Source organism: Ciconia boyciana, chromosome 7, assembly GCF_034638445.1.
Source record: "Ciconia boyciana chromosome 7, ASM3463844v1, whole genome shotgun sequence".
NCBI classification, from domain to species: Eukaryota; Metazoa; Chordata; class Aves; order Ciconiiformes; family Ciconiidae; genus Ciconia; species Ciconia boyciana.
Window position 1 is genome coordinate 44,259,206 of NC_132940.1, and position 72,089 is coordinate 44,331,294.

General features: G+C 38.2%; 2 protein-coding genes across 3 annotated transcripts; both read right to left on the reverse strand.

Moving 5' to 3' along the window:
- Positions 1-3,146: 3,146 nt before the first annotated feature.
- RBP1 (retinol binding protein 1) lies at positions 3,147-20,412 on the reverse strand. The gene is made up of 4 exons (XM_072867649.1): positions 19,886-20,412; positions 19,087-19,265; positions 6,504-6,605; positions 3,147-3,200 (listed from the first exon to the last, which is right to left on the reverse strand). The coding sequence occupies exons 1-4, from the start codon at positions 19,956-19,958 to the stop codon at positions 3,147-3,149; spliced, it is 408 nt and encodes a 135-aa protein (XP_072723750.1). The 5' UTR covers positions 19,959-20,412.
- Positions 20,413-20,708: 296 nt separating this feature from the next.
- NMNAT3 (nicotinamide nucleotide adenylyltransferase 3) lies at positions 20,709-55,342 on the reverse strand. 2 transcript variants are annotated; one of them, XM_072867592.1, is made up of 5 exons: positions 55,240-55,342; positions 54,406-54,505; positions 30,732-30,915; positions 26,435-26,544; positions 20,709-21,938 (listed from the first exon to the last, which is right to left on the reverse strand). In XM_072867592.1, exons 3-5 carry the CDS (start codon positions 30,887-30,889, stop codon positions 21,529-21,531), a joined length of 678 nt encoding a protein of 225 aa, XP_072723693.1. In that variant the 5' UTR covers positions 30,890-30,915; positions 54,406-54,505; positions 55,240-55,342; the 3' UTR covers positions 20,709-21,528. The 2 variants fall into 2 exon arrangements, with proteins under 2 accessions (XP_072723693.1, XP_072723692.1); XM_072867591.1 differs by lacking the exons at positions 54,406-54,505; positions 55,240-55,342 and adding exons at positions 43,267-43,403; positions 45,868-45,984.
- Positions 55,343-72,089: the final 16,747 nt, after the last annotated feature.

A 72,089-nucleotide genomic window follows, 5' to 3' on the forward strand; every position in this document is an offset into this window, starting at 1 on the left:
AACCGTAGCTGAAATTCTGTGGAAGATCAATAAAATTAATATGAAATTTGATTCCTGAGTAGTAAGCAAATCTGGATATGAATTCACCGTGAAGGTCTTGGCTACTAAGTAGCTTTGAAAGCAGTCAGGGAGGCTGATGTTTGTCAAGTAATTGTTGAATGTTATGCATTCAGTAAGCAGCTATTTTATGGAGGAAGCATTAAATTACATTTTATGATAACAAGTTGTTAAAGGTTTATGAAACAGCATGGTTAATTCTATACACATTATTTGGAGAGCATCATGGAAGCGATGAATGAACATAATTTCCTTTTCCAAGGGAAATAGTTGCTGCAATAGAGAGAAGACATTACAATTATAATGACAAGCAATTGAGATGATTTGAAGAGAATGTATGCGAAGTTAAATATTTCTGAAGTTTCTGTATTTTATGTATGTGAACTGTGGAAGTACTTCCTGAGCTTGCCTTTTCTCCATAATTAGAAGCAGGTTACATTGCTTCTGGTTGATAAGCCATTAGTTATAGTACGGTGCTAAATTTGCCCTTGTACCAAATGACCCAAAGGGGAAAAGCTGTCTGTTTGATTACAGTAATAATAGCTTTCAACAATTGGATTTACTTAGCTAGATGTTAATTGATCCACTTACAACCTTCTGCAAAAAGAGTTTGTGAAGGTTATACACGACTGCAGGGAGCTGCAGGCAAAAATTAGAAGACATCTGGTGAATTAAGGGTTATGAACTGCCAAGTTCTATTGAAGGAAAACTACATTTCAAAAAAGGTCTCAGTCAGTGCTGAACATTAAAAAGAATTATGCAAAGTTTCATTGTGGATAGTGGTGTGAACCATCTCTTTATTGTGTAGTTTCAATTTTCACATGAGAAGGAAAATATAGGTGGTCTGAAAAAATTAAGATCTGTTATAAATGAGAAGTTGGAGTTCATTCCTTATTGTCCACTGTTCTCTTGCTTTCCTTGGGGCTGAAGAGTGGACAGATATCTGGAGGGTGTGCATGGTTATGAAAACAATATAGAAACTTGAAGGAAAGAAGTTTCTGTGTCCAATAATCTTTCAAGAAATGACTGATGCACTGAAATTTGGCAACTGGGATATCCCCAGCCTTGTGTAAGGTGATAAATAACATTTTAAGTAGACAGCTATTTGCAATTTCACTTAAGCAGAGCAGTATTTTTAACCCGAGATAGATACAGTTTTCTGATCCTTTTCCCTCCCCCACAACCTTTCTATCTTATTTAACTGTAACCAGTTTTGACCTGTCCCACTCCAAGTACAAGAAAACTTAATCACCATTAACTGCTGGTCTGTGTAACGGTCGGAGGGATATCCATTTAGCTGTGGAAACATAGATGGCTAACACACTCTTCCATGAAAGAAAAGCACCTTCTGCATCTATCCGGTTGACTAGGCTCAAGTATAATTCCCAGAGTCTTCCTTAGGCATGAGTATTACGTATTGCCAAGAAAAAAATTACAAGGGAACTTAAAGTAAACAATTGCATTACATATGTCTGTAATTCTAAGTAGTATCAGCCACAGCTATTGCAATAGTAACACAAGAATTTACATGGAAAGGGAGTATTTTTCACCTGTTTATCACATGGGGATGCTTAAGTCTTCATGGATAATATTTTCTGCATACTTTCTGATGTAAAGTAAAAACGAAAACTTTACAAAATTGAATTAGATATCCATTACAGCACATCTGGTGCTACACTCACTATATATAGCACAGTTGAAATACCACAGTTCAGAAAGATTATCATCCCTGCTGTACTAACTTTATAGTTTACAATGACTGTTTCTGAACCTCCATTTCTTCACGTTAGATTAGGCTGCTAGCTTTTCTAAACAGGCTTAATAATAGTGCATATTTTAAAACTGCCTTTGGCTGGTAGAGAAAGTCAGCATTTGTTCCCATTTACATCTCTAAAATTTCTCTCAGTCTCAGCACTGGGTTCCCACAGAAGGCAAAAGCAATGCTATACACAGGAATTGCAGCAGCAGAGTAGGGAAAGGTTATGTTCCCACTTTAGAACACCTCAGACTCTACTATAGCAACTTCCCCACTGATTAAGTCTCTGAAAATGTCTAATAACAGTTGTTACAGGAGACACTTGTAATACTGTGTCATGTGCTAAAGTTCTGATCCAACCAGGCACCCTGTATCCTTGTGTCTTTTTGAACTTGATGTGAAGTGGTGGTGCTAATTGTATATCCGGTGTGTTGACAGACTGAAAATATGACATTTTGGTTTGCAAATTACTATTACTATAACTAGTGATTAAATCAGTGTTGGAAACTACTAGGCCAATGCTTTGTTATGTACTCAGTCTGCATGAGAACATGAGGACTATGATGGGTCGTAAAAAAATCCGCAAATGATATTGTACAAAGCAATGCTAGTCATATCTTTCGTGCAGTGTGTGTACAATTATATACAGTTTCTAGTAGTGATCTTACTATTAGTTTCTTCAGAATAAGAAAAAAAAATGCATGGGCAGATATTGGCTAAAGTGTTTAGAAAAGAATTGCCCTTGGCCATGCTTCTGTAAGTACTGTTTTTTCCAGACTATTGATGCATACCTTTACTCATTTTCAGAAAATAGATTTTTATTTTTGGTGGAATACTTTCAGTGAAGCATTGGAGCTCATGTTAAAATTCTCACTGGCTTCAGTGAAATCAGGATTTAAGTGTAAGCCACATACTACAGCTCTCATTAACTTCCCTACAACTACAATTCAGCATTTGAAAACAAGGCTACCTGAAGGCCCCTTGCTAAGCCTATGGAAGGGTGATTTCCATTGTAAGTAAAAAATTAGCTTACAAGGTCTTAAACTCCAGTATCGTGTTTTATACCAAACAGTCCTATTTTGGTGTAGTCAAGAATTATGGTACGCACACATTTATAGTGTTTAGGATCTTTAATTGGCATTTCTAAAAATAGTTTTATTTGCAGTTATTTCTTTAAAATTGTTAAAAACATTTTATTCTAACTATACAGTTCTAATGTGATCTTCATTTCTACGTTTGCTTTCATCACTGATGATGTTCATTACCAGCATTTGGAGATTTGGTGGTAAGTCTGTAAATTCTACTGTTCTTCACTTCTGTATCAGCAGTAGGCTCACTGTACCTTCTTAAAGACCTGCTTACACTTGACTCCACACACTCTTATTTCCTAGGAAGAGAAAATAATTAAAAAATACAACTTTTACATAGGACACATGCATTATACATTCATGTGTATGTCCCGCTTAATTTGAATCCACAGTTTTCTATCGAATTAGATTGGGTAGCTTGTACATATTTTAGCCTATTTTTAATCCTAAAAGAAATGAGCTGGTTTGGGTTTGTTTTCTGGTGAAAGGTGGAGTAAGATAAGTTATTTTGGGATCTCAGATCTTAAAGGGCCAAATATGTTCCTGGTGCATTATTGTCTATTTGCAGTGTGTGCAACTGCTTAGGTCTTTGAAATGGGCATTCTCTATTTTGGACACATGAAGAAGTTATTTGGGGATGGATTTGAATGACCAGTTCTGAATCTGTATGTTGATGACTGGTAGTTCAAACCTACAAAACCAGAAATCAGCTGAAAGCCCACTCTAGCAACACAATGATCATGGCTAGAAACACGGCTAGGACAGGTAGTTGTATACAGAAGATTTGATCTAGGTCTATAAATTGCAGGACAGCAGTGAGTTTTGACTGAACTTGATCATACTGGATGCCTAATGCTGTCTACTATTCCTTTGTGTTCCACAAGAGCTTTTCAAAAATCCCTACTTGCTGGTCTTTGGAACCGTGCATAAGCAGGTGCAATGATGTTTACACCTTGGGCACTGATTTGCGAAGCCTGCTGTTGTTTACCTAATCTCACTGAAGATGCAGCTTAATCTTCTCCATTACTGAAACTATTTAAGTTAGACCTGAGAAGCGCACACAGTATGTGTGGGGATGTGTAGAGGTGTTGACTGATTTTGGTGGAAGAAGAAAAAGGGGTGGAACTTCTTAAGGGACATAAAGACGAAGGTTATGTATGACCTAGCAGAAGGGATGTACTTTCTATTTCAAGGTAAGACTTTCAATAAAGCTGTCAGAATATTCTGAGGAAACAGGAGGCAGAGTTTCCTGGGAAGTTATGCACATTTTCTTATGGGGGACTTTGATAAAATGACATATTAAAAAAACCCTTACACTGAGTCAATAACCTTATTGGCATACGTTGCTAGTCCCTAGTAAAGAGAAAGTGCTTCATGATGAATTGATGAAACAAGCAGACTGATACAGTGATTTTAATTAGGACCTGTTTTGTTCACTTCTATATAGGTAACCTGGAAGAAGGAGTGTGCAATAAGGGCTAAGAGATCTGCTGACAGTGACAAAAACCTACAGAGCAGAAGCAATCAATACAATAGGAAAGGGCAATAAAACTCAAAAGGAAATGGAGAATGGTCAAATAAGTCACATAAAATAGAATCTGAGGAGGAAAAAGAACTACAAATTACAGGCCATAGAATGAAATGGAGAAAATAGGAGGCGATAAACTACTAAAGGATGCGGTATTACTTTCTACAGGACTGTGGAAAGAATTAAATTAACAGTTGGCTCATTGTGTAAAGTTCAATAGGATCATAAAGCTATCGAAGTATCAATTTTTTAGAGGTAACTGCCCATTGTATCAAAGGACTCTCAAGAGTACAGGACCTAGTAATCTTAGCTGGTCAAAAATAAGACTAAATGGGACTCTTTTACTGTATGTTTAATGGAGAGAGTTACATTAACAAGGATTCAGAGAAATAAAGAGGACATCTTTTGAAGTTCATGAAATATAAAAAGTGATAAAATTGAAATATTGGGGACTGGCCTCTAAAATACTTGGTTACTTCCTTTGTGTGAAGTAATTTTGTATTGACTGTTGTGTACATGAGAGACGTGATAAATGATTCAAGTGTGTGCACAATGACTGCATGGATGCCTGCGTGAGCTGGCAGGTATGATACAGAACTCTTCACAGCCTTCTGAAAAAGCAGCCTCAGATCAGTCAGGTTACCTTGGGGTACCTAAAGTGGCACTAGACACATATGTTTGAGCAACTGAATCTGAATTTATGACTTTTAAAATCAAACTCTTGACAAGGTCAAGTATAGAAAGTGGTCTGGCCTGGAGGTCCATGGTTAGGTTGTATGGCTAGAGCATGAATGAGAGTAAGGATAGCAGAAATCGGGGCTAAAGAACTTGGTGTTGGGGACAGGAAATGGGAAGAGATAATGACTGTGGGGCTGGCAAGGGACAGAAACCAGGATGCCGATACAGAGAAATCCAAGAGCAACTAGTGCTATTGCTTCATATATGCGCAGATGAGTGCACATAAGTGTATGATGGAGTGCAGCAAGGTGTAAGTTGAACTTCTAGGCCAGACATTGTATGGCTAATTGCAACCTGTTTGCCAGCAGAGAATCTGAAAGGGCTGATGCTTGGTGTCATGGCACCAACTATTGTGAAGCTGGGAAGTAGTGTGGAAATACTGTAGTGTGTGTATAGATAGAGGGAATATGTATACACAGGAAATTCTGGAGTCTCCTTTTTATTGCTTCCCCCCTACTTTCAGTGAGCCCATGACCTCAGCTATAAAGTGATCACTTACACAGTAACTTTCTCCCTACCTGCATTATATCAAGTATATAGTCCAGATGGTAAGATCTGTCATACACATTTCCTTTTCCTGGTTTCTGGGACTTCCAGTACTTCCTGAAAATTATGTTTAGTAATAAGGGGTTTGGGGTACTTTTGCAAAGGTTTCATAACTCTGCTACTGATTTGAATATTTAGAGAACACCCATTTAGACTGCTGAATGCTAATAGTACTGAACAGTGAACAGAAAAGGAGGTTGGATTTTATTATCTCAGCAGGAAGACTGCCTTTTACCCACATTGATGAGAGAATCAGGATGCTATAAAGAGCTATGTGAGAAAAGAACAGGCATCTTCTTTCAGGTCCTGTTGACTTAGAAAGATAAAAATGATGATCTGAAAGAACATGACATTTCAAAAACTTAATTGCTGTTTTAGTTCTCTAGGCTATAATGCAGCCTGGCCTGTAATTATTTTAAAAGAACAATGGTGTATTTTCCTCTTATGGCTTATTGTTGGATGCATAATTTCACCAGCTCCCATACTGCGTATTTCACAGACTGTATGAAGGACATTCTGTTAAATGTCTTCCTCACTGTAAACATTTCAAACTGGTATGTCTGGACAGACAGTTAACACAGAAAGAGTACTGCTTTGAAATCAGGCAGTCTTTGTGAGGGACATAAAAGCATAATGGCTCCAAATGAAATTGTTGCTTTAGAAACAAGTCAAATGCCGCACCAATATGTAATTGTGTCAAAGTAAGCCAAGATAACATAGCACACAGCCTGCTGCATTACATCTAACCATTTTAATAGAGTAGCATTTAAAACCTGTTACATGATCTTACCAGGTGCATTTCATCTCCTTCAATCCACTGGGTCCAACCACGACCTTCTTTTTCTCCATTCTGTACACAAAGAAGCTTATCTCCATCCCAAGATACGGTGGTCTAACAAAATAGACATGTTCAGTGTTACTGTAGTATCCTCTGATATTATGATTAGTGTCCTTAAAGCAAAACTTCTCTCTAATATAATAAATTATTAATGTAACTCATAAGACGAATAATCGTAGACTGTTGTAACACACTCTACAATTACAAGATAATTACAAAAGAAATGAGCTTAAAAAGAAAATTGCTGCCCAACTGCCTGTCAAAACCTGGAAGGATGAGATAAAGCTGTTTAAATGCAAGAGAAAATATAATAAAAATCATTGTGTAAGAGTGCACTCCTCTCTCCCTGCTGACAAATACAGCAGGAGAAGGGATGTGCAGCCTAACACTGCATTTGCAAAAGGAGCTGAAAACTTGAGATTCAGTTTGTTTTTTCCACCATAAGAAGGATTCCCTAGCTGCTCTACCTGAAAAAAAGTACCCACCTACTGGGAGCTGTGGATGAACAAGGCTTTTAAATCCTCAGCTGTTTTTTCCCCATGTCTTAATCTGCCTTCTGTCATAGAACAGAGTGGTTTGGAAGCATCAGCAAATTGGTAACTTTGCCAGCATCCTGCTTTGTGTAACTGTAGCTGGAGAACTACTTGAGCCAGGACTGGCAGAATAAGAGTGAAAGGTATTGTAGGATCCAACATAGCACTTTTGTGAATATTGCTGCTGTCCTGAGTAGTTCAGTAGGACTTGATTCATAAAACTACTTAAATGTATGATGGTGCATCCTACAGCTTATTACTCTGGTTAGTCTTTACTGACAATTTGCCTTTCACGTCTCCCTAAGATAAAGAGAAGCAATACTCTGTAAAATATGTAAAGAGGGAAGGGGAAGAGCAGTGACAATTTGTGCTCCATGAGGATAATTTAACATTAATATTAGCACATGGATTTTAAACCAGCTTGTTTGAAGTGAATCTGAGGACTAAATATGGAATTACTGTCTACCTTGTAAAAGTCTTCAGCCACTGCCTGTGTGAGTAGTCAAATATGGAGAGAAGATGAATTCTGATCATTAAAGGAAAACTTACTGCATCCATCCTGTGTAGTTTCTAAGAAAAGAAGTCAGCCTACATTTGTCATTCTGGTAACTAAAACCAGTTCAACATGCAAGAACTACGCAGCCCTATTTATTTAATTTGTTTATGTCACGAACAATTAATTCTTAAATTATAACCATGATAGCCACTATCTTTAAATGAGTACAGCCAGCAGTCTCCACCCCTGGGAAGCTTTAGACTAAACAAGCATGGAAAATGAATCACTAGAAAGAGTGCCAGCATAGATAATCATAGGCAAGGCATTGTTATTGATCCCATAGAGTCTGTTTGCACCATATGTGGTCTCTGAAAGACAAACTCATGTGTCCTTACTAAAAATCTCTCCGATTTGGAAAATGCATTCACAAATTCTTCTGTTCACTCTTGTAAAATGACCAAGTATTTAAACCAAGTAGGAGATAACATTTTTTAAAAAGCCATATCCTTTTAATGTATAAAATGCTAATGCAGGAAGGAACAACACATTTGGGTAAAGCTGTAGTTCATGTGGTCTTCATAGTCTAAATCCTCTTCCATATCTGTTTTGAATCTGTAGACGTCCAGTAGGAGATAGAAGACAACAAATAATACTTGTCAAAATGAAAAATGTTTAATTTATAAGTTAACATATCTAAGAATTTCTGACGATTCTAAAAAATGGATATATCAGAAAATGAACATTATTTCCACCGATGACTTGTAGATGTGAGGGGTACTGTGGAATGAAGCATTTGTATATGCAACTTTGCTTAGTAACCGCACTTATTTTTATGCATTGAATATTAGCTCAGCATAGTTTAATTATTAGACTGGCTTAATAGTTAAATTTTGTGGGCTTATATGTGAATTCAAAGGCAATATACCATGATAAAGTAAGATCCAACTTGATTAGTAGTACTAATGGTCAAAGTCAGTTGTGGAAGTTATTAATCTTGATAATATTCACTAGCTCAGTACACTTGGCAGCAACTGAGAAATGTTTGTAGCAGCACAAGGAAATGTTAACTTTTTCAGCCTCCAAGGGTGACTGAAATTGTTTCACCTCAGAAAACAACACACTTTTTTCTCTGGCTTTCTTGTTTTTCCAGTCAAGATTAGATATTGCTTTTGGAAATCTGGTGATAACCATAAAGAGTATAATACCACAGACGGTTAACCAAGCTGTTTTTCAACCAATATTCTTGGTTATCATCCTCTGCCTTCACATTGATAAATATAAATACTGAAGGGATATGAGTAAACCATACAGTTTCTGATTTTTGTATGTGGCTATTTTGCTATGAAGGTTATAAAGCACAGAATATATTGCAGGAGAACCTAATGTCCTCTTCTTTGTTAGCAGGAACAACCACTTTATGACAGTAAGATTAATCAGTAGCATTTTTATCTTTTCTTTCTTTAGGTCAAACTGTAATGTCTCATATAATGAAAGACACAACTAATACAGAAGATAGAAACTTCTCTTTTAACTCAGATTGAAATAAGTTCTTCCATTCCAAATATCTCTATTGAGACACACATTGAGTATTAGTTGAGGCTGGAGTTGCTATGGTTGTTACATATGCACTAGCTGCTGCGAATAGTCCACCCAACCTTTACCAACAGCTAAGACACAGCGATGCTTGCCTTAAAACATTTCCAAATATTTGAGTCAGAACATAATAATATTCCCAAAATACCACTGTAGGGCACATGTTTCTCTTTTGTTGTATATAAGAGCAAAGATTTATTTTTAAAGATTGGATCAGGATATTGCCATTGTATAATTAGGAGTCAAGCACTTGAATAGACTAGTAAGGCTGTTCTGTATGAACCTTTAGTTGCTGTTGTTTTCCACTCCTGGCACACACTTACTATCATGATAAAGAAATGCTTTACCTTAGATGTAAAGCAACTTTTCTTAGAAAAGTAGGCTTTTATAATTAACCTTGTTTGCCACCATTTTGATAATAGCATTACCTAAGGTTTGCCTGATTACAGAGACTGAGCTACTGTCTCCTATCTGGAATGACTGAAAATCTTTGCCAGGGTTTGGGGAGCGCAGCATCCCCGGGCAGACAGTTCCTATTCTTCATCTTCCTCCGCAAGCAAGAGGAGGAGAAGTAAACAAACGTTGAGGACACTGGAAAGCTGCAGTTTCCTGATGGTAACAGAACCAACTAGATGAAAATGTAGTATTTCTCTAAAACTGAAAGCTCCTGCCTTTTTGAGCATCTTGTACTACTCGTAGGATAAATAGAAGACTTCATTTATTCCTTTCAACTAGGTAGTACATAATCTACTTCATAATAAGCAAGCTTAAGTTTTGCTTACTTACAACCCGATGTACTTAAACCTAAGATGAATACTTCTTAGGTCAAGTGTATATAATTCTGTAGGAAACGTCCATAGAAAATAGTGATTAATGAGATTAGCCGATAGTGTGATTAAAAATACTGAAGAAGCACAAGAAAAGTTAATGGAGTGAGATAAATAAGAGTGAGTCTTGCCTCAATTTAACTTTTCTAAAAAATTCTAACCACCAATTTTGCTCATCTTTCGGATTATATACTCTTTGTTCTTGAGGTGTAATAATAGAGAATGGAGCTCCTCTGGGAGGTGAAGAAGCCTTTGAAGCCTGAGAACACAAAAAATGTTCAAATTTTCTTTAGTTTTATGATATGATTTCTGTAGTCTTACTTTTTTTTTTTTTTGGTGTACTTAGATATTTTCCTTTTATTACTTGGCCATTTGCATACTTTTGTTAGTGATTTAATCTGTGTTATGAAGATTTAAATACATGTGCATAGCAACACCATCTTCCTGAAAATTAAAGCTAGAAGAGATGATAATTAAAGTATTCTCATTACTGTTTTCAGTTATGCAACAAGGTAAATTTATTAAATGAAATATTTAGTAAAACCAAAACAAATCTATTGACTATGTATTTGCATTTTCTCTAGTAGCAGTAACAGTAGTGCAGTCTTGCAGAATTACAAAAGATATTACTTCCAGCTTCTAGTGGGAAGTCTGACATTAGTACAGTCTGACATTAGTACAGTCTGACATAGTACAGCCAGAGATACTGACTTTTGTAATTTACTGAAATAGTCATCAAACTATTTTATCAGAGAACTCTGCCTTTCCCAGTGAGGTCTAAGTGCAAAAACATTTGATGCTGGCTCTGCACAATGTTTCTCATTCCCATGTTGGCTATTCCTAGTGTGCTTGCTTGTGTCATGTGCTCTGCAGTTGAAGATACATAATGTATTTTACAGGTGAATGAAAGAAAGTAACATTTTTTTTAAAGCAGTCCATGAACATTTTTTGTTAATGCTACATAGATTTTAGACACATTGCATTTACAAATATGAATTGCAGCTACCACCTTTCATCAAAAATATATTATCGATTTCCCATCTGTAGGAGAAACACAGCAGTACCAGTTCTTCCCTTCAAAGTGTTGTCTCTGTATTATGGTGCCGCAAATGACTGCAATGCTCTAAAACTGCATGACACACTCCATGCTCCATCTCAATCCAGTAATTCTCTGCTTATGAGAATGACCAGTCATTTTACAACTGTAATTATGATTTAAGAAGGATTAAGTAATGGGAATTAATTGTTTAGGTCAGATGACACAGGAAAATCCAATTTGAGCTGCGTCCTGTATTGCGTTTACAAATAACACCAAAGAAAGTATCCTAGAATTTTTGGTCAAACATGGCAATATATCCAGCAAGATATTTAATAGCTTCTCAAGATAAAGCATTGTAATCTGTACTAAGTATCAAAGTGATATAAAAACCTCTGGTAAGTAGTCTGCAGGGAAAATTTTCATCAAATGAAGTGCTGATGGAATAAACTAATGTTGATATCACCGACAAAATCTAATGTAACTGTGAAGAGGCATTCTGTAATGTTATAGTCCTACCTATCACCTTCTGTGTAGGAGGCATGCTGCACACTGCTAACAGGAAGGTTACAGCCACGTTCAGGGTTTGTTGTTCTCCATCCTGTAATTCCTTTTATCTATCTCATCCAATCTGCATCTGGCAGGTTGGTGACAGACAGATAAACTACTGAGAAAACAACAACAAACCCAACAGAAAAATTAGTGGTAGGATTCCTGGACTTTATCTCAAGATACTGTTGCTGGACAAAGGCTATACATATTTAGCCATCCTGTAGCTAGGTCAAATGATAAAGTCTGTACCAATCTTTCCTTCCCTTACTAACTTCAGTTCAACCCTGTAGAAGCACTTATAAATCAGCTTCCCATTTCATCATTCCTGTTTCTAGCTGTGCAACAATAGAACTCCCAAAGTTAACTCATAGGAAATGGTTGGTAGTACAATACAACTCATTTCTCAGCTGCTTGTGGGGCTGGCAGATGTGATGTCTCATAACAAGTATCTACAGCTACAGGACTCTGAAATGTGTTCATGTGATTACAAACTTGCTCAGATTGTTATTGAAAGACAAGCTGGTTATAATGTGGGCATTCTGTACCTTAAGCTTACTGATAAGCTTACTGAAGTTCACTGTAGTCAAAAGATGAGACACTTCCAGAAGCAGTATTTTGCTTCTGTGAGTGTCAGCATCTCCATTGCTAGCAAAGGGGCTTAGGATTGGATTGACAAATTTTAGATCAAAGGGTAAGCTGCTGTCAGATAGGATCATCTTAGATGTTCAAATTCCTTATTTTGAGTCCTTGCTCATAAGAGCAATGAAGGAAAGCAATGACTAGAGACATGTTCCAGGGAGTAGGAAAGTAAATGTGCCAAAGCTCCAGGCTATGCAGGTGACAGTATGTGGGAGGAGGAGTAGAATCAATATTTTGGACAGTGCATAATGTTTTATTTCTTAGGAACGGTGGATTTTTTTTTCTTACTGAAATAAAATTGTATACAAATAATACAAAAATAGGAAGACTTGTGTATATTCTATGCCAGAAAAAAAAGTACAAAACAGCACATCCAATTCACTTTGTGCAAGGATCAGAATCGATTCTAAGACACTTACTGTTTAAGTTAATGTGTATAATTGATTTATCCTCTGTGTAATTTTAGCCAGATGCAATTGTACATAACACTAATGGTTTGTCTTTCAAAATTGGGTTTGGTAAGTCTGGTTCTCAGGTTTTCAGCGGATTCTTTCTGATTGCACTTTCTGCATTCATAACTCTCTGAGCTTTTTAGGATTCACAAAAAGCTGGAACGCTAAGCCCATCCAAAACCACCTCCCCTACAAAGCTTCAGTACGTTAGCAGTGGTTTTGTGAATAACTAGCTCGAAGCTTCTGATCAGTCTCGGATTTTAGACATGAACCCAGCACTGCAAAATTTGAAGTTAATGACATCTTAAATTATATGGCAAAAGATTGTAGATATCTCATTTGATATCACCGCACAAATGTGCTGAGCATACCACTTACAGGTAATAAGCAGTAATGCCAAAAGAGCATGCAGTGTGAAACAACGCAGAAAAATGGAAACTGCTTCTCTTTACTGCGGCACAGAGACTACATGAACCAGAGTTTTAGAGAGCCCGAGACAGATCCAAGAGTGGACATCTGTTCTCTGGAGCCTCAGAGGGGTTGACTGGAGGACTGCTCTTCGCTTGTGGACAGCAGTTTGTAAAGGCCAGAAGTATCAACAGAAAACTACATGAAGACTACCTCCTTTAAATTCCCGCCCCCCCCCCCCGAGAAGTCAGAGATTATTCCCATGAGAAGCTGGGGAATTTACAGTACTGCAGAGAGAGGGCACTAGATTTGAGAGAAGACTAATATATACACACAGGCAATGACATAAAAACACCTCCCAGCAACAGCCGTTCTAGAACAATGCTTGTTCCAATAAAGTATATGAGAAAATACTTACAAGCCAAAAAGAAAAGGACAGCATTTGAAGAGGTAAAGAAAAAAAATAGTTAAATCAGAGGGATCAAGCAAAGACATATTACTGATCTTGCATCCTACTAGACAGGCACAATTTATTTTGAGTCTTCTCACCCTGTGGGGGATCCCTACTGAAATTCCAAGTATTGCAATGTTGTTTGTTGGTTGTTTTTTTCCTGGCAGCAAAGTCTTCATTCCAATACCTACTCTAAACTAGATTAACAGCTGTGAATTCCATTTGTGGAACAGAGGACCCCTGCCTAAATAGTTAAATCAGCTTCATGAGCCATGTGATTTTATAACAGAGCTTTACTCTGACCTTGCAGCAGTATAAATCAAATTATGTCCAGAACAACTGAACTTCATTGCATTTTTTGTGAATACAAACTAGAGAGGAATCAGTTTCACACTAGGCATGTTTGTTATTTAAAACAAGTTTGTTATTTAAAACAGAGCCATGATCAGTTTCAAACAACTTACCTCCTTTCACTAGGATAAGGCACATGTAACTAGCACTGGTTTGTGTGACAGAAGAATCGGTCAGGTGCCTATGAACAATCCTCATGTGGCTGTCTTAAATGTTAAATGACTATATATTTTCAGGAAGATACTTCATATGGCAAGATGTATGACTGAATTCTACAACTCCCAAATCCCCCTCCCTCTACCCTACCCCAGCAAGTCTGAACTATGACTAAAAGTTATATTAGTTCCAATAATGGAACTCTAAAGACCAATTTGATAACTTATCCATAGTTATATTCTGCTTGTATTCTGTTTTGGTTAACTAAGTGGTTAATATGTATGATTTCCCACCTTCAGTTTCAAATTCTTGCTGTTTTATCTGTTTACCAGTCCTCAGTCATTGTCATTTCCTTTCCTGCTTCAATGTAAGAAGAAAACTACTATGCCACAGAGCGCAAGGCTCTGAATTACTGAAGCATCCTTCACTTGCTTAGCTAAATATTCAATTCTAATGCAACTAATACTGTCTTCAGTTATCCAAGAAATTCTGCTGTTATATATTTAGAACATAGAATCTTCCTTGATTTTTTAAACAGATCACTTGCCCATAGTCTCTGTCAAAAGACAGATTAATTCTAGATAGAGTGAGCTAAAGCAATTCAGTCTCACTCACATGTTTGAACAGCAGAGGAAAAATATAATGCAAAAACTTTCTCTGACTTTAGCAGCAAAATGATTAGAAAAGTAAAAAATTTAAGGAGGTAATTTTTGCATCTGAGCTATCCCATTCTCAATCTGCTTTGATTCATCGACTGCAAAGACTTTGAACGTGAAACTTCAGCCTTTGTTTCAGCCTTTAAGTTTTTTCTGTTGATTTTTTAATAAATTTTTGACTGATGTACTAAGCAAATACACTGTGAAGGTACATAAGGCTAACTTTTCTGCTTAGTGTCAGATCCTGCCCTGTTCTTATGTTTACTGGTACATATTTTACAGTGCAGATGTTCCCTCAGCTTCACTGTTTATTACTGATAGTGGAAAAAGGAGGCAAAATTATCTGGTAATGAATGAGACATACTTTTGCAGATGGTTTTCAATTAATTGTTGTTTCAGTAAGGTCTTGCCTCTTTTGTGCACAGTAAATTTTTTCCACAGTAAAGTTTATGTGCATGAAACAAGGTTTTATACTTAGTGCAATACCTGAGACTCTCACTAAGTTAATCACAACTACAGATTATAGAATTTATCTTTAAAATGGAGGAAATTTCATGATGAGACTGGAGCTTCACTGAGAATGAAGATAGCAGGACTAAATAGTTCAGGAAATACCAAAGCCATAGTTATCCATTTAACTTTAAATTTCTGTCTTTGTACACTATACATCTGATACATGTTACCAATTAAAACCATGAACAAACTCTTCAAAGTAGTAGAAACTTTATCACATGGTCCGATTCAAACTTCACATCATATAAGAAGTAATGTAATACAATATTAATGTTCTAAACGTCTTTCTACACCATCTAATGTGCACCTTATAACATTTGCAAAGAATAAAAGATGCTCCTGAATACATAAACTTTCATTTTACCTTTGTAGTTCAAACTGCCAAGTTTTTAACAACCCTAAATATTAAGTATGATTAAGCTTGCAGAAACACATCTTTCATGAAATTGCCAAACAAATAGAGAAACTCTTATTTAACTTTTATCTAGGAGATAAAATGTCTGGGGATAAGCTCCAGGAGAAGCATGATAGCATTATGGAGCTATGTGAATGTGGATGTCTTGTCTGCATTTCTTAAGAGACCAGGTTGTGCTGCAGCTTGCTCCATACATGATTTCAGTAATGCTTAGACCACATTGAGTATCAACTGTCTTCTTGGAAGCACCTTGCACTGTGATTAGTGATCTCTCCTCTGTCCACACATCTGTGTGGTCAACTATCCTAATCTTTGGTTTTACCGGACAAAGAAATTGCATCTTTAACTAAATTAGCAGGGCGTTTGAGTTTCTCAAGATTCCAAAGTAGCAAATTTTCAGTTCCCAACAGAAACAAATCTTAAAGGAACTGATGTCACCAGCTGCTGTTACCTATATCACTTAAGAAAACAGAATCACCTAAAACCACGTTGCATACAAGAAAGCGATAGTTAAAGGTCAAAAAAAAGGACAAACTGAAACTGCTAAGGTTTATCCAGCTCAATTAACTCACTGTTCCAGAAAGTTCAGACAGGCTTCCAGGAGTGACCAACTATAAAAATGAAAAAATCCTAACTGCAATGAAGGAGGGGGCCTATACTATCACAGGAGTATTAATTCCTACTGTCACATCTTCGACTTACTTACTTACTTCTAAAATATGTATCAGCAAAACTTTTTAGCCCTTACTCATCACAGACAGTACCAATTTGGAATTATTGTAGTTACACTCTACCCTGACTGACTTAAAGACGTGTTTTACAACTGAAAGGTGAACATAATTTCAGTGAATTATACACAAGATCTAACCTGTTAACCGTGCTAATATTATTTTTACTGATGTTAACTCTAGCTAGATGATATATTCTTCATTAAAAGAAAAAATGATCTATACATATTGGATGAATTACTTCTAAGGTTATTTTTGCTAGTCTCCTGATGATTGCTCTGCTATATAGATTAATGTTTAATGTGTAATTTGTCTTATCCATGTTACTTTGTACTTCTCATACACTGACCTACTTGGATAAAACTTGCCCAGTTGTCTGCTCAGCCCACAATACAAATAACAATAATTGATTCACAATCTCTCCCATTACACAGATTGACTATTAATGATTAAGCCATTTATGGCATGCAGTTTCACAAGCTATAGATGAGAAAAGGAAACATCAAGAATGATACACAACCTTTGCTTTTATGGCGGTTTACTTCATAACACCACTCAGGGAGTGGTCCAGTATCTCTTATATCACCTCCATGACCCTTCTCTCACAAGACTCTTTCTGAACTGTTGGAGTTATTTTGTTGCTTAACAACTGCAATTTTTGCCTGACATGATGGTTATCAGATTTGGGTTGAAGTGACTTCAGAAAGCTTCTTGTACTGTTTTGTCTTTGAGAAAACTGAGGTCTCATGTAGAAAAGAAATATTTAATAAGAAAATTGAACTATAAAGTATGATACATTACTACAAGGCAAATAGAGAACCAGTGATCAGTGACCATGACTGTACAGCTGCAGTTGGTATCTGTTGTTGGAGGCCATAAAGGGACATGGAGGATTTCTGAAAGTTTTTGTGGAGTTAGGTGGCTAAGTAATTCTTAACAAAACAAACAGTCAGGGTCAGCAACTACCCCTTGGGTTTTTTTGGAAAAGGCAAGAAGATGCTGGTACCTTCTGCTTCCAAGGCTGAGTAAGCATTTTGCACTAAACAGACAATAGATAAAATGTTTAAGCAACCCTTGGAAGTAGGGTGAACTAGGTTCCACTCCAAATCAAATAGCTGTTGTAGTGACTAGAATAATCTTTCTCTAATTTCTTCTTTCTGTTTCAACATTTTGAATTCTTCCCCGTCATTCAATTTAGCAAAATAGGGTAGAGAATTTCAGCCTGTTACAAATAATGAAATATTTAGGGTATTCGTCAGGAAATTAAGAGTTGTGTGTTAAATCTATTCAGCATTTGAAAACCAGGACTAGGCAAGGGCCACATTTCCATGTCTTCTGAGTCTAATTTTTCAGCACAGTGGTTGTCTGACACATTTTGTAAGAACCCATTGCACGTACATGCTAGACAGCCTCGGAGCACAATTACTTCTTGCGTCATGTAGAGGATGTTTTAGTCCTCCTTTAGATGGAGTTTAATGGTATTTAAATACAGATCATGCTTAGATGGAGACAGTTCTGTACACACACAAACCAGTACTTCACTGACTCAAACATTGAGGACCTCAGACACTTTTAGCGCTTGAGCAGATGTTCTGAACATTGCTACCTTTGATTGTAATTTAGCCACCTCAGTCTAAGTCTTTCTTTGGGCTCATAACTCTTCAGTGGATCTAGACCTCGTTGTCCTGACTAAGAGCCTTCTAGCAGTCAAAAATGCATTATGACATTGGGGCACTTTCCTATACACAAATACACATTGCTTCTCCCTTCTGTGAATTTTGTATTCTGCACTCTATCATGCTTCTACCCTCTGTAACAAGGAGTACAGAAGGATTAGTTGAGGCACTTTCTAGCTAGCCATTCTTTTTTTCCGACCTTCATGATCTTTCCTTTTTCTGCCATCACCAGAGCAAAAGCAAATTTGCATATCCTAGTGTTAGAGAATAGTATCGGTTTTAAATGGCACTATCTTTCTAAGAATGGAAACCTAGTAATTCTCTTTTACATGATTTCTCCTCTATAGTCCCTCCTCAGATAACTTTTTTTTGCTTATCAGCTTCTTCACTGTAGAATATTGCAGGTGTCATGCTTTCAAGCTAACAGGAAAGAACTTGGTATTCTCAAGTTTTTCCACTGTTAATTGGTATTCATCAGTCATAAGTTAGAAAATATCGTCTCTCTGGCAAGCAAAAAGAGCTCATAAGGCAGAGTCCTCGGTGTTTGCTTATTGATTGCAATAAGATTTGTTCCAGTAGGCTAACATGTCTGCTCCAATAAATACACCCAGGAAGGAAGGAGCACAGGAACAAGAACAAGAAAGAAAAGCTGTAATTTCTAAGCACTTGGCTGTTCTTATATATGGGCGGTAGTGCCTGACCCTGCAATTAGTGGATTTCCTTTACTGTAAAACATTACTCAGTGAAGAGATTCTGAAAGTCTGAACCTAAATGTCTTTTTGACTAACAAATATCCCAGTATAATTGAGTAATGTTTCATTGAAGTTACTATTCATTCATTGATAAAATTTTTTTGTGCTCCTGATTAAAATTAGCATTCCTTTAATGTAAAGACATGCTAAAAACTGTGTGCACACCTTGGCAAACTGAGAAGTACAGAAATAATTTTAGGAATCACCACACAAAATGGTTAACAGATGCGGCCTGTGAAAGGCCTCAGGTTACGAATATTCTTTTTTTTTTTTTGTCCTTTGTTACAGTTCTAATTCTTACCATGCATTTGCGATCATCCACCCCAGCTAAATCCTCCTCAAACTCCTTTCCTACATCAAATTCCATGATGTAGTTCCTAAAAGTGCTTAGCGTTTTAATGATCATATGATCCCCATTCTGAAGGATTTCTTTGTCAGGTTTTAGCAAGTTTGCTATTTTTCTTACAGCAACATTTACATCTGAAAAAGAAAAAGAATTATTTTAATCCGGAAAAGTCTACCACAAAAAGAAGCTTGTAGCTCTTGGGAGAACTAAAACGAACAAAGATAAATAAATGTCCAGATCTTTCAGGCCAGCTTTCTCATCAGTAAAAAGTCCATAACCTAATTATTTTAACTTAAATAAGTTAATGTTTTGATTTTCTGATTATGTGGAATCCTGACAAATACCATTTACATTTGACAGTTAATAAGGCCTTCAATATTTCTATAGAAATACTAGCACTTTGCATCAAATGCAAACACACAAAATTGCATTAAGTACATTATTGTCTCTTTATTACACATAACAATTTTACTCTTTTTCAAATTATGGTTGTTGTTTTAAGTTTGAAATCTGCCACTTACCTCTTCAAGCTATGTAGTTTAATCTCTGTTAATGTAAGCTTCAAGATGGTAAAAAGTAGAGGCTGCTTAAGACAAAACAATTTTGCATAAGGCAATTCTTAAAGTGCATTCCTGAAAAAGATATTTCTCACAGAAATGATTTATGACTGTACAAGAAAAAACAGATTCATGTAAAGACTAAGACAGGTTGCATTTATTGATTGTTTATTAAAGAAACACGAAGGGAACCTTACCCAGTGCTTTCAGATACTCCTCAAAATTGTCATTGCTGACCATTTTCCAGTAACCATTGAAATCTGCAGGCATCCCTACTTTAGGTAATTGTCAAAATCAAAGTCTCAGAACAGTGCGTTGATTCTGCACCACACAGCTCACTGCCTTTCTTTGTGGCGAGTTTGAACTCTGGTTTCTTTTATCTCTTTTTTAGACCATGTAGCTATGCAAGTCCTAATCCGATTATTGTTGAAGTGTTGCCTTTAAATCCTTCCACAAGGCTGAACCTCTGAGATTTCTAATGACAGCAGGATGACTTGATTTAAACAGAATGAAATATTCGCCTTCCATATAACTTCTGTAAGGGTACTGATTATCTGGAGATCCATTTTAACCATATTACTCTTCATTTTTCATGCCACTCAGAAAAAAAACTTAAATAGCTTTAGTTTAGGATATTAGCTAAAGCTATACAAGTGCTTATCTTGTGTGTTTTTTGAGGCGAATCCTTCTTCCTTGAATATGTTCCAGCTACTTTATGCCTTCTTCTTTTCAGAAAACAATCATACAGACTCTTTCAGTGAAAGCAATTTGTGTCTGGCACTACTTTAACCTGTTCCACAAGCTCCTTAATTCTAGAGAACTACCAGTGGAAGCTGTTTGGCCAGCTGAGGGCTCAAAAAGGGCCAGTTAGGTGGAAACTTGTACTAAGCAGCAGTGGTTAATTCTGTATACTGATAAATGCTACATCACTACTGAATGCATGCTTTCAGTTAATTTAAGCAACACTGAAACACAGAAGTAGCACTTTATAAAGATTCTGTATTCTTTGAAGGTGTCTTCCGTCAAAAATGAGATAGACTGAATCAGCAGAATAGGCAACCAACATATAAGAGAATGGATTTTTCTGGCTAACATTAGGGCTCAAATACTGAAACAGCCTCTTAGCTATTTTCATTTATTTTCCACTGTGTATTTTCAAATGGTACAGCTGAAGTTCCTCTTGGATATGTTATCTACTCCAGGGCTTTGGCAATTACTTACTCTTATAGAAGACTCTGGATCAAAGAAGCAAAGAAACCCACTTTCAATCTGGGCATGAGGACTGTCTGTCATTTGTGAATCTGGAGGCTTAAAAGTGACATGAATGGTGCATGCATTTTTAAGTGCTTGCATGAAAGAAATATTTATTTCTATCTCTTGTCCAAACTGCCAAAACACAAAAAGTTATTCAGGGTCCTAAAAAGTCAAAGTTTAGCAGTAATATATATTTAAATATATATTTATAAAGAAAAGTTATGGTTCATTTTATTTTGCTGCTTCAGAACAGTAAGGCATCTTCATGCTAAGACTGTAGGATTACAGAATTACAATTCAGGAAAGTACTGTATTTGACCCTTAAGTATTACTGGAGATTAATATTTATTGTTAAGTCTTATTTCTTTTATTTTCACAAGGAGGCTGTTCTTTATATATTTTAATCTCTGCAGCTGAGCGTCCCAATTTGCTTAAGCACTACCACACACAAAAACATGAATTTAAAACACCACACAAACTCAAGAAATTTCGGACTGATGTACTTCCCCTCATTAACACGAAACAACTTTCTCAAGAGCTTTACATGAAAAAATGCCAGGTCTGTCCACCTCACATACTACAGACATCAGTCATTTAGTGGGTTTACTGTTGCGTTATGCAACTTAAGAGGCTGAAGCAAGTCACCTTCATTCTTCCGCTCACTCTCTTCTGTGTAGATATTATGGTGTGCAATGTAGGATATAACAGAATCTGGTACGAGATATTTTACACTTAATCCTCTGCACAAGGCATAGCGTATCTGTGTTGCACTGATTTCATTCTGAATCCATTCTTTCACCAGAAAGATATTGTGCTGAAATTTAGTTAAAAGGTCTGATTCATTGATATACTGAGCAGGATCAGAGCCAGCACGGCTAATACAGACCAACCCAAACTTTTCCACTATTTCTTTGATGTGTTCTTCCTTCCAGAGATTGGGTGTCTTAAATGTCTGTAGAAAATCAGCCCCACAGAGCAGCTTTAATTCTGGTAGAACTGGAAAGACAAAAGGAAATGAGAGATTTCTATACTTGCTCGGTTTTCTAGGACGTTTATGCTTAAAAGTAGTTTTAACTCATCACTTTTTTTTTCTTTTTTTCTTTTTTAATCATTTACCTTTACTCCAGTTTTCTTTCAAAAGGTTGCAAGAAAAATTCAGTTTGGATTTTATGTGTCTGGTCACAATTACTTTATCACCTACTTCATCATCACTCACAGCATATCAAATATTATCTGTATAATGTTAAAGGAGAATTATTCCTCCACTCAAGCAAGCCAAAAAGGGGAAGAAGCAAATAAAGAAGACAATTATTTTAGCACAAAGACTAGGCTTGGTTGAACCTGGCTACCACACCCCAGCCAGCCCTGCTTGCTTTGCTCAGGTACTGTGGGGCCAACCCCCACAGTAGCGAGGCCCTTGCCTGCCACTGTGTTGCCACATATGGCTCCCCATCCCTTAGGGAGCGGCTGCCCTACTGCACTCTGGCACACAGACACGATGTTTGCATACTGTTACATTAGCCAGAGAACAACCTAGAATTTCGCCTAGGTTTGTGCACCTATATCATCTAAAACATGACGGACTGTATCTAATCTAACTACTCTTACTGGTACAATAAGCTAGTTAGTTGACCTACTAAGTTTTATTTTGTTTTTAGAGAAATTTGAACCAGCAGAATATTATACAGATAACATTTTGTGTCATGTGGCCATGGCATTTTCATTCTAGTACAAAGAGATCTAAAGCCAAATTTGCTGCAACTTGAATAATGACCAGGACTAATACTTGATTAGTACATTTTTTTTTTGTTTTCTCTCCATTTCTTATTTGCTGCCTACTGCCTATGCCCCAGTACAGAACTATCTCTTTCCTCAAAGTCTATTCTCCAGCACTCATCATTATACCATCTAAGTATTTTACAAACATTGACTAGGTATTTTCACAGCCTTGCATTAATGTGAAATGAAGGGGAAGGATGGAGGTATTGTCTCCATTTTACCTTTATTTGTGGCTGTAGATGGTTAGCTCGACTGCAAGTCTTATACAAACACCTTAAATCAGCACTTCGAAAATAAGAAACATATCAGTGATGATGCATGAAAAGCATACCTTAAGTGCCTTAAGATACACTCAGTTTCGCAGAAGTTTAGAATATACCATTGAGTTCACTACAGAAAGCATTTCTTCTCTTCTTACACCCCTCACTACATACCTTCCGACCCCTACAACAAAGAAGGCAGGGGTACTACTGCACTGCACCTTCCTGTGCTCTGAATGCAGCATTACTACAGAAGGAGGACTGTATGGGACAAGGCTATCTTGAAACATTCACGCCTAACAGAATCACCACAAACTGTCCACATACTTAAAAATATAATTCTGGGTTTTTTAGAGTTTATAATTAGTGTATTTGGTAGGAATGTGAAGTTTTTGTAACAGCCCCCTCCCCCACAAACCACCCAGTAAATTTTATTTTGATACCCACATCTGCAAGGTTGGAATGTTTAGATTCAATGCGCTCATCTCTGACACTTGAGCTAGTGCAGAAGTATCTGAAAAAGTTGCCTGTGATCCCTGTGTGGACCAGGGCTACAAGAGTATGAAACTCTGAAAGAATGTCCCAGATACTTCTGACAGCTGATGAACAATGAGACACCAAGAACCTTAGGATTCACACAACCCTGGAAGCTCTATCATGATAAAGCTGATCTTTTCTGCTTCATCCCTTCCAAGCTGTCCTCTGCCCACCTATTTCCTCATGTCAGTTACAATCTTCTTGTCTTTCCATTCACAGATTCTACTCTTCCTTTCCAGTTCCCTGTCCTCAGTTCTATGTTTAGACTGTTTCCAGTCCCCTGCTTTCCAGAGCCTTACCTGGGTTTTATGTCACAGCTTGCTTTTTACTTAACAGCAACCTCCACAATAAAACAGTACTCTGTCCCAAACTATATTAGAGCAAGTATTACACCAGAGCTTTTATAGTGTTGATGGGTTTTCTCTGAATGTACATACATTGCAGTTCTAGGTTACTAGAAGCTAAATTAACAGATTGTAGGCTTTACAAAAAGGCTGTCAATTTTACAAACACATCTCCACAAACCCCCACATCTTCTGTGCCAATGAGAAAAATGTGTCTTTGGCCTTTCAAGGGCACTTTGCTAAATGACGATCTGCAGCTTCCACTATAGTTAATGGTATAAAACCCAAATGGCTGCTGCAATGCTCCATTTTTTGATAAGTACAATAGCCTTTATTTCAGGCCACGGTATGTCTGGATCAGGGAAATTTTTGCTTGTTTTTGATTGGTGTAGCTCAGTCAATGATGGTGGACAGAAATGAAGTGCAATTCTTTGAAGTGTTGTTCAGGGAAAAAGGAGAGGGTAAGCTAAAGGAAAAATAACTATTCAGACAAAGGAAGTAGCTGGATTTAAGGTCTAATTAAGGGAGACTGCTGTCAGAATATGCCAGGGAAAAGCATTCAAGAGGTGACAACAAAGTTGTTCATGGAAGGCAACTGAGAAAGTTGGTGCAGGGCATTCAATTAAAAATGAAATGAAGACAATCAACCATCTCTTGTAAGCAGGAGAAGAAATACTGCACATGAAACTATATTTGGTGAATTAAGGAGGGATGGCAAATCCCTGGACACTGAAAAACAGAGAAAAAGAACTCTGTAGTCTTGTCGTTTTCATCTTCATCCTGAATGACTAGCACCAATAAGCTATTCTAAGTTTATTAAAACTGCAATCATTTGTCTATACCTGTCCTCAGTGAACCTTTTTATTTGCAATATATACTAAAGTGACCTGATTATTTCATGTGGAACAAAATCATGAGGTTCAGCACTATGCAAAGAAGTCTTACAGTTTAGTAGGCATACGTTTAGTAGAAAAATAGTATATTATGGAATTTTGCCACTGCTGAATACAGCCATCAAGCTTTTCTTTGTGAAAGCTTCCATTAGGTGCCTTGAGCCTTTCTACAAACTTCACAGAAAACCCCAGTTCAACTGATTTCATTGTTGGGAGGGGGTTTTTTTGGGGCGGGTTAGGGGAGGGAGGGAGGAGGAATTTGGTAACAGTTGCCTGCCATTAGAAAGTTTGTGCTAACTAACATTTACTTATGAGAAAGGGGAGGAACTCTATTCTGCTCTGGAGTTCTCAGTAGCTCTTGATCATTCCCCATGCCCCACGCCATACCATGCTAGTGACCAAAGGAAGTGGGAAGAAACCATTCCATTCCTTCTTGGTGGGCCACATGTTTAATATAGCCAAATCTGTATCACTGCCCAGTCAGTCAAAGCACCGAAGGCAGAAAAAGTAAGTAACAACAGGATGCTAGCCTTTCTCTGTTCAAACTAACGGATTGTTCTTTGTGGATAGCTGCCAGATAGAATAAAAAAATTAAAAAAAAAAAAAAAATCCAGCCACTATGTACTAGACAGAGAAACCTATTTCTTGCCTGTTGTCCTTCTCACCCAGTTTTTGCTATGCCTTTTGTTTTTTGACTATAGAGGGATCCTGTGATGATGACTGATGAATTCTAAACTAAGAATCTTTATTGGGAAAGAAAGACTAGTTTTAACATTTGTTTTCTTGACCATTTTTACATAAAATGCTACAGAGCTTGAAATAACTACAGAAAATAATAGCCAAAAGAATTTTTTGTAATGGAAAATCAAAACAGTCTTTACTACTTTCACACTAATTTTCCTTAGTGTGGCAATGTGGAATAATCTGACTTGTCACTTGACAACAATCATTAACCTCATCAGACACAAGATTCCACTGCAGTCTAAATGCCTTGAGACTTTTTTTAATCTACCACCTATAAAGATACAACAACTAATCTTTTAGAAACTTTTGTATAACCATGAACAACTTAAATGTATTATTCATGTCCAAGAAGTGCTGCAATACTCCAGGAAAAATGTAATGTGTCAAAAATCTAGCAGCATCCTAGCAAGTCGTAGGGCTAGGAAATATGATAAAATAGGAAACCCAAAACTGGCAGTGTTTCCAGAACCTGCCATACTTCTAATGTCAACGGAAGCTTTTCTGTCCAGAAATGCAGTAAACACCAATGCATCAGCATCACTGGTATGGTATCCATATACTTCGTCCATTGTCTAACACTAGAATTACAATTCTCAGTAATCCCTATATTTTTTTATATTTTTTATTCATACATTCTATGCTTTGCAAAACCAGCAGGGCCACAATATACATCTCTGACACAGCTAAAGAGATGCTTCTAAAACCAAGAATTAATACAACTCCAAAATAAGTCTCCTGTCTACATGGGAGTTACTACAAAATAACTGCACCAGCAGTCACGCTGGCATTTGGCATAGCTTGTTTTTGGCAGGCAGCTCCAACCCTCAAAACTTACCAGCTACTATGTTCAAATATTTCATCAATTAGTCTAGTCTGGTAAAGCTGTATTGTTTTTAATGCTAAACAAAGAGTGGTGTTTACAGTTATGAACCAACCTGAGTGCTGATAAGAAAGAGAATCCTCTGTAGATCTTTCTATGGGCCTTTCGTTTTTCATTAATTCCTTCTTGGACTGGAGCAATCTGAGTGATTCATTGTAATGGTGCCTGCATTTAAAATAAAGGCTTCTGTGTGAGGTAATCCTCTCAGAGATGCACAAAACGATTACCTGGCACTTTCAGATTCAAGAACATAGTCTGCTTTTATGGACTTTGGATTTGAATACAATTTGTTAAGAATTTAGCATATTCATTGTACCATGAGATTAATATCAATGTAGTTCAACATTTTGCAGAATTCACAAGCAAACTCCGTAATAGCATTCTGGTATTCAGTTCCTTTTTGAAATTCTACCATTATAGCAATTTTGGTAGCAACATTACATTCAAAACATTGTGGAGGTTTTTGCTTGAAACAGGATTAAATCACACTTCAATCACTAGATTTAATTTCTTGATTAAATACAACCCCTCATGATGATGTTTCTATAACATGTGCTCAGTTTTCAGGAGGAGACATTCTTGTTCTCCCTCATCCTCTTCTCCACAAAAACATGTTCCCTGAGTTTTCACCTTGTGGTTTTCCCTTTCATTTTAATTAAAAGAATCACAAACCTGAGAAACTCAAAATATACAATTCTCATAAGATTTTTCACATCTGCTATGCTTCTAATTTTACTGAGTTCAGATCCATGAAGGCAGGCAAGGATCCTTTTGTCAGTTTTTCCAGGTTTCTATCACTTTATTCTTTTGCTGCTCCTGATCACTGGTGCCCCACTGCAATACTGGTACTATTAGCTCATGGTAGTGGGCCCTTCTTTGATCATGAAGGCAAGTGCCAATCTTAGATCCAAACACCTAAACCCCCTTCCTTCCAAATCAGCATGGCCTCACCTATTTAGAATAGTCCCTGACTTGCACCATCCTGAGCCATGCTTAGGCATTGCTCATATGGGCACGAGCCAAAATCGTTTCGGGAAACAAGCTCACAGTTAAACAGGACAGGTGGATACAGACTCAAGCCAGTGTCCTATCTCTGGCTAGTACATATATAGCCAAAATGACCATCAGGTCTTACATAACTGTATCAAAATAAAGATTATGAGTTACAAGGTACAGTCTCAATTCAGTACGTGTACAAAGCCATAGATAACCCTTTGACTGTCTGGTCTAAGGAATGAATTTATAGTTTAGTGATTTAAATGTACACTCTTCAAATCATGCAAATACTTTTAGCCACAGGAAGAGGTTGCACAAGTGTCAAGAACCTACACCTAAACAGGCTGCATAACTATCTCCAGTAATTTTTGATGCTCAGCCATTGGCTAAAGAAACTGCATAGACAAGAGGTGAGGGACATATGGTAGTAGAGAGTAGGTAGCAGTAGCTTGGCCTGTGCCTTCCTACATTTCTATTTTTAATCCTGACTTGCTGTAAACAGGCTGATGCTATGTATAGTCAGGTACACTAACTTTGTATCATGGACTGACATTCTTGGGCCATGATTCAAAAATAAGAACTCTTGGCAAAGAGCTCACTGCAGGACTAACGTTACAAGTACTGCAAAATCTTAACTGCCAAAAGGTCTGTTCAGCAGGCGTTTCAAGTGCTGGGGCAGGGAGGGTTACATTATTTTAAAGATACACCAAAGAGGACAAACCGATCTGTCAGTTTATCAAGCATTTTCTGAACTTTGTATGAAGCTCTGAATAACTATATAATTAAATCACAAGCACAATTCAATGAAAGTCGGGTAAGATAGATCTTTGCCAATTCTAAATTAATTCATAGTATATCTGCACCACAATCAAATCTATGTTACAAGAGGAATGAATGTAGTTCTTCGGTTACTGACAATACTGTTTTCTTGTTTAGGAAGAATATTCAGGAACAGCAGCTAAGTGGGAAAGAGCTCTATCATGTTCCTTCCTCCTCTCTAAAAAAAGCCTTGGGATAGTCTCCATAATTTCCATACTCACTTAATGTAACAGGCAACTAACAGCATCGCCACAAGTGGGATATGAACTTTCCTGCTTAAAATTCTTTTATGTCATAACTATTTGGGAGCCTCTGCAAAATCCACAGATTTTGATGAAACATGACATTTTCATCGCACTCAGGCAAAACAAGTACTGTAGAAAAAGGCCATTCGTGTCTCAGGACACAATGATCTACTGCAGTTAAGTGTACAATTCAAAATACTGATAAGAGGAGACATTTAGGTACAATAATGTTTTTTGCCTTTGCCTAGCAATAGCAAAATCTCTTTCTATTGGTACTAAAGTTTCCTACCTGAGGGAGCTTATAGTGATGGCAGCAATTGGTTCTCGGTTCTTTGACCGCAGAAGAATCTATACATTAACCTTCAGCCCTTGTGAAGAAGCACAACTCCACAATAAACTATTGCCTGTTCATACTTGGTAAGGATCTAGCCCTAAAGCCACCTCTCTTTTTAATATTCATGTGTGTCAGCTAAAATACAATATAAAGCCAAAATACCTACATGTGCTATTTCATCAGGATGCTGCTTCCCCATTCAAGGGATAGGGTTCAGCATTAGATTATGGCACAGGTTCAGCTCATTAATATGCGTCATCATTTGGGAAAAAATTATTTAAGCTCCTTTTTCTCCTTAACAGGCATCCATTTTAACATTTTGTGAATTTATTTATAAAACTAGAGGTTCACTTTCTAGGCAGACAGGAAGTTTGGCTGTTCATACCACATTGATACTACTTTCCCTGAGCATAAAATTATACATACAGGTTTTATTTACTGTACCTCTTATCCTAAAGGACTTTGAAGTGGATTTACAATTTACAAACCCAATCTTGCAAGTAGTACTCACTTCAGCTGGAGCTGTGCAAGATCAAAGCCTTTGTAAGTAGGATCACGTGATCTCTAAGATTTGTGGCTGCTTCTCTGGAGGAAAATAGTTTTACAAACTGAAGTTTAGGAGGAAAATCTCATACCCAACCAATACTGCAGGACAGACCTGTTGGTGATTTCTCCCACTGGAATATGCAATTGTGATTAAAGAACAGAGAAGTTTTCTGCAAAGACAGGGTAGCGTTGCCTAGTCTTCCTCCAGCCCCGATCCTATTCTGCTGGCTGGAGGGAAGGGGCAAAAGAAGCAACTGGATGTCTATGTTCACTCAGCAAAGCAAATAAAAGCAGAACTAAAAGGCTCCACTAGTTGTTTTTTAAGTGTGTAGGGTATTCTTATGCATGCTTTTGTAAAGTAACAGGTCTCGTTTTTAATTCCTTTCACATAGAGCCATAAGAGCTTTCTGGCCAGTTATTGGAAGGCACATTTGAGAGCCCTAAGCTACACAAACAACTGTTTGCAGTTAGAAAATAACCTAGAAAATGTGAATAGAAATGAAGAATCATTGATAGTTCTTACAGCACACTTGCTTTCTTGAAAGAAATCCATGAAGTCTTTCGCTTTAACGGTATCTGTTGACTTCTGTAGCATCTACGTTTCCAAAAAGCAGCTAGCACAAGAAGTTTGTGTTTTCATACCTTGCCCCATAATGCATTTATTACCAAGACCAACCATATGGGAAAAAGGCACGTTTCAAGGTCCTTACATCAAGTTAACAGGTTTTGGACAAATTATTTAATTTTTCCTTCCAGCACAAAACCACAGCAAACTCAGTGATTTTGAAGAAAACATCAGTAGTTATGGGCTTGAGTTTAACTTGCCATTAGAGTTAATAAGAAAACTTTTCAAGGATGTGTGAACAGATAAACCTGCAGGCATAATAATGCCAACACAGCTAATCTCGAATACAGATGCTCCTGAAGAACAGGTTTGTTTGTAAACTCTCTTACTTTCTGATTAAGATCTCTATATTACCTGCTTAGAGACTTAAAACCAAGAGAAATAACATGAGAGCCAAGAACTTTTCTGCAGAACTCTTTCAGTGACTATAATTTTGCAAGACCCTTTCTTGGCAGAAGCTTTCCACATGCATCTAACTACTTATATGGCACAAGTGCAGTACTGTGGAGTATTGCATAGATCTGGGAAAAGCCTGTCTGCTTTGCACTAGGATAGGAAAGACTCCAGATGGGGAATACTAACTACACAGCCTTTCTGAAGGAAAGTTATGTGAATTTTCATTGCTCACAGATATAATACTTTTTCTCATAGCAGATGATGCCATAAACAGACATGTTCTGCTTTGCTTGGGTGTTTAACAGGAGCAAGTTCTGTGCATTGACCTGGTAGCCTGACAGATTTTTGGCAATCAGTAACTTCATAAAGAAAGGAAAACAAATGTAATTACCTTAATACTTTTACTGTCTCTGTCCATGTCTCCTGCTCACTCTCCCATGGATCAACTCGAATCCAGTCAGATGTCTCCAGTGCTAGTTTAGCCATTGCTATCCGGTGCCTTGCTGAAACCAAGCCTTTCTTTCCGTAGTCATCATTAACAGGAGACATTATGCCTTCAATCACCAGATACCTTCCTTTTGGAAAAAAGAAAAGAAAAAAAGAAAAAAAGAAAAAAAAGTCATCTTCACAGAATCTTGAAAATTTAGGGTGGACGGGACCTTGGGAGCTCATCTAGTCCAACCTCTTGAAAGTATGGTTAACTTCAAAGTTATAAGAGGCTATGAACAACTTGATCTAGGTATTATTTTTAATACAGAAACAGCAATTTAAAAAATTTAAAAACAGCCTTCTTGTTCCTCTCTGAACTGCTCACAATTACTATCAATATGTTTATCCTATTAGATGATTCAAAAAGGAAAGCTGGATGAAATACAATTTTCAAGCAAGCAGAGATGTTTATGATTTATGATGCAAACTATTATAATTGCTAGATATGATTAAGTTTTATATTCCAATAATTACAGCTTTTATATAGCCAGAGCAATGGACTTAACTGACCACTGCTTTGTTCTTAAGCATCTGATGCTTGTTATTTATCAAAATCATTGTGCCTCTTCATTATGTTAAAGCAGGAATTATATCATATTACTGCAGCTGTGATGAATGTGATTCAGACAAATCAGAAGATTCAAGAACAAAGATGGGGCTAATGGGGTCTAAAATGAGACTTACAGCACTATGGTCCAAACATCAGCTTAGCAGCCATTAAAGACCCTTTCTATCTGGCTAACCATGTTAATTAAATTTGAAAATATGCCCATATTTTTCTACTCCTGTAACATAATGTAATCATTAACACAACAAGCTCTTTTTGTTAGACTTTGCAGTTCTAGCCTCTAATCAGGAAACAAAAATGTAGCTCTCATTTTAATAAATCAACAGGGAAATAAAGCACTGATATGAGCTGCATCCTTCAAGAAATGGAGAGCAAAGAAAGGGTGTTTCAAATAAACAGAAATGAAACAAAATGATTTCTAATGTGACACATGCATTTTAAATAACTATGATAAATATGATACTGAAGAGGGAAAAAAAATCCTCTTCCTTTTTTTCTAATTCAATTGTTTCAACAAAGAAACTTAAATGCAGCAAGTTCTGTCTGTTGCTTTGTAATGAAAATGATACCCCTGGACTCATAATTTCTGATACTGGCACATGACAATTTAATATTCCAAAATGACAATTTAGTAACTTCTCATTTATTTTGATGTAATAGGGTAAAATTTTCAAAAGCACTTAAGCGAGTTCTTTTGAAAAATAGCATTAAGATTCAATGAGATTTACAGGCCTGTCTCCTGTTAAAATGTCAGTCCAAACTATCCTCTGTTTTAAAACATTCTCATTATAGGCAAAATGGTCAATAGAGCAAGATAAAATTTTCCAGAAACATGCAAAGTTGTGTATATAATTAAGTCCATCTCTTGATCTGAAATTGGAAATAATTTCACTTGACTTATGAACAACAATTATTCTCTGGTACTTTGATAATATACAATGCTATAACAAATTCTCATTTAAAGGGAAAGAAATTACAGTTTGAATTCATTAATATGTTACCCTTATAAAAGATTTTTCTGACACAATAATTTTATTTTCCACATGTCAGTTCCTTTCTTTTCAGTTTCTACAGATATAAATTGTTTCCTTATATTTTAAATGAATATATTAAATGTAAAAATTAAAATTGTGTGATATCATGCTAGCCAAGACTGATCGCAACTCTGTCATATCCTTGGATGAGATAAGAGCTTCTGATCCCATAGCAGCCTGTTCCAAAGTGCAGAAATGAAACCAACTGGAAGAGAAAAATCAAGGTTGCTAACACTTAAGGTATTGAAAGTCAAATACAATAACTGTTTGAGATGATTCACAACAACTGAGTAACCCAGCACTATGCAAACATGATGCACATGAGAGCCTTCCACCTAAAAATACAAGTTTTAGCACTCAAAATACAGGAGAATATTTTATTACTGGCTCTAAATAACTTGTGTCCTCTTCGGTAATTTAAAAGTTCACCTATTCAAATATGCCCCTCAATTTAGGCAGGCATGCAAAGAGAAAATCATTAAATTCTGCCACCTTGGGGTATTTTTAATTTCCACTGCAATTCTCTTCTCTGTCCCATAAATTATTACAGGTAGTTTCAAACCTTCCTTGGTCCAGAATTATCTTCAAATTCTATTTCTTTGGAATGCTGTTTGTTTTCATCATGAAGTATGTTATTATTGCTTGTCCTAAGTATGTGTAAAAATCCTCCAGGCCCTTAAGTGGCTTTGTTTTTCAAAACACACCTATCAAAAGCAGCAAAAAATTTCCTCTTGCTATGAACTTATATTCTCCAAGAACTGCTTAGGATAACTGGTTAGAAAACTAAATATAACAAAAGTAATGAAACAAAAAATGTCCCTCAAACATGTTAAAGTAGCATTATTAAGGAAAACAGGTGTTTAGTATTCTGGTTATAAAGGTTACTGTAAATTGTCACAAACTCTAACACAAATTGTAATGCTGAATTAGTTTATTAATACTAAAGCAAATTTATCAAATGCCAATTTCATATAAAGTTGTCTGTGTACTTTGGTGGGGCTTCTAAAGATTAATTTCTTCTAGTAGTAAGTCTGGGATTTGCTATTAGAAACTATACAAAAAGTAAATAATAAAAGTAAATAACCACTATAGAAAACCAAATAAAAGAAATACTTCCATATATTTAACTCTCGCCTACTACTCATCTTCCTCTCAGTGTCAGGGGAAAATCCACAACAGACTGGGAAGCTCTGCAGCTTTATGGTGTTATCCTACCCAGCGAGCAGGAATGACCCCATTGCTGTTCTTCCTTCTGTCATCTCCAGAGCAGGTTGCAATAGGACTTTGTGCCTGAGTGCTGCTTTATTTCACTCCTTTTCCAAGATGCTGTTAAATAAGTACTATGAAATAGTACTGTTTTAGCATAAACAAAGTTTCTAGAAACTTTACTCCCTGCTGAACAGTGCCTACAAAATGTAAGCCTCTTTTATATTTCTATGACAATTGAGAATTAGGCACATCCATTTATCCAGCCTGATTTTTTATACCAAAGTAACTACCCCAAGTAGTATCTTCTAGATAAGAGTTTAGATTTACAGCACATCACTATAAACAGGCCGTACCAATGTACATTAATCATAAGTAATGACAGTATCAAAAGATGCATGTTTCATGCTAAGTTTACTGTGTGGAAGATTTTATGGTTTTGTATGACTGTAAACAGCAGATGAGCCAACACACTTATTTTAATGTAGTTTGGTGCCTTCCTGTTAAAACTCCAAAGCTTTAGAAGTTTCACTGATGTAGACTTACATAAAAATATTACAGACGAATACCAATCTCATCTCTAGGTTACAATGAAACTCCTTATCATTCAGTATTCAGCTCTCCCAACCTATACTGTATAATAGAAAAAAACCAGTTAGACTTGCTGGTAGCTTCTATGACATCAATTAAATGTGACACCAACTCAAATATGCAAATTTTCCCTTCCTGCAGATACGGACATTAGTTTAAAGACCATATAGCTCTCATCCACAGGGAAAAAAAACCCCAAAACCAACACCCCCTCCAAAAACAAACCCAAACCCAAACACCAAAAAAACCCAAACCCAAACCCACCAAACCAAAAAATCCCAAACACCAAAAAAAACCCCCAAACCACCCCAAAGCCCAAACACCAAAAAAAGAAAAACAACCCCAAAACCAAACACCAAAAAAAACCCCCAAACCTCCCCAAAGCCCAAACACCAAAAAAACCACCCCAACCCCAAAACCAAACAGCAAAAAACCCCCACCAACCCAAACACTCCCCGCACCCCCCCGAAAACCGAACACCAAAGAACCTCCCTGCAAACCCCACACACCTTAATCAAGGTGTCAGTTTTTAACTCATCGCCTATCTAAGGTTTCTGTCCTATGTATCCAAAGTCTGTAAGCATGAGCCAAAGAAAATTCCCTGGGCTTTATGTTTTTTTCTGGAGATGGCCCCAATTTCCTTTTCAGCACTGGACAAGAGACTAACTTCTATATATTAGTGCATTAATGTGAACAATTTCAAGACACAGGATTGCAAATTTTTTGTTTTGGGTTTTGGAAGGTTTGTCCAGGAATCAGCATTTTCTCTACTTCATTAAACCTGTTCTAAGGGCATAAAGTTACCTACACATCTAAGATTTAACAAAATGAGCCTGATGAACAGTTTAAATTTTACTGCATAGTACATACACAACATCAAATACATAAATAACAAAACCTACTTTGACTGCTGAGGAGTCAGTCCTCCTTTGTGAGAAAAGTGGCAGCTATTTAAAAAAGTAAAATTATGTAAAACTTGCTCAGAATTGAACAATGTTGGAAAATTGTTACAATACAATCTCATGTTCTAACCACCTAAGATGCAACAAGAGCTTACATTAGTGTAAGTTTTCATTTCTTCACTGAAACAACCGCTGGCACACTCGCTTTTACGAATATGGTTAGTTAACTGGATTATTTAATTTCTTTTATCATCCTTCTATGTGTGACTACAAACACATTACAATCACATGATAAAATTCTGTATTGAAGTAATAGTAATGGTTTCCCTTGAACCCACAGGAAGCCAGAATCACAGAATCACAGAATCGTATAAGTTGGAAAAGACCTTTAAGATCAAGTCCAACCGTAAACCTAACACTACCAAGACCACCACTACACCATGTCCCTAAGCACCTCATCCAAATGTCTTTTAAATACTTCCAGGGATGGTGACTCAACCACCTTCCTGGGCAGCCTGTTCCAATGCTTGATAACCCTTTCAGTGAAGTAAAATTTCCCAATATCCAGTCTAAACCTCCCCTGGCACAACTTGAGGCCATTTCCTCTCGTCCTATCGCTTGTTACCTGGGAGAAGAGACCGACCCCCACCTCTCTACAACCTCCTTTCAGGGAGTTGTAGAGAGCAATAAGGTCTCCCCTCAGCCTCCGCTTCTCCAGGCTAAACAACCCCAGTTCCCTCAGCCGCTCCTCATAAGACTTCTGCTCTAGACCCTTCACCAGCTTTGTTGCCCTTCTTTAGACACGCTCCAGCACCTCAATGTCTCTCTGGTAGTGAGGGGCCCAAAACTGAACACAGTATTCGAGGTGCAGCCTCACCAGTGCCGAGTACAGGGGTACGATGTTCCCTAGTCCTGCTGGCCACACTATTTTTGATACAAGCCAGGATGCCATTGGCTTTCTTGGCCACCTGGGCACACTGCTGGCTCATATTCAGGCGGCTGTCAACCAACACTCCCAGGTCCTTCTCTGCTGGGCAGCTTTCCAGCCACTCTTCCCCAAGCCTGTAGCATTGCATGGGGTTGTTGTGGCCCAAGTGCAGGACCTTGCACTTAGCCTTGTTGAACCTCATACAACTGGCCCCAGCCCATCGATCCACCCTGTCCAGGTCCCTCTGCAGAGCCTTCCTACCCTCAAGCAGATCAACACTCCCGCACAACTTGGTGTCATCTGCAAACTTACTGAGGGTGCACTTGATCCCTTCGTCCAGATCATTGATGAAGATATTAAACAGGACTGGCCCCAACACAGAGCCCTGGGGGACACCACTTGTGATGGGCCGCCAACTGAGTCAACTCCATTCACCACCACTCTTTGGGCCCGGCCATCCAGCCAGTTCTTTACCCAGCAAAGAGTACACCCGTCCAAGCCAGGAGCAGCCAGTTTCTGCAGGAGAATGCTGTGGGAAACCGTGTCAAAGGCTTTACTGAAGTCCAGATAGACAACATCCACAGCCTTCCCCTCATCCATTAGGCAGGTCACCTTGTCGTAGAAGATCAGGTTGGTCAAGAAGGACCTGCCTTTCCTAAAGCCATGCTGGCTGGGCTTGATCCCTTGGTTATCCTCTACATGCCATGTGATGGCACTCAGGATGATCTGCTCCATCAGCTTCCCCGGTACCGAAGTCAGGCTGACAGGCCTGTAGTTCCCTGGATCCTCCTTCCAGCCCTTCTTGTAGATGGGTGCCACATTTGCTAATCTCCAGTCAGCAGGGACCTCCCCAGTTAGCCAGGACTGCTGATAAATGATGGAAAGGGGCTTGGTGAGCACTTCTGCCAGTTCCTTCAGTACTCTCAGGTGGATCTCCTCAGGCCCCATAGACTTGTGAGTGTCTAAGTGGTGCAGCAGGTCACTAACCATTTCCCCCTGGATTATGGGGGCTCCATTCTGGTCCCCGTCCCTATCTTCCAACTCAGGGGGCTGGGTACCCAGAGAACAATTGGCCCTACTATTAAAGACTGAGGCAAAGAAGGCATTACATACCTCAGCCTTTTCCTCATCCTTGGTCTCTGTGTTCCCTCCCCCATCTAATAGAGGCTGGAGATTCTCCTTAGCTTTCCTTTTGCTGCTAATGTATTTGAAGAAGTCTTTTTTGTTGTCTTTTACGGCAGTAGCCAGATTGAGCTCTAGCTCAGCTTTGGCCCTTCTAATTTTCTCCCTGCACAACCTTGCTACACCTTTGTAGTCCTCCTGAGTTGCCTGCCCCTTCTTCCAGAGGCTGTAGACTCTCCTCTTTTTCCTGAGTTCTAGCCAAAGCTCTCTATTCAGCCAGGCCGGTCTTCTTCCCTGCCAGCTCATCTTTCGACACCTGGGGACAGCCTGCTCTTGTGCCTTTAGGACTTCCTCCTTAAAGAATGTCCAGCCTTTCTGGACTCCTTTGCCCTTTACATCTGCCTCCCAGGGGACTCTGTCGACCAGACTCCTAAACAGGCCAAAGTCTGCCCTCCGGAAGTCTAAGGTGGCAGTTTTGCTGACCCTCCTCGTCACTTCTCCAAGAATCAAAAACTCTATCATTTCATGATCACTCTGCCCAAGATGGCCTCCAACCATCACATGGCTCACAAGTCCTTCTCTGTTCGTGAACAAGAGGTCCAGCGGGGCACCTTCCCTAGTTGGTTCACTCACCAGCTGTGTCAGGAAGTTATCTGCCACACACTCCAGGAACCTCCTAGGCTGTTTCCTCTCTGCTGTATTGTATTTCCAGCAGACATCCGGTAGGTTGAAGACCCCCACAAGAACAAGGGCTAGCGATCGTGAGGCTTCTCCCAGCTGCTTATAGAATAGTTCGTCTGCCTCATCATCTTGGTTGGGTGGTCTGTAACAGACTCCCACCACAATATCTGCCTTGTTGGCCTTCCCCCTGATTCTCACCCATAGACACTCAACCCTATCGTCACCATCATTAAGCTTTAAACCATCCAAACACTCCTTAACATACAGGGCTACCCCACTGCCTCTCCTGTCTTGCCTAACCCTCCTGAAGACTTTATAGCCATCCATTGCCGCACTCCAGTTGTGTGAGTCATCCCACCATGTTTCCATGATGGCAACTATATCATAGTTTTCCTGATGTACAATGGCTTCCAGCTCCTCCTGTTTATTGCCCATGCTGCGTGCATTGGTGTAGAGGCACTTCAGCTGGGCTGTCATCCATGTCTCCTTCATAGAAGAACACCCCTTACATGCTTTGAGGTGTTTCACTGGTGTTTCCCTCTTGGCTCCTATTCCCTCAGTATCCCCTAGCTCAATTCTGCACAACTTCAAGTCAACAGTTATCCTCCCAGAAGGCTCAGCCTACTAATGCTAGGAAAACAAATACAAGGACTTTTCATTGTTCCACTTAAACTAAAATGTTAATTTTATTTATAGGTTATAATTAACTGGGGTGGAGGAAGGGATATCTAAGATCTTTGTTCAGATTAAATATCAAAAGGATACCATCCTATGCTTACCTTCCCATGACATGTATGTAGAGAGTGCCAAGCATGAAAAATGAAAAGAAAATAGGCAAGACTTTTTTACTTCATGTTCAGTCACCTTCTGTGAAGGGAATTCAACAGAAGGAAAATCAAAGGGGTAAACAATTCAGCAATCATTGCATTGAAAGTCAACATAAACAACAAATACATCAGAGCAGTAATGAACAATCTTTTAGGATAGCTCTCCATAGGATGGATGGCTTTACCTTCACCACTTCAGAGTGCTTAAAAGATGCATTCACTGAATTAGAAGAGGTGTGCAAAAATTGTAGTGACAGATGCCATACAAGTACCTAGACAAACATAAATCATATCCACCTGGTTGAGTGAACTACAGGGTCTGAAAATGCAGATTTACCTCTGTAGTCAGACAGCCACTCAAATACATCACGACTTCAGGAACTTCTCCAACAGCTGAGTAACTGAGCATGCACAATGATCAGCCCTCAAATAAATGCTGAATGATCTCCACACATCACATCTATAATAAGCATTTGGTACCAAGACCTCAAGATACAACTTCACTTCTACAAAGTTCACTGGATTTGGACAAAAAGAAGGAAAGGCAGTATCTTAACAGCTATGAAAATGAGTATTTCCTCTAGAAAGGAAGGATAAAACCACCACCTTGAGAGTAACTGTGAATAATAAAGTATTGTAGCTCTGCTCATAGGACACCTTATTCTGAAATGCTGTCATCCAAGCTGACTTGTGCCATGTAACTGACTGAGAAGGAATGGTTCTTTTCAGAGATGCTACAAAACAGATGACTAGGATTCCAAAGTCAAATACAGGGCATAACCCAAATACCACTGCAAGCAGAGGATGCACACCCCTTATTCCGCTGGTTTTTAGAGTAAGACAACAAAACCTGTGGAACAGAAAGACGCCTACACTTCTTCCACTTAGAAAAGCATTCCTTAAATTCAGAAAAAGGTTAGGACCTAAACTGTATGCACTGATAACAGTATTCAGAAAATTTAGTTTTATGTAACACAAGTGTTTTCTTTAGGGACGTGGTATGTCTTGAGGTGTCTTAAGATTTATGCTTTTGCTGCTTTGATTTGCACCTCTGCAAAGTGCACTCTACAGCTTTAATTCTTTCTGAATGCTAAACCACACATGCATCCCTCTTCATGCATCTTTCAAGGGTAAAGCCTAATACAATTAACCAAGTACTGCTCTATTTAAACAAGCACTGCTTTAAATCTTGTAATGAAAAAATATCAAAGATTTGTTTCCTTTTCATTTTTTAAGTTCAGTTAATTTTAACTAATGTCTGTCAATATTTATTGTATATGTAGTGAGTAACTACTGCTGATCTGATCCTATTCCAATCATGTATCTGTATTGCCATACACACTATCAAAACAGTAGGCTCAAACCAGTTTTTCTTCTGTTGTTTTCAAATTCCAGTTATCAGAATTGTTGCAGGAAAACAAACTGAAGTCTGCATTTATGCTGACTTGCTGTTGTTACAATCTGTTCCTATCCCTTTCTTGAAAATATCAGTCCATTTTAATTAGATGCAGCCCTTGAACAACATAAACTTCCAAATTCCCAAGGCTGGTTAGTGACTAATTACTCCTTGGACTTCTCAGCTCTGCTGCCCAGCACTGCATCTGGCACAACCCATTGTTTGTGTCACATTTTTCCCCAAGTTTTCATAAGACAGTAACTCATTGTCCTTCACCTCCCTCTTGTATCTGTCTTGTCGCAGATAGAAACATCTTGTCTTTCATACCCCCCTGCTTTGCCCTCTACCCCTTTTGGTCTTATCTGGAAACTTGGTGATGTAAGTATCCTCCAGTGGCAATACTTGGGAAACAAGGTTTTAAACATCTTACATAGATTGATTCTAGTACTATTTCTTTGGACTTTATGGTCAAATGAGAAATACAGTCAAGGACAAATAAAAGCATCTGGCATTAGGTATTAACAGACTGGAAAGGCACTTGCCACAGCCAGCGCAAGTTTCAAGAAACAATTTTAAAACAAGGGATTGAATCTGAGAAAATTCTAGCTATGTGTGAGGATGTGTAAAGAGTCAAATTCACATGAGTAGAGACAAAATCCAGATAAAGAGAATAATTAGAGTTATTCAGTCACATGTAGCGTCTGTTGTATTTAAAAGGCAGCATGACAAGATTTGTCAACTGATACTAACAGAAAAAGGATGAATTACTTGACATGTGGCAACGAAACTGCAGATACTGCTTAAAGTATCAAAAACTCAATAAAATTCCCTACTTAAAATAGGGATGTATGAAAAATAAGATTAGACAGCATTTGAAACTGAAGTGATGTGCAAAAAGCTGGCAGACAGAATTACTGGAGATGTCAGTCAGGGTGCACATCAGGGGTAGTCATGTCATTCATAACATTAAAACCTGACTGTGAAGTCAACTCCAGCAAAGCTATTGCACAACTCATTGTTTCTGCCCAATTTGTGATTGAGCAGAAATACTGAAGTAGCACCAGAAGCAAGTGATTCTCACAGCCTAGGAAACATCACCCCTCATGCTAGTTAATTCTTCACTCATGCTAGTTACCTTTTCAGGCATTCAGTGTGTATGTTAGCTCACAAGTGCATTGTTCTCACTGAGAAGGGAATCAATGTGAATATAGCAGACCACTACCTTACTTCAAACAAGCTTTAGTCAGGTATAACCATTGTCCTCCAGGCCCACTATCAGCTCCCAGCCTGCAACTAGAGCTTCTTCTCAGCAAATAAGGTCCAATTTCTCCTCACCTTCCCTGGGTAACCACAGAAGTGGAAACAGGACTAAAAACATGAGAGAACGACTAATTAATTTCCTGTGTGGGAATGGTTCTGCCATAAAATAGGCATCCAGAATTGACCAGTTTTATAGCGTGTTACCAACCCCTTCTGTTTCAGAAACTGTTTTCACCGTAACAAGACCATATAATAGATTTATGTATCCATACATATAAACACATGTATCTACATTTACAGTTACTTCAAATAAATCTACCTCTACTTGGGATGGGTAAAGCTTCCACAAGCTAATTGAGGATTCTTGCTTTGCAGACATCCTGGGTTAAGCATTCAGAAAGTGCAATGACGACACTGTAGGCAACCCAGACATTATAGAAAGTCCCCTTCTTTAATGCATGAAGTACTTAGACTAGTAAGACTCCACACATTAAACTAAGAAGTCAAAAGGCAAGTCACATCCTATCCAGAACTCAGCACTGATGTTAGAGAGATGCAATGTAATGCACAACTTTCATTTCAGCCTTTCAGAATTTCATTTTTAATATGATTATCACTAGACTTGTTTAAGTACACTGCTCTGAGTAAGGGGTGGAGTCTTGTTATGCAGACCCTGGAGCAGACCACACAATGAATTGTGATTCAGACAGAATCCTAATTAATTTTCCAGTTCAATCCTTCTTTCAAGGTAAAGAAATAAGTTACTGGACTATAACATATGACTTAAACAGAAGTACCAATTGGTCTCACATTACCTTTCTACTCCTTGCACACCTGGGCAGCAGAACCAGTCATAAAATTACAGTGAGAAAAGCCAATTCAAAACCCTTTTCAACCCTTTATTTCTAGTCCTGTGGGAGCCACAAAATTATTTTACAGATACAGGACAACAGAGACTTGTAGAGGCAGCCCTCAGAGCTGGTTGTGTAATTCTTCCTCATGAAAGTCAAAGTATTCTCACAGTATATGGCGAGCATGTAGTTGCTGCTTTTACTGCACAACGGTATCAGTGGGTTACCAGATTCTCCTCCCCTCCCCACAATTTGACAGCCAAATTTCTTTTACTACTATTTTCTGTTCAGGTTGCTACTGAACCACCTCCCTAGGAACTTCTCTGTCAGGTTCCAATAAACTATGGTTCCCTTCCAACCTCTTCCAGAAACCTATGTGTATATTTTAGCTGCCAGATGGGAAAAAAATAAAAGCCTCAGCAACTAAGTAGTTGATCAAGCTTAGAATTCAATGTTTCTCAGTAGCTTTCCTGATTCTTGCTTAGGCTCCTGATGTTACCCACCTTTCTTCTTTGTTGCCGAAACTTTCTAGCCTGCTGACATCTAGCTTTTCTGATCTCCTTTATGAGGAAATTATTTTGCTAGGGGAGATAACTTGTACCCCTTAGTGAAGATGGATAATGAATAATTAACGTTTCATCTTTTCTCCAGTTTCACCCGGCTGTCAAAACTGCTAACTGTAACACTTCTTCATATTAAAACACAATGTATCATAAAAGCATGAAATTTGAACATAAATGTTTCTTCTCAGTTTCAAAATTGTGAAGCATACTCTTTCACAAGGCTCAGTCTGTTCCATGAATAGAATCCTAAAACTGCGGATAAAACTTTCACTTTATTTGCATGAACACTCATTATGATACTTGTTTATGTACTGAGCCAAAGGAAGAGGTAATGCTAGACTTTCTGTATTGAATATGCCATTAAAGCCTCAAACTGAATGATCAATAACGAATACTAAAATTAAGCCAGCTGTAAAGTGACAACTTATCTATAGCGAGTGTTAAAAATATTTCTTCCTTTTCACAGTAAACCGCCATGTGTGTGAGATCCTAACAACACCTTACTGACCTGTTTGGTGCAGGTGATCTCTAGCCAGCTCAAATAAACGCATATGCATGTTTGTGATGGGGTTAAAGGAGCCACAAGCTAGAAGAATGAGAGGTATCCTGCTCTTCATTTTGACATCAAAACATTAAAACTCCACCCTAAAGAAAAAAAAATATTATTATTAAAATAAACTTGACAAATTTGACAAACTTGACAAAGAGCAGTCTGCCCATTGTTCCTCAAACTAAAAGGAGCACTGTTTTCAGAACTGTGTATTCCAGGAACACTAGTAAAGTATCAGAAGATCAGTCCTCTGTATCATCTCAGCATACAGGAAGTACTAGCTCAGAAACATATGTGTTCTTTGATATTAATTAGGAGAGCATCGACAAATTCTGTTTCCCCACATACAGAGATGGCTAGAAAGTATTTCTAGAAATTCATATTGTCACTATTATTAAAAACGGTCTAATTTTTTACATGTTTTTTATTTTTAACCTGCTTTTGTCAGAAAACAACATTTTGTTCTGTCTTTCTGTCAAGCCCCTATTAATAACTTTGGAACCTGTAGGCCTGCTGCAAAAGCAGATTTTTTTTTTTTTTAATAAGTTCTTACAATGGACCGTTGCAACATATAACAAAACCCCACATGGAACACCCAAACCTACAGGTCTGACTTCCTTAGAGGTGGGCAGGCAGCAGCTGGTGGCCAGCCAGCCAGCCGGCACATACTTCTAGCCAGATTATCAGCAACTGCCTGTATAGTTTCTTTGTTGGATGGCAGAGCAAGTGGTGGTGGATCAACGACAGGGAACAGCAGAGAGGAGAAACTATAGCTGTTACAGGAAAACACCAAGGACATTAAAAAGCTATGAATAGGGTGAATGGGTGGTGAGCAATACTGTTAGGAGCCTTGCAGGTGCATTTACAATCAACCCTTACACAATTTAGTTAAAATGTCAGTCATCTCAATAAAAATGCAGCGGAAATCAGTTTAAGTTAGTCACTGTGCTTGGAGCTACTTATTTGCATAGCTCTTTTTACAACTGATCCAGAATATATCCGGCATGATAAAAACAGTTATGTCCCACATAAGTATCTGTGAATCTGATATTTAGATGGGGCGCTCTTCTCTTCCTAGGATTTGAAATCTCTACAATGCTCACACCTATGTATCATACATACACCATTCTCTTCCCTTCCCCTGGCCTCGAGCCCTCTCCATCAAGTCTAAGAGTCTTCCTGCAGAAGACACTTGCATCCCAAACTTCAGAAGCCAGTCTTGGGTTAACAGACTGAATCCAGTACGGATTCTGTGCTCTGTTTAGCCAAATCCTATTCTCCATCTGCAGTGTACCAAAGCAGTGTAGCTCAGAGCTTACCTCTCACTGTTCAAAGTCCTTATATTCCCTTATATTTTTTTCCCTTTTCTTACTTAGAAAAATTTAACAGTAATGGTTAAATCAATATCAAGTTGATGTTTTATAGCTGCCAACTCTTATCAGTTCATTTACAGAGGATTTATAACTCTGAAGACTAGGACTGTACCATTTAACAGCATTCAGTGCACCTAGCAACAGTTTTAATATTTTCACTTGTGACATGTTGGCAGTTTGCAAATTTTTTATAGAGAAAATTCTTTGAAGCATATGTGCTATCTGTACCTTGACCATCTAGTACTGAATATACACATTAAGATTCTTTTATACTGTTTTCATTTTACTTTACTCATTTCTCTGATCTCCCACCACACTAAGGGAGATATTCTGGCGGAGAAAAGACTCGCTGGCTGAAAGCCATTGAAAGTTAGCAACAATTTTATGGTCTACAACTGTAGCAGCTGTAGGAAGCACATTTCACAGCACTCTCTCTCTTTACTCTGATTTACTATCCCTGTATAGACACTAACAAACTCGTACGTGACAACGGTATGCAAACTTTACCGGTTCTTTATTCAGAAAAATCAAACTCAGAGTGTTCTTTTGTTCAATATCAGCAATTCTGTAAATGTATCTTCATTGTATGGGGAAAGGTCTTTTTGCCTTGAAACAGGTAGCAAAACATTAGTATCTGTGATTAACTGAAGAAGAAATCATTGCTAGAACATGTCAGTGTTCTCCTATAGTCCCAACTTTTTGCTAGATAGATTCTGTTGCCACACAATAGTCAGTGCTGAACTCTCAATGACAAATTGACAAATAAATTAATTCCAGACTAAGAATTTCCTAGAAACAGAAACTTTTTACGGTAATAACTACAATGATGTTGCTTAGCATCCAGCCCTGCAACCAGGCTTATACAATCTTATATGACAACCTAAAATCAATGACATGGTCATATAACTTTACCCAATTGCCAAGCAGTATCAGTCAGCACCTCACTCAAACAAATATGTGTTCAGGGGGAAGAACACATACCCATTCTTCCCTATTACACGTATCAATAGCAGCTTTAGCTCTTACATCTGCTAGTTGATGGCTCTGATATCCTCTCTTCTGTTCTGATGAAGTGTAGTTTACATTTCCTTTGCTGTTCTTTTGCCATCTTAAAAGTTATAAACTGAATGATTTCTTTTGTTTTTTAAAAGAAGCTTTTAATTCTACAGACTTCTCTATTTCTCACCTGAATGTGAGGTGTGTTGGATGGTTTGATTGCAGCTCTTACTCATTTATACCTCGGGGACGCTAGGGAGAGACTTCAACTGTAATTCTTAATGATAACCAGATGGTACTGCTAATGGAAACTCAAAAACCAAACCAAACCAACAACAACAACAAAAGACAAAGAAAAAAATTAAAACCAAGAATGTACTAATAGTAAACATGTAGCAAAGAGGCATTTCAAAAGATGTTTTTATACATATATACACCCCCCCACACACCATATATATAAAATATCTATATATGTAAATAAAAATCAAAACAGCACCGTTTTTATTCTTACTATCCCCTATATAGTGTATCCTAAACTTATTCAACAGGTATAGTACAACTTTTAAGATTTCAAACAAAACTTTCTGATTCAGCTGCTATCTTGGCTGTTATTAATTAACTTAAAATCATTAGAACACCACCCAAAATAACAGAAAAAAAAAGAGTTAACTGATTTTTCAGCTAAGCTCTCTTGAGAAATCAAACAGAGGAGAAAACTCTAAACACAGAACTTTAAACAGAGGAGAAAGCCTCTTGACCTTATGTGACACAGTGGCAGCCATACTTCCTTTAAGTGCTACAGCATCTCAGCGTTCCTACAATTACAGGCTTCTACAAACATTCAGTTCAAAGTCATATTCATTTTACCTACACACATGAAGCAGACTGTCCTTAACTAGTTTCACCAACTGAATACAAACTACAAACAAGTAGGTAACCCTGCTGTTATCAGGCATTTACTGAGTGTGCACATTATGCCAGTGGAATACATTCCTATTTCATGCATTCCATAAAAATAAGCCATTAAGCCAGTCCTGAATACTTCAATAAGTTGTCTCTCTTGCCAAATGTCCTACAGACCAAGAAAGCAGTAGCTTCTGCATCAATTTAAATATGCTAATACCAATTTGCACCTATTAGTTGCGATACGTTTGCAGAAAGTCACCCAAGTGTAACATCAATAATGTACTTTGGTAAATAAATAATCTGTGATTAATTTGTTCCCTAGCAATTGTCCCTACACAACGCATATTCCATTAACGGTGCCCCAGAAAACACAGAAGTGTTTCCTCTTATTGCTGCTCCCAAGTCTAGCTAAAATATTAAGTACTTCCAAAGAAGTTGTGCAGGGATAATTCAACTATTAATCCAGTCTTTTTGCAAGGCTGTAAAAAGAAATTCCAATTAAGTCGAACATGTATCTTGATCTCTAACAGGAAAGGAGAATTAAAAATGCACAATGCACATAGATTGGGAGGGGAAGAAAGGACAGAGTGTGACATCTAAAAGAGGGCTGCAACCAAGAAAGGCAACTTTCTGGGATTTCCTTGGTACCCAACTTTTAGGAGTGCTGCAATGTAATGGTGTTAGCAGCAGCAGAAATGGCAATTATTCAGCCCTTCTAGAATTCCGGCCCTTATCTCTGTGCTTCCACTTCCATAACTGTCAAATCAGAACTAACGTTCAACTATTTCAGAGGCTGGACCTGGCTTCACACATACCTCAACTGAAGTGATCGGACCTGTAGATACCTTCTTCATGTCTTCTTCTCCCTAATTCTCCCTATTACATCTGTGACAAACTACTGCTTTTATGTATAAGCTACATACATGCAAGTGCTCCATAATCATTAAATGATAATCTCAAGAACCCTTTGAGGGTGATTAATTCTATAAAGGAATCACTTTTGTACTTACAATCACTCTTGCATCAAAATGTTCTACCTACCCAGGAACTGAAAGGAAGAGAAAAATCTAGATATAAACAGGCAGTATTTATTTTGAAGAAATTCCAGTACTGGTATCACCCCTATTTTAACAAACATACTATATGCATTACAAGGAACAATGCATTGTTACACACATGCAATTTTAGGACCTTTTCTGTCCTACCCAACAGCACTATGCACCTTCCCAGTATATTTAGACATTGATTAAGCACAGGCTCCAGAGAAGGAATGCAACGAAAACTTCCAAGAACAGGTGCTTTGCTTCACATAATTTTCTCAGTGTTCCCTTATTGAGTTTACAAAGCGGTATTGTTAACAAATCAAATTTGTTATAGGAAAAAACCCAACCTTTTTCTTTCACAGTCTCTCTCTCTCTTGTTAGTCCTAATCAGTAATTTTTAAATGGTGCTAAAAGAGACAAACCCCCACAATTCTTCATTTACTGCAACTGCTAAACTCTTATTCAAGAAGCAGAAATAGTAAATTGTATGGTAACATTTTATATTGATGGGGTATTCACTACCTGGCAAAACAGTCTCAAATCCTCAGTTTCTTGAGAGAAAGGGCAGAAAATCATTGAAAAGTTACATTTGTACTGATGCTGTCCCATCCCCGCATAACTACTGTACCTCTGAACTATCTTCATATGATTGAAGAGATTTGCTGCTGCTGTGCTTAAAAACAGCGGCAGCTGTTGCACCCTTTGCTGCTTTGGAACATTATAGGTATTGTTTCTAACGATGAAAGGGATGACTTAAAGAATAAGGTTTGAAGGAGACAACTTACAGTGTGTTCCCATTTCATGCAATAACCGTGTATGGCTCCTTCTGGTGAGCACTTCTGAGTCTGTGTGCTCTGCCCTGGGCACAGGTACCAACAGCCTTGGCCAGGCAGGTGTCTTATAAATGCCAGTTACCTTACACTTGAGTGTCTGCAGTTTAGAAAGCTTTCAACAATACGGTACATCATGTGGCTATACATACGAGGGCAGATACCTTCAAAGGAGGAGGCCACACTTAAGCTGTATGAAAAAGGTTTTATGATGGAAAAATGATTGTAATTTTCAATAGAAAACTCCTGCAAGTTCTTTTTCTGTTGCCTATATTTCTACAATATGTCAATAATAGATGATGTTACAGATGACCACAGTTAAGTTCTGCTGAAAGTCAGTAATTAGAGCCTTATCTGATTAATTATCAGAAGCACAATGGAGTGCTGAGCACTGCAGTCTGATTCATGAGCTGTTAAATTAGTAAACTGGAGGACAAGACACTGATACATGCACACTACGAGGCAGACTCACCCTTGAGGTAAAATTTCTGCAAAGAGCAGAAATAAACTGAATCCTAGCACAGGATAAAAGTGTTATCACCTCCTGTGAGGGTGAATCTAGACTAATTTAGATGAAATTCAGATTTGAACAAGTTCAAAGCTGCCCACATCCATTCTTTTACCGGGCCACATCATTACCTCCTATAAATTCATGTAGCTGCACTGAGCCTAGCTGAGTTCTACCAGGTGACATTAAGGATGTTGCTGTTGCAAGACAATTTTTCAAAGTCAGAAAATAAAAAGTACATTTTAGTAGCTGGCCCAAATCACAGTAAACCACAGTACACAAATATCCCTTAAAGATATGACTGGATATCAGATTTTCTCATGCTGTTACTAATGGGAGTCACTGCCATAACAAACGTTACTCCAGTGAGTAAGTTCCCAGCATGTGCTGTCACTGAAATGAATCCTCCGCAACAGTGACAAATATTTACCTGCATATTCCCACCTTCCACTTTAATAATGAACTTAACACAAATATCTGTGTGAGAGAAAAAATGAAAAATGTATAATCTAGGGTGATATTTTATTTGCTCATCAGAAAGTTACTCACCCCAGCCAAGAAGAATTTTACAAGGTGCACATAAATATTACACATAGCCTAATATGACACTCTAATCCCCTATAATAGCTTTCTCAGGGCCACATGATGGATCATATTATTGTTAAATTCCAGTGACTCAGATGCATTTTGTTTCCTTGACTTTCATTGGAAAACCATTAACAAAGTATGTGTGTGATAGGATACACGGTTTTCTATCAGATTCAGCATATCCGAAGTATGAAGTTGCCCCTTCCAATCCCCACACCAGACTTTTAGTCAGAAAATGCAAGTCCCATCACAGTTTCTAAATCAGCTTCAAAGAAACCCCCAAACCTAATCACCTCCAAGCTTGTTCCAGTCTTCACTAGAGTAGCAGCTTATACAACTTTATGAAAACCATCTGGGATTTTGTACATGTATCTGTGAAAATGGCCCAAAGCACAACAAATATTGTCTTTAGTAATGCATAGTGATCTTTTGCTTAAGATAGAAAATCATCTTAATTTTGGGGTACTCGCCATTTTTCTCAGCAGCAATTTTCTGATTCAGCTTTTCTCAGGCAGCAATTTTCTCAGCAAATGGTAGTGACCAAAAAGCTACCCACGGACAAGTTACCTCACAGAAAACTGCAATATGTCTGTGGCCCAAATTCCAAGTGCCTGGGTGGCTAACAGTGAAAGCAGCCTCAGCTGAATTGTCTCTTCCTCTCCTCAGATTAGAAACCTTCAAATCACAGTACGATACTTCATTCTTGTAATTCCTTTATTTCAGGCTATATCAGTGGGGAAATTCCGTTTCACAGAAAAGCCAAGAAGACTACTTCATCAGTTACATGTCTGAAATCAGTTTAAACATGATTTACACTTATTCTGTCCTTCTAACGATTTTTTTCTTCCAAATAAAAACTAGTTCTCTGTTTTTCATTTCCATTCCCAACCATTTCTGCTCCATTGCTAAAAAGAAACTACAGTAGAAAGGCACTAAACAAGGAAATTCACCATAAAAAGTGCACATGGACAAAGCATGAAAAATATAAATAATAAAATAACCAGAGGACTCATACAGTCTGAAATACAGGCTAAAATTGAATCTCCAGTCAATAATGAACCTGGTATCACGTTAAATGATTTTCAAGCACAAAAAATTTGAGCAGAATAATTCCTTAGCACAACCTTAAAAAAACTGTATTCTCAACACACACAAAACAGTGCCAGTGAATTCAAGTCAACTACAAAATAGTTTTTTAAGCCTGTGAGTTGTTGCAGGTTTATAACCAGAATTACACAGTGGGACACAAAAGTGTCCGGTCCCCAGAGCCTAGCTGGTAAGATGTCCACAGAGATAGTCCCATGATAGTATTCTGTAGGATAAATTTTCCTTAATATTCTTAATGTGGACCCTCATCCTGCAAAATAATCATGCTTACAGGCTGCTTATTGCCTGAACAGCAATATGGAATTCAGTAACTCAGCAACATGGAATTCAAAAAACACCATTCATGTACATCAACAGTAAACTCGCATATTGTTAACATGCATATATACGTGCATTTACTAAATATTTTGAGGTTGTCAGACTTATCTGTTGTCTTTGAAGAGTAAAAATGTAAAGACAAACCACAGCATAATGCTCTTATGTTCTTTCCCTGTATTCTCTGGGAAAATCATTGAATACTCCCCATTTTGTAAAAAAGGCATTTCATTCTAACTGCCCATAAAACATTCAGCAATGCTTAGACACAGAGCTCTGTAGCAGTTTCATCTGTTTACATAATCACTTGACAAAGCCAATGACACTACACCAACCCAGAACTATGCAGAAAATAATTTTTAGAAGACCAGCTTGGCAAACTACACACATTCAGTGTTTGCTGGGTAATGCAGGATCTCAGCATTCATTACACAACAGAAGTCCCTGCACCTTTTTGTGGCATTTCAACAAGGTCAAGAGAATCCAATCAGCTCCTGGCATCTTCTTGTATTCAGTGCAGTATGATCTTTATAATTACTTATCCAATAATCCCTAGTGATCTCTCAACATCTAACACTGAGCTCCTTTCCTATTCCTTGTGCCCCTTATGACACTAATCAATAAGCTTTTTATTCTTCTACAGTTGTATAAACTATTCTAAGTAACCAATAGTCATCCTTCTATTTGCATGTATGAGTCATCATCCAGAAAGAACAATATATGGATTTCTAGAAAAAGAGGATACATGCAGAACTGCAAACCAGGGTGCCTATTTGTAAGCAAACAAACTGCTGATTTAGTGAAAGCACTGACTTGTCTGTCAAAACAAACTCTTACTAAAACTTCAAGAGTTCCTTTTGAGAAGCCATTCAGAGTGATTTTTCTTCTATCAACGTCTTCTACAATTTTCTTACAATTAGCAAAATACATTTAGCAGAACCTAAGGCAAATCTAGTAACAGAAATACACCTTGCACACGAATGGTAGATATTTAAGCAGCAAAGAAAGCATCTTCAATCACTAAAATCTTTTCTTATAAAGCTGGCTTTAAAAAGTAGCAAAGTAATGAAACCCCTAAAAGTACTACTGCAGAATACTCAGATGCAAAATAATCATATATAACAACCACAGGGTAATGCAGGATTTCCAGAATATCCAGCAAGACCAAAGTCAAAAACAACATCCATAATCCCACTGCTTACTTTTCTGTTTCAAAAAAGGGCTCAGTATTTGCTATCCACTGTGTTAGGAGCAACTAACTCCTGACACTGTTTGTGTAGTTAGGAAAGAACATCTCACTGGCTCTACAGTTATATGGAAGAGGTCTTCTAGCAAAGTAAAGAATTAAAATAAAATGAAAAAATTGACTAAGATGGCTATCTTTCTATGCTTCAAGGTTTACCTGACCACCTCCAGGAAGCAAGAAGGAACTCTTCTGCAATATATAGAACTGCTCAGTTTGTTAAGTGCATGATAGGTTTTCCATTTTCCTCTGAAACTTCATCTATTATTTACTGCCAGAGGCAACAAACCCAACTCAACAGTTGAGGTTAATAATGAATATATAAAGCTGCTGTTTGAAACAACATGCCCTCCTGCACCGATTCAGTAGCATCCCAGTATCCCTAAGTGTAGCATGCTTGACAGTAAGAGGCTATTTACAATTAAATTTTTAAGGCATCAAAATGAAAAGCATTATGTGCACTTCTTACACTAATGTATGAATTTGCCTACTAACACTGAGGATTTTGCATAGCAAGGAGGCAGTTTAAGTAAATGGCTCCTAGGCTCAAGAGTTCACATTGCTTGTTGTCCTTATATTTTAATTAAATGATGAATTTAGAATTTCTACTTGCTTCATCTTGTACAAACAAAGAATTCAAGGAAATTATAGAAACACGTATGTGCCGTGCCTATTGTCCAAAATGGTTTGCTTGCTCTTTAAGAATCTCTCAACTGTACAGGGATTTCTATCTATCCAAAGAAAAAGAAGTGAGATTCTGAAACAACTACAATGAAATTAGGTACCTAATTACCATTGCAATCACATTGCGACTATCACCCTAAATGTTTGTAACTTATAATAATTGAAATAAACATTAATAACCATACAGTTATACCATCTTCAAAACTTTGACTGCATCTCCTCTGTTTTTTGGTGGCAGCCAAAAAACTAACAAAATGCTGGGCATCATGAGGAAAAGTACTGAGCCCATCACACAGGCTATTGTTTTAGGACTACATAAAACCTGGATGGGCCCACGTCTTTACTACTATGAGCAGTTCTGGTCTCAGCTCAAGAAGGGCGGTTCAAATGGTCAAAGAATGGAGCTACCACTATTTAAGAGAGGCAAAAAAATGTCTGTGACTGTCTGGTTTGGAGAGGAGGAGCTTGGGGAGATTGAGATTTACAAAATGATGAAGGCACTAGATAAACTGAATGCAAAACTTCTCCCTGCAATGTTAGATCTAGGGGGCAGTCAGTGAAAGCAACAAACATTTTACAACAGGCAAAAGCGTACACTGCAGAGGATACATGCATGTATGGTGTCCCTAATGAAGCAGCTGTGGCTGGTGGCAGGGAACACAAGGGGAAGCAAGTGGTCAGGTTAGTTTCCCTAAATTGCATCTCCTCTCTCAATTGCCTGAGACAGCTCCCTGGGCTGGACAGGCCATTAGTCTGACAGCATGGCATTTCTTATGTTTTTTAAGATCTCCATTATATTTTATAAGCTTAATGGCTAATTTCTTAGTTTCTTCTTGTTACTGTTAAGAAAAATACAAAATGCTTGGTGAGCAAAGGGGCTTCTACAGCATTTTTGACTGCTGCATTGCACTAAACCAACAATATGGGGGGAAAAAATTGTTGTGAAGTTGGCTCTTGAGATTCAGGCAGCCCTCCTTCACGGCAATAGCACCCTGCTACGGACAGGGCAGACTGCTGGGGGTTAACAGCTCCACCCAACCAATTTAATCTGCTACACCAGATGCAGCAGTAGCTACTCATACATTTTATGAATTAAGACCTTAGAAATCATCACAGCAATGAAATCCGATTTGCCTCATTAAATTATTTTAAAAGGCAGAACCTCAAATAGCTCAAATTCCCCTTTGACAAGACTGTCACCTCTCATGTCCTCAGTGACCCCCTCAGACATCTCTGGGCTTCTCTAAGGTCTTTTAGATCATCTGGACACTAATTAGCTTATCATAGCTATGCTAAATTCTAAAATTTGCATTTTTGAAGTTAAAGGCATGAAGCCAATATATTGCTAGAATCATGCAATGTAACTAGACTTAAGTAGCAGATAATAATGCCTGAAAAATGAACTACTCGCATATATTGTATTGCTACAAAGCTTAAAGAAAACAAACATCAGGGATCATTTATAAAACCAAACAACAGCTGTTGTGCAAGGGGGAAAAACAACCTTTTAAACTGAAGTAGAGGAGAAAGATGAGTAAGTTACACGGTGAAAGCCAGATATCCTCTTGTCTTCTTTAACTCTCACTGGCATGTGAGTAGGTGTTCTGGGAAAAAAAATGAAAAAAAAAAGCTTTAATTTTCTATTTTAAACATATATATATCTTGTCCTGGATATATGTTCATCATGTATTTGACATGGAGAGTACGATAGACTTCAGTCCCTGAATTTAAAGGCCTACACGTTTTTCCATAGTGTTCTAGGGATAAACTGGCACTACTCTCAAAGCCGACAGAAACTCTTCCAGCCCCGCAGCTCCGCTCGCTTCGTCAGTTCCAGCCCGTGCGGTGCCACGTACGTGCGCAGCCAGTGAGCACCCGCTCCTCCACCCGGCGCGCAGCTCTGCCCCCGGCGGCGCCGCGTCCGGCTCCCCCTCTCCCCCTCCTCCGGGCGCTCGGAGCGGGCACACCCGCCCAGCCCCGGGCCCGGCCCTCGCCCTGCAGAGGAGGCCGCGAGGCTCAGGCCCTCGCGGGGAGGCGGCGCGGAGCCGCCGGCCCAGGGCCGCCGCCAGCCCGCCGCGCTCCGGCCTCCCCGCCAGCCCCAGCTGCCTTGCGGAGGGACGAAGCCCGAGCTCAAGCGGCACGGCGGCTGCCGCAGGGCCTCACCCGGCCTCGCCGCGGGGGCACGGCGCCGCCCCAGCTCCGCGCCTGGACGCCGAGGGAAGGGCCGCGGCGCGGGCGGGCGGGGGGCACCGCTCGAGCAAGCCGCCACCCCGCCGGCTCCCTCCCGCCGCCGCCGGCTCCCTCCCGCCGCCGCCTCCTCCCCTCCTGCCTTCCTTACCGCGGCTGGCGGGGCGCCGGGGCCGGGCCGGGCCGGGTCAGCCTCTGCCGGGCCCGCTGCGGCCGTGCAGGACAAGCGCGGGTAGCGCCGCGGGTTGCGGCGGCTGCCTCCCCCTTTCCCTGCTCAGTGCCGCTCGCCCTCCGGCCTGGCTCCGCACTGCCACCTGCTCCTGCCAGCGCTGCGCCCGGGACACCGCGATTTGTCCTTTCCCAAGCAGTGTTAGGCGTCCTCCTCTTGTTAGAGAGAAGGGAAGTTGATGTTTTAACTAACTCCTTTATTCACCTGAAGGTGACGTTCCAAACTTTTGGCTCCCTGCTGTTGCTTCTCTTGTTAAGGCTGGGCTCTGCGGCTCCAGGGTTGTGCTCTCAGGCTGGCGAGGCCGATTTGCAGCCAAGGAGAGTTTGTGAGTTCTTGTGGCTTCCTCAGAGGCTTGGAATAACGAAGGTCAGCTTTCTCTGTTTGATGAGTAGCCTCATAGAGTCACCTTCTCCATCAGCTACTGAGTATTTTGCAAAATACACAGATGTCATAAAGTGTGTGTTAAATAGGTTGTAGTAAAAAGTGAAGTCCAGTGAGTTTTAAGTCATTTGCTTATTCTCTTTAATTCTTAGGCACGTAAAATCCAGTTTCTTGAGATGTCAGAATGTCACCAGCTCGTTTTAAAATCTACCCAAAACCTCCCTAGTTTTTATAATGTTAAAGGGAAGCACAACTATTCCTCTTGTCTGACATTGTGGTAAAAAATAAAAAGCATCGTGGATTGTATTTTTAAGCTTTACTGTGTAAAATGCACATGCAAACAATAAAAGTTCACTGCTGCATGAAAGCCGTGAGCTGTACTTCAAATCCTTGGTTGGCCTTGCCAAAGGCTGGCCAAGGGATGGTTTCAGCATTTGTGTCTTTGGTTTGTGACTGGGAGCAGGGTATATACTTTTTAGGCATAACTTTAGAAAGTCTGAAATAATAAATTAGACTCCCAAGACAAGGCACAAGCTTAAAAAACCCCAATGATCCAGGTAAGTATATAAAGTATCATGTCTTCTGCTTTTAAGCGTATATAGGTGTGGTTTTGGGTCTTTCTCCCTAGTGCTAAATTTCTCACACAAGCAGATGATCGCTGGAGCTGATACTTTAGGATGATACAAGTGGCAGTGGGGCAGTGCTGAAACTGTTGTTTACCTGTGTGTGGCTGTGTGTTTCTCCATGACATTTCCTTGCTCTTCTCTGGTCCTACCCTGTTCCCATTAAGTTTTATTTTAGAATACAACTGATAATTTAAGATGGTAGGGAAATACTATTGTTAGTGGTGGAGTGATTTTTTTCATCGTTTGATACAGCAAAAATGTTGGACAGAAAGACGACACAAACAATTTCTTACATATAAGCAGCCGAGACTATAGGTGCTCGGGCTTTAAAATCCTATAGGATTATATAATGATGAAAAGCCAGATAGGCAGTTTTGAAATTAACTACTGTGTGCATATGAATAATCTTTCTTATCAAGGGATCTACGACATTATAGAAACAGTAATTCCCCCAACTCCCTTTGAGGGAGAAAAGTCCATTTTAAAAAACTTTATGAAGCTGACATCCTAGTGCATACTGGATCATTTATTTTTGCTGACCAGGCTTGCTAAACATATAAAGCTTATTCTGAAAATGAGTAGCTAGAATTAAAACCTCCTCATTGTAGATTTTGAATTAGTTATGCGTTTTATGAATAAATAAGGTTCCCTATAAAAGGAAACATCGTGCTTCATTTACAAAAAAGAAAACCAATCCAAAGATTAAATCTTGTGCATCAAGCTTGAAAACTAAGAGTGAGCATCTGAGTTGACACAAGTTAAAGTGGCTCCACTGATCTCAGTGGGAACTGTTCTATGCTAGCTGAGGATCTGTCCTTCACCATTTTTGTAAACTGAATCATAGTTGTAGTAATAAGCATTTCTTGCTTGTTGCCTTTAAACATAAGCTTTCCATTTCAAATTAGAGTTTTAAAGAAACTTTAATAAATCAAATGCTTTTTGAACTGACTTGTATCTAGAATAATTTGCTAATGGTAAACAAATGGAGCAGTAGGTCTGATCCTAAACTGTGTTCTCCATTGAGCCCTCTGGAAGTGGATGAAATTGCAAATCGTGCAGTGATGTAAAAGAGATGGTATGGGAAGAAGTGAGTATCAGACAAGAAAGTGTGCAAGAGCTGAAGCACTGAGATGCCACACTGCAAGGGAAGAACAAATGAGCACAGAAAGTTCGAAGATGATTATGAAAGATGAACTAATTAAAACCTGTCTTCCAGCAATTAAATTAAGACAAAGTTACCACTACGAAATCATGTAACGTTCTGACGATTACCTAAAGATAGTGGTAATCATTGGACCAGCTTCTGCTGTTTATAATAGTAGTCTTATTTGCATGGACTTCAATTCTGGCCTAGTTCCAGTGGGAGTTTGGAGCAACAATACTATTCTGTTACTCTTCTATTACTATTAAGTAAAACATAAGTTAGAATACCCATGTCAAGGTGTAAAATTCTGAGTATGAAATTCCAAGCCAAAGTTGTTCCAGATGCTGTGAATCAGTAACTGTACGAAAATTTGGCATTTGCTGCAGTTCTTGAGACACAAAGCTCCCAGGGTCTTACATAAGTTACGCACATCAAAGCTGTAGAATTAGGCCTTGTAATTGTAAAATCTGACAAAACAGCAGCACGGCAAGTCAGCATAATCTTTTAGTTCTTGGCATCTGGCCTTTACTGATGAGTAGTTCAGAACTGAACAAAATTCTATTGGGAGGAGATGGAGAAGAGAAACATGAGAGAAGTGTTCATTAACCTTTACCCTCCATAACAGAATTGGAAAGCATTAGCTTGAAGTCTTGGCTTGGACAATGAGGCGATCATTCACTGAGCTTAATCTATGAAGTAAATACGCAAGCTTTTATTTTTAAATTACTTAAATGCTGCAGTTACGCTTAGTTTGAACATTAAAGCAAATATTACAAATATGGGTGGACAAGAAAATGTTAACTTCCTGTAAATGAAAATCATTCAGTTGCTTGATTGCTATTAGAATTAAAGGCAAACATTAGCAAATCCATTATTACTGAGGCAAGCAGTAGAAATCAAAAGGCTAAAATGCAGTACAGAAACAAAGCAAAGCAGGCTCCAGTGTGCTATGTTCCTCTGAAGCTGCAGAAGATAAGATAACTTACCCTGAGTAAGCTTGCAGATGACACCCAGTTGTGCAGGAGTGTTGATCTGCTTGAGGGTAGGAAGGCTCTGCAGGGGGATCTGGACAGGCTGGATCGATGGGCCAAGGCCAACTCTGAGGTTCAACAAGGCCAAGTGCCAGGTCCTGCACTTGGGTCACAACAACCCCATGCAATGCTACAGGCTTGGGGAAGAGTGGCTGGAAGGCTGCCTGGCAGAAAAGGGCCTGGGAGTGTTGATTGACAGCCAGCTGAATATGAGCCAGCAGTGTGCCCAGGTGGCCAAGAAGGCCAATGGCATCCTGGCTTGTATCAGGAATAGTGTGGCCAGCAGGACTAGGGAAGTGATCGTGTCCCTGTACTCGGCACTGGTGAGGCTGCATCTCGAATACTGTGTTCAGTTTTGGGCCCCTCACTACAAGAAGGACATTGAGGTGCTGGAGCGTGTCCAGAGAAGGGCAACGAAGCTGGTGAAGGGTCTAGAGCAGAAGTCTTATGAGGAGCGGCTGAGGGAACTGGGGTTGTTTAGCCTGGAGAAGCGGAGGCTGAGGGGAGACCTTATTGCTCTCTACAACTCCCTGAAAGGAGGTTGTAGAGAGGTGGGGGTCGGTCTCTTCTCCCAGGTAACAAGCGATAGGACGAGAGGAAATGGCCTCAAGTTGCGCCAGGGGAGGTTTAGACTGGATATTAGGAAAAATGTCTTCACCAAAAGGGTTGTCAAGCATTGGCACAGGCTGCCCAGGGAAGTGGTTGAGTCACCATCCCTGGAGGTATTCAGAAGACATGTAGACGTGGCACTTAGGGACGTGGTTTAGTGGTGGAGTTGGCGGTGCTAGGTTAACGGTTGGACTTGATGATCTTAAAGGTCTTTTCCAACCTAAACAATTCTATGATTCTATGATTCTAAGATAAATGAGCAGAGGTAGAGACAGGGCAGAATACAAAGCTTTATTTGAAAGCTTAGAAAAAAACCCCAACTTAAAAGGGCTCAGATAACAATCATAAAACTTTTTAACTTGGCTGCAAAGAAGACTTATCTAGAAGATAAAATACGAATGCTGAAAGGCAGATAAATAAAAATTTCTTGCTTGTTTTAGGCTCCATGACGATCAAAGCAGTTTTTTGTCACAGGTGAACAGAATGGAATGCTTGGTTCATTTCTTTCTTTCTTTTATTAGAGAGTCTGTCACATATGCATTTTTAATTGTTTTGGGTTTTTTTCCCTCTCTCTCCTTAATCCTCCACTGTTTGTAAAATTCTGTCAATATGTATCAATTGTATCTCGGTAGGCATTGTCTTCTGTTTGTTTTGTCTTTTCGTTTTGGTCATTGATTTTACTTGCTTGTATTTTGAATTTTAGTGAAGTTAAAGTAGGTCATTTTGTTTGCATAATGTTTCAGATAACATTCCATATTATCTTTCCAGCATAGTGGTATTACTGGTTGATAAAATCTCAGCATTAGGGTTATGTTTGGTAATTTAATGACTTAAAAAATTGTGCAGGGTTGTAGCTGGAGGTAACCACAACACCATATAAGCAGTCCAAGAGAATTTTTGTCAGATCATTTAAAAATGAATTTTTTAATATCAGAAACTTGGTAGTGTTTCTTTCAAGTGGATTTTATAAAAGTATTTGGCACCTTTCTTTTCGTTCTTAAACTCTTTGGGATATCTGTTGATGGATGTTAGCATGCTACTGTATTCTTCCTCTGTAATCTACAGAATTTTACTGCAGATATTTTTAATAATTGTACTGGAAACCACAGCATCATTTTTGCCAAATGTCAGCTTTCCTATACCTAAAGCCTCTACGTAATTGGAAGTTTGAGATCTAGTAGTTCTGCTGAGCTGAAAGTGTGAGTAATACCGTTATCAAAAGGAAACCATTGCTGTTTTCCTGGTATGGCTCTGTCCTAATTCAGAAAGGACTGAGACACAAAATACTTGTACTTTAATACGTTTATGTACAGCAAAGTTACTGTACAGCACAAGTGCTGTAATATCCCCACTGTGGTACGTGGGCAAATCAGCAGAGGAAGTGACGCGGTCCGGTGTTGGCACTTACTGGATCTCCCCGTGTTGGTGCGGCTGGACAGACGTCCCTGTGCTGCGTGGGGCAGTGGCCTCACGAGAGAAAGAGGGGGTAGGGGCACTGCTGTGAGCAGGGCTGTACATGGGCAGGGCCAAGTCAGCAGAGTCTCTGGAGCAGGAACTCCAGTAGTGAAAAAGGTTGTAGTGAGAATGCAGTATAAACTTTACATCTGTTTACCAAGAATGAAATTGGATCGAAAAGAAACATTCGCTTCCATACTGATAGATGACAGTAACTTACTTCTTTGCCTTGTTAGCCCGAACAGAACCTTTCTAGCTTTACACTGGGATATGTGAGAGGAACAATGAATCTTTGGGCATTAAGATTGTGTTTAAAGTGCAGGGAACGGTCCTGTAACGATTGGAATAATTTTAATTAAATTATTTTTAGTTAAAATATAGCACTAGTCAAAATTGAAATGTATCATGGTGGCATATTTGTTCTGATAAAGTTTTGATTGTCTAGTACTCACTGATCTCTTGCACAGATAGGGCACAGAGAAAAGAAAACAAGTCTAATACCGGAAAGCATGTGCGTTTTCATAAAATTGGATATCTGACACAATTCCATTCTACAAAGATACTGAGAGGATTTTGTGTTCTTTCAATGCAGAACAAAGACTAATTTCAAAACCTTGAAGGTTTGTTGTGGAACAGAGCTGTCATCTTTTGGGGAGCTCTGTAATTTTTAGAATAGCTTCTCTATAAGACAGAGTTGTGTCACATAGAAAAATGGGTATAATATGTGGATTTCATTATTGCTTATCTGAGAGGAATTGCTGTGAAGGCTCATCATTTCCCCACTGCAAGTAATGGAGGTAATCCAGGCTTCGATTCCTGCTGCTGAGCCACACAAGTTTGCTGAAATGCTCAAGTTTGTTGCTATTTTCTGAGAGCAAACTATAGTTCCAGGTTTTTTTCCCCACGTGGCCTCCTTTTGTTCTCCTCTCCTACTGATGTCAGGAGGAAATTGAGGGAGTTTTTGCCTGCTCATAACTGGGCTTATGGTTAGTACACCAAGATTTTTGTGGACAAACAAATTGTTAGTATATTTTTTGTGTTTTGAGGAGGCACTGCAGTGTCACTCTTCCCACAAGAGAATTCCCTCTGTGCACACGCGGTGATGGTGCTCATGCTCTTCAAAAGCCGTACAATTTCACCAGGCAGTGGAAGGCTTTACTCAGGCAATGGTCAGCTGCAGCCCCTTAATGTCAGTCAGATGCTTGCCTTTCCTGTGTCACTAATATTGCCATCCTCCTCAAGGACTATTGATACACAACATGGTTTTAATTAAAAAAAATTTAAATTTTTGTTCATATTTGTACACTTTTTAAAAACATGCAATATTGTCCTTTAAAGCATAAAAATTAAATGCTATGTAAATATCACATTTTACTCATTTTTTAACATAGGTCTCTTTCTTGGTGTCTGTTATCTTTGTCAGCTAGGGGATATCTCTCTCAGCCCTCACCAGTCTAGTTTTTAATGACTTGGCTAGAAGATTAATCTGTTTTATAAAAACTTTAAAATGATATGATGAGGCATAAATGTAATGCTCAAAATCTTGATTTCAGTATAATTTAATGTAAAGGATCTTTTTCAAAGCAGTATTGTGCAGCACAAAGCAGTATTGTGCAGCACAAGGCTTTCATCCATCTTTATTGTTTCTCATTTAGGCCCAGATCCACACTTATATACCAGATGGCAACTGCAGAGGAGTTTCAAGTTATAGCTGCAATAGATGAGAAGATAAGTGCCTCTTGAGAAAGGGAAAGCCAGATTGCATATTCCTTTCAATTGCACCTGATGACTTATTGCTAGTCACTAATTGGCTTGTCTGGACACAGGCAATTCAGAATCCGACGGCAGTGCCTAACTTTATCTGTAGCTCTGTTCTTCCTGCAGGGATCACTGGTGAAATAAACCCTTGCAGAGAAGAATATTTTATATGAAGCTCTGTAAAAAGCAGACCTAAGGGTTGTTTTTTTTTTTTCCTTTTCATTACTGCTGTGTCAAGATTTTTTCCTTCAGGAGAGCCATAAAATCTTGCGTAACTGTCATTGTTAGTCGTTATTGCGAAATAGAGTAGCAGACTATGATGTGCTAATGTTCAATTGACAATATATGCATATTAAAAAAGAAACAAAAAACTACGATAAGTAGGGCTTGGTTTATTTTTCATTAAAGATATGAGTGTTTTAATAGCAATCCTCCTTTCCCACATATTTTTTGAGTGCATTTTCATTTTAGTCCTGGGCGGGGCATTTGACAACTTGTTTAGACTGCATACAGAGAACCAAGAGAGCCAACTATGAAGAGCATAAAATAACTCAGGAATGAGAAACTGCTGGTTTATTTTCACTACTTAGAAGCCATCAGCAGCTGAAATGTCTCTAGAGCTTTAGAACCGTGTTGTTGCTTGCCATTGTTGTTGATGAAAGACAAAATCTGTGTGTAATGGTACAGCATATAGCCAACCTTGTAATAAGCCCTTTAAAAGGTGAAGTATCCACTTAGAAAACAGCATCCCTCATGCAATAAAATGTCAGTAATTTTCCAGCTAATGCAGAACCTGCATTATCTCCCAAAGTCTTCAGTTCAAAGCATTTTCCCTTTTATCATTTTCCCTAGATGCGTTTTGCTAAATGCAGTGACAATTTAACAGTTATGTGCAAACAGAAGAAAAACAGCTTTCTGTGCTATAAATGAATATTAGTTGTCCTGAAGAAAAATCAAGGAAAAACAGGCTATGTAATTAAGATCTTAATGTGCAGTATCTTTGTTGCCCATACATCTGTAATCACAGTCCCAACAAAACCAGAAATATAGGTGTGAAAGTTCAACATATCAGGGTTGTAACACCATATAAATAGGTAAAGAGCTTGTTAAATAAACATGAAGTAAAATAAATCACCTGGAAGCAATGGTACTTCTCAAAGGTATTCTCAACAAAGCAAGCTGTGGAAGAGTAGAAATATTCTTAAATACAACAGGACCACATTAAACATCTAGAAAAATAATTGGAGAGATTCCCAGCACTTCAACTGGACTGTGAATGGAGTCCACATCTTATAAGTTACTGTTTGCTTCAGAAAATTGCTAAATTGACTTTTCCTGTTGAGGGCTCCACCAGTAACAGATGAGGCACAACCACAGACAAGCATCCAATCAAGAATGAAACTGTTTAACACTTGGATAGCTGCATAGCCAAACCAGCAGTCCTCAGGGAAATGAAATTTAGACATCCCAAGTGTGTTAGAAGTCAATGAACGTAGATTCCTAAAAATCCTGATTCAGGTCTTTTTAGTGTTTTGGTTTGGTTTTTTTCTCTATACGGGGTCCAGACCTAAAAGATAACAGGGTACTTGCAGTGGCCCCACTGTACAGCCAAGCCAAAGGCTTGCAGCTGACAAGACTTTAAATCCTTTCCATATATGTGAAGGAATTACCTTGCTCATCAGCAGGCACAGGTAGGTGACAAACAGCACCTATTTAACAGAACACAGCAGCTCTGTTTTGTTGGTTTGGTAGCAGCAGTAAAAGGTTGTTTAACCAATTGAACACACAAGGTATCTGTAGGTAGCCCCAAAACAGAATTTAACAGATCTATTAGGTTGTGTATACCTTGAACTTGCAGGTGTGAGTTATTGCTGTGATGGTATGACTTTTTGAATAGGGCTTTTGAAACAGTGCACTTGCATAGGGACTTTGGAGAGTAATCATCATAGTGGTTTCTATCATAGCTTTGTCAAAACTGTGATCCAGTTTAGTGAAATGCCTCTCAAGATATGGCTGCATGTTGGCGAATAAAAACATTTGCAGTATTCTTTGTCATCTTGCAAAATAAGGGGTACTTTGTAGCCTAGAGCATTCCTTAAACCCTCTGAGGGAAAATAATTAACTGCAAATTAAGGGAAGAAAGTCTGTTATGGTTTGAAGTGAACACGTTAAGATGCTAAAACCAAAGAATCAGGATGGATGGCTGGGGAGACAGCAACAACTAAGGTAAGCTTGCCAAGAGATGTTTGAAATGGTAGTATACTCTGCAGTTATCTGAGAATAAACACTTGCTAATAATAATGATAAAGCAATAGCACATTCTGTAACTGAAATTCTTAAAATGCTAAATTGAATATTATCACTTGTTAGTGTGTATTCTCACATGATATATGTCAGCCTGCATATGTTAACAGGTAGTATAACAGATAAAATTATTTGATAGAAGCAAGCTTTCACCAGATTTGACTGATGGAATCAAAACTATGAAGGGTTCACTAATTACTTAATCTTTCTCTACCCCAGTGACCAGAAGCAACCCAAGGTGAAGATCAAGCCAAGCAAATTTGGAGTAAGTGAAATCAGTGAGACTTTCTATAGTCCATAATCCTCAGTAGGATATCACTGCCCTACCACTGTGCTGGGGAGAAGAGGGATGTCTTGTAAGAACTGGATAACTGGTTAATAAATTTAACATTTATGACTTTACAGATCAGGATAAAAGCAACTGATGTCTTCAGGGCATTACTGTTTTACTTCTGAAGCATTAGGCCCTGTTTAGAGTTAGAGGAAATTCAAAGGCACCATCAGGCCAATAGTGCAGTTATGGCAAAGTGACATGAAAAATTTTTATGTGAATTTATTGCTCTTAAGGGTGCTGGCTTGACTGACATACTATAGACCAACTTCACCTTTAGACATACAGCTTCCAAAGATGGAAAAGTAGTATGGTTACTGTGTAGCTAAATAATAATTTTTCCCAATGGAGAAAAATTACTGCTCTTCCTCCTTGAGATTAAATGTAATTTGTGGAAAACTTTAGAGATTGTTTTCTTCAGTCTATTTTTCGTTCTCAGCTAATGCAGACTGAATTCAGTGGGGTTGTGTGACCTAAATCAGTAAGTCTGTGTTCGAAACTACCAAGGCTGATTGATCTTGGTTAGGATTGTTTGGAGAGAACAGAGGTGATGGAGATGCTTATTTTTTTGGTGAGATGGAACATCCTATATTTGTGAATAAGCACTTTATTACAAACCTTTTTTTTTTTTTTTTTCTGAGTTGGCAGTGGTGGGGTACCAGGTCTGCATGGAACAGTGGGGACTTTCTTATACTTGCTTTTCTGCCACAGAGCTATTTATATGTATGAGTAATAGCAACTTTCTCTGTGGCTTTTTTAACTTGATGTTTTAAATACTCTAACCACTGTTTTTATTTGTTAATATGCCATGTCACACATCTCTGCAAATACAGAATGAGTAATTCCATTTTTGAGGTCAGGCCTGTTACAGGAGGTGCTGTTTTCCAGATAAGGGTTCAAGGTGCTTTTCAATGAATCACTGCTCTAATAAATCATTTTGTATATATACTAGCATATACAAGTTAGGATATTAATTTCCAAGCAATGCCTGTCATGAATATCTAGTTTAAAAAACCTGAGATGAATAAAGCATGTGGCCTTTACATTTCACGACCATATCTGTAATTCACTGTACATTCATGCTGATACACAGACAAAGGTGAATTAGTTCCAGACAAAAATGCATCAATGCTCTATTGAATAGTCAATTATTAAATACATAATGGAATCTGTGGTTATCAAGGCATGCTCAGAATGTGCATGGGGTGCATAATTTGTACCAGAATGGAACAGAATCAGTCTGTTTCTAAAAAATCAATGCAAAATTATATTAACATGGGATTAAAATGAGTTATTGCTTCTGCTGTGCAATGAATAGGCTTACTTTACTTCATTTACCCTCCCAAGGAGCTAATTTCGGAGTCTTATTATATGTACAAACCTAGAAAAATAGCAGTAAACAACATTATTTTCATTGCCCTCAAGAAATAATCTATCCAATTTTCAATGTTCCATTTTGTGGAGAAATAATGTTTTTGAGAACCACACGTGAAAGTAAATGTTACAACATAAATGTTCTGGCAACTGTTCTCATAGGAATTTGGTTGAATAAAATGAAGAAAAAAGTGAATAAGTTATTGCTGAATGATGACAAAAATATCTCATGAATGTCATCTGCATGAGGTTTTAAATATTGTTCATTCCCCTAAATCTATAGTAAAGATTTTATCCAGGGAAAAAAAAGTGATGGACAATTGACTGGAAAAGCATTGTCAACAACCTATAAGCATTATTCAGGCTGTGGCTGTTTATTATTTTACTGCAATTATATACCATGATTAATGCATTGCATCATTGGTCTAGTGCATATTTTTGATTAACATTAGGCAAGCTGCAGATTTATTGCAGTATATTTAAAGGCATCATTTAAATCAACAAAGAGGTGTGTCAGGCTGGCTGTATCACTTTAAGTGGGTTTTAGTAGAACTTTATTTTCAGTTGCATTAAATGTAATTATGGGTATAGTTAATTGAGATATTACTATATATATTTTCATGGTTTATTAAAAAAAATATTTCCTGATCTGTGATTTTTCAAAAATACTTTTTATTAACATTTTTTGCAGCATAAGTAATTATAGTTATTTGCGTGCTCCAATAAAAATTGCAAAATCTCTCCTTAGAGAAATTCAACAGGTTGCTGTTAGTTTATTTTCGAAAAAGACCTGGACAGTATGTGAGATACTATTCAGTTATTAGTGACATTTTGTGTATATTAAACAGGAAATACGTGTGATGGAGGGCTTTATATATAAAAATCAGTATATCCAACAAAAAGAAAAAAGCAGAAATGGTGTAACTGTTCATAAGAATGTCTTGGCTAGTGAGATTACAAGTGCAACTGTACAAGTGCAAATTTAACTGTATGAAAGTAGAGGAATTCCGAGGCAGAAGTTCAGAAGTGGAGACTGTCCATATATTGCTTTCTGAGATACCTTTTCTTCTAGAAATTTCTGCTAGAATTTGAATGCAAAAATTAGTTCTTCATTCTGCAATCTGTAATTGATTAGGGTATTCTGCATGATTGTTGTTTTGTGAAAGATGCTTAAGACCAGAATGATTTATATGGTTATGTGCAAAAAATTCTTAGCTGAGTTACTTGATATGTGAGAACAGAAGGAAAGTTTGCAAAAGAGGTAGGGTAACATTTTTCCATAAGATGTTTAAATGCATCTCCAAGTGGATGATGCAGGTGGGAGCTTTTACTGCAGTAAAACACACAAAGAGATCATGCCATGATTGTGTAAAACCTGGTGTATCATGTTTCTCTTCGTGATACAAAATACTTAAGTCACGCTTAGCTGTTTAAAACAGCTATCTGAAATAGCATATCTTGTGATAACTTATTGAAGTTAACTCAAATGGAGTAGACTTTTAACAAAAGATTTTAACAAAAACCTAGAAAATTAGTGTAGTTAAGATTATCAGTCCAAATCCTCAACATATAACACGCCATTAATCCCTAACCCCCAATGCATCAATGTTCTAACAAAGCTCTGAGAAGAAATATCTTTGTCGCTAACCATTCGTTCCACTGGGGATTCTGTAACTGAGGCCTCCAAGTGGGAACCCGCCGTTAATAGTAATGAACTTCAAGCACCTGTAGTCGAGGCATTTGCTATAGCTGTCAGTCAACTAGGCTTTCACTGATGAGCTCATTTATCCTTCTGCTCCAGTCATTGAGCAAGCAACTTCTGATGCCATTTTTTGAGTACCTTGTTGATACCACAGCAGATGTAATTGCCTGCTATTATGATTCATGCTGTTACTTCTATTGACCTTTCAGTATTGTTTTGTTCTTCCCAAAGAGGAGGATATTTTGTTAGCTATGGGGCCTTTATGATTAATGATGTGATCAGAGTATGGTGAGAACTGTCTGGAATACGAAACTATCTTGGTATGAAGGAGGGGCTTCTTTATGTGAATGAGATTTTGTGCTCATATTTTTGTAGCTGCAGGTATAAACCTCAGAATAAGTCTGCATCTGCCTAACTGTACTTCAGGCAATGAGTGTATCTTATATTAAAAGCCATTCAGGAAGGTGATATTGTTCCAAAAGCTTTCTCACATGCTATCATGTCCTCTGAAAGAAAAGATACAGTTCACTCACGGATTTATTAAGTCCTGGAGGAAGTCCTGAGGTAGCTCAGATGTTTGGGAACAATGTGTCCTCGTGTTGGCCCTGGATTTGGTTACCTCTGTTTAGAGGGGAGAGAAAGATGTGACCAGTTACTACTCTCCACCTTATTGTGAAATCTGCATTTTTTTTCATTACCTATTTGGATCTTGGGGAAGGTAATTATTTGAGTTCTGCCCCTGAACAAAACTTTGTTTCCAGGAGACTAACAGAGTCTGAAAAGATACCTCAGTATCCCCTGTTTAAACAGTGCAATATTCCAATGTAGTGGCTGCAGTGACTAAGGACTACTATTCTTCCTCCTTAGCTCAACTCTCATTTTGCTTGCAACTTGCCCAAGTCTTTTCACTTAACTTTAGGTTTTTGCCTATCCACATTACCGGTATTGTTCTGTTCAGGTTCACTTTCCTCCTGTTCTGCTGAGCAATTTTGCTGTTTCCTCTAATGACCGCTTATGCTAATCTATGAAATGTTTATAATAAGAAGACTCCTCCAAACATGCAGTCTTAATGACATGTGGATTTTTTAATGCAGCAAGATGGACACAAAAATCAGGATTTGCATAGTTAATTTCTCAAAACTATAAGCTAAGGCTTGTGTAAACTAGTAGCTGTTTTAGCAGCAGGAGAAGGAAATTCAGCCTGTTTTTAAAAGATATTTCCCAAGTGCTGGTTGGATTAGAAAAGGAGAGAAGAGAGAAAGAAACAACAATTCTGCTGAAAATATTCATAATGTACAGAGCAGACTAGTTAGCTTGCTTCTTTCTCCCCCTTAGACATCTGTAATACAAAAAACCAAAAAACAAACCAGCAGTTCCATTTGTCCCAGCATCCCCTGAGCTTTTCCAGGCTGCAGTATCTTTACCTTAGCAGAGCTTCAATCCTATTGTTGGTTCTACATGACTAACCCTTTAAATGAGGTCCACATATGCCTCTCTGGGTCCTGGTGCCTGCATGGCCAAAGATTGCGTAACTGCATAATGTAGAGCGATGTAACATTACTGTAGTGTCATTTCTTCATGCTGCTAATGTTACAGAGAAAGAGAAGGAAAGGATGTACTAAAACAGCTCTTCATCTTTCTTCTGGCCTATCCAGACTTTCCTGCAAACATTTGTTTGAGACTTATGAGTATAACAAACAGATTTTGATTTTTGTTAAAGCTACGGTAAGTCTGCACTCCTCATGTACTGCTGAAATTTGGTATTTCATTCCTTCCTGTTTTCAGTTTCTCTGCGTTCCTCCCGGTAGTAGTATTTGTTGGTAGCAGAGTACGATGCCAGCATAGAGCCCTTGGAGTTGCAGAAGTGAACAACTTCAGTGCCAGCTGCAGGACTATTAGTCTTTTGGAAACTAATACTGTAAACCCCAGTGGAAACAATGACAGATTTCTTTGTAAGATAAAAGTTATGAACCTTCAAGGTAAAGCATGGCACTGAATAAAGAACTAGTTAAAAATAAAATTGCAATTATTCATGAGAGGAGCAGTGTCTCTTTGGAGGAAATATTAACTTGCATATGCAAAAAGGTTAAACATTTGTGTCTCTAACCTCTGATTTTTGTTTATGTATACAATACAGACAAACAACTACAGAAAGGGCTGGCCTCTTTCAGAAGGGAAAGAAAATCAGAGAGTAAAACACTAGTAAAGAGGAGGGAAAACAAACCCTAAAGCTTTAATGTATGTTGACATTGAAATGCAGCGAGTGAGTTCAACAGTGCCATATTTAGAACAACTCCATTTCTTTGCAATTTGTAAGAAATGGGACAGCGAGGTGAACAGGATTGGAAAAGAAAACGTATGCCTGATGTTCTTACAAAGATAATGGACTTTCCTTAAGAGAAGTCTTAAACTCCAAAAAAATACCCAGAAAAAAAAAAAAGAATTAATAGCTAGGGAATGCAATACCTGATTTAAATCTTTTCTCATCTAAAATAAAGCATCTTAAGCCAAAAACAGTTCAACCATCTATGGATGTGATATTCCTAGAAACAAGTATATTAAAGGAGGGTTAGGTTAAAGGAGACATAATTAACATTTAGTTTATTCTCCTCCAGAGTTTCCTGAGCCCATACATAGTAACACTGAATTGTGAGCTAGGCAATAAAGGGCTCCTCTTGTAAAGTTTTCTGCAGTGAGGATGCAGGTGCTCATTATGTCTGAAATTGCTTTATGGAACTGAACTTGCATTTCCTACCAATTTGGCTTTCTTTAAACATGAATAATTTGAATCAAAGCAATAGTAGGAAAGGTGGGGTTTTTTGCCAAGGCTTGCAATTCAGTGAGGTTAATGGCAGTGGTATTGCTTTATTCAAGAAATGAATTTGCCCTTAAGTTAGAATAAGAATTTTTCAAAAGAGATGCTTCAAAAAACCTAGGTAACTTTTCCTCCTATCAGTCATTGGCACTTGTCACAGAGGAACTGATGATCTTGAAAACGTTTATTAGCTTAACATCCGTATCAGGTAAGGATATACTGTGTACATTTTAGAGAGGAAAAAATGGATACAGATTCTTAAAACCATTTAGGTAGATAACCCCAAAGTGATCTATAGCAGATGGATAACTTTTGAAAGCCTGGGTTTCTGTAATTTGGCCAAGGTAAAATGGGAAATTTGTGAAATAATAGAAACCCAAATTTGAGTCTCAGGCCAATACTCTGGGCAATGGACCATCCTTGCCCTGCAGGAACTCCTATGGCTATTGAGTAACAGACTTATCTGTGTGAAGATGACATTCTGATGCCACTAGTGTCAGTAAGAAATACTTTTTTTCACACTTTCCTCTGAAGTATTTATTTAGTAATATTAATTACTAAATAATATAAACAATATAAATATTTTTGAACAACATAACTAGAATTTCTTACAGTAGTTGTGAAGAAGGATTTTTTAATTCCAACTGTAGAAGAGGCTATGTCAGTATGGGCTTAGAAGCAAGAATACATCTAAGAAAATATAATGCAACTAATTTAAAATGTGTCTGCCCCCATCTTGCCAAAGGAAGGCTTAAAATAGCTTTTGGCTAGCAGATACGGAATCAAAGTATGTAACACAATAAAGAATAACCGAGTCATGTCATTCCTTTTAGCAGTAATAACAGGCAATGAAATCTTCGTCTATGTCATTCAATATTCATCCCTATGCTCTGCAGTGTGCAAAACCTGAAATTAATACAAAAAAAAGGAGATCAGCTATGAAAAGTTAAAGCATCAAAATTAGTAGGAAATTGTACCAGACGTTTGTAGGATTAAGTTTATTGGTAGCTACTTTCTACACATGTACCCTTCTGCAGCTTTATATATTGCCTACCAGACTGAATTGTCTAAAAAAACCATAATTTGATTCATGTATCTGCAAGTGAGAATGAAAGAAAACCCACCAAAAAAATCAGAATATTATTAATTCCTCTTTGTAGAGGATGGAATGGAATATATGTCTACCTTTGTTAAAATTATACATCAGTAAAATCCTTGTTAGCATTGAAATTGTGCCAGTAG

Excerpts from the sequence above, each read along its gene's own strand:
- RBP1 (XM_072867649.1), bottom strand. The coding sequence starts at position 19,958 with ATGCCTGCAGATTTCAATGGTTACTGGAAAATGGTCAGCAATGACAAT. Across the intron at positions 6,606-19,086 it reads TGGATGATCGCAAATGCATG|ACCACCGTATCTTGGGATGG; the intron begins GTAAGAATTAGA and ends CTATTTTGTTAG. Across the intron at positions 3,201-6,503 it reads AAGGAGATGAAATGCACCTG|GAAATAAGAGTGTGTGGAGT; the intron begins GTAAGATCATGT and ends TTCTCTTCCTAG.
- NMNAT3 (XM_072867591.1), bottom strand. The coding sequence starts at position 43,375 with ATGAAGAGCAGGATACCTCTCATTCTTCTAGCTTGTGGCTCCTTTAAC. Across the intron at positions 30,916-43,266 it reads AGATCACCTGCACCAAACAG|GAAGGTATCTGGTGATTGAA; the intron begins GTCAGTAAGGTG and ends TTTTTCCAAAAG. Across the intron at positions 26,545-30,731 it reads GAGACAGTAAAAGTATTAAG|GCACCATTACAATGAATCAC; the intron begins GTAATTACATTT and ends TTTTAAATGCAG.